At 38.7% G+C, this 72,089-nt stretch overlaps 1 protein-coding gene across 3 annotated transcripts; it reads right to left on the reverse strand.

Moving 5' to 3' along the window:
* Positions 1 to 32,087: 32,087 nt before the first annotated feature.
* On the reverse strand, positions 32,088 to 37,019 carry LOC18424846 (uncharacterized). 3 transcript variants are annotated; one of them, XM_088849603.1, is made up of 3 exons: positions 36,194 to 36,245; positions 32,885 to 33,197; positions 32,088 to 32,795 (listed from the first exon to the last, which is right to left on the reverse strand). In XM_088849603.1, exons 2-3 carry the CDS (start codon positions 32,939 to 32,941, stop codon positions 32,241 to 32,243), a joined length of 612 nt encoding a protein of 203 aa, XP_088705729.1. In that variant the 5' UTR covers positions 32,942 to 33,197; positions 36,194 to 36,245; the 3' UTR covers positions 32,088 to 32,240. The 3 variants fall into 3 exon arrangements, with proteins under 3 accessions (XP_088705729.1, XP_011629163.1, XP_011629162.1); XM_011630861.3 differs by having other exon boundaries at positions 32,885 to 33,200; XM_011630860.3 differs by lacking the exon at positions 32,885 to 33,197 and having other exon boundaries at positions 36,194 to 37,019.
* Positions 37,020 to 72,089: the final 35,070 nt, after the last annotated feature.

Consider the following 72,089-nt stretch of genomic DNA (forward strand, 5'->3'; position numbering starts at 1 on the left):
GTTACATAGTTCCCCAAGGGGCAATACATATCACCGAGAGAGGTGACAAACAGAAGAGAACACCAGCAAACTATGATTTTTACAAGAAAGGAAGCTGTCTGCTTAATAAAGTTTAAAGGTACAACATGGCTATGCAAAAAATGGTGAAGTACTACTCTGCTAGGGCATCGACCACTTTTTTGAGGAATATGTTGACTTTTTATATATAGTAAGAAATTACAAAGAGCTTAATCTACAAACAGCAACCCCTAGGTTGGGTGCTCAAGATACAAACAATAAGAGAAAGAAAGGAAGGCATAGTGTTAAACAGAGAGAAAGTTACAAACATGTAGACCTGGGAAAACATAAAAAGAAAATATAAAGCAAAAGTCGGGGCAAACAGGCATAGCTGGTAGCTCCTGTTGGTCAGTGGCCAGAGCTAACATTGAGCATAGCATAGTGCATGTTTGTTTTTTGTATGCTGACGGCCACAGTGTACTTTGTGTTATCTTCCGATTTTCTAAATTTGCTCGCGAACCACTCGATGGTCAGCAAGACTGCCAGAAAATGTGACTGCTAGGGAGGGTGGGAGGGAGTAGATAGTAGGCCTGCCCTGCTCGCAGCACTCTTTTGCTTCTGCTAACCTCTACTGTGAGGAACACCTAGCCTTTGCGGCCTCAAGACTTTTGGGCCCAAAAGCTCTATGTGAGGGGAGAGGAAAAGAAATGGGGGGGAGCAAGTGCAGAGGGAATGGATTCCTTCAACTGACATCAGTCAGCTTCACCAACAATTCTCATAATCCATGACACTTGAGGGAGGTGGATGGGGATGAGAGTAAGATCAGAAGAGACTGTAAGAAAGGATGGAGTAGAAGGGAGAAAGGTAGGGGAGGGTAAGAGCTAGGTTGAGAAGGAAAATTAGGGAGAAGTGTGTGGGATGTAAAAGACGAGAGAAGGGGTGGTATAGAAGTAGAGAGGTGAAGAAAGAAGACCCAGGAGGAGGGAGATGAGATTAAGAGAGGGAGAAAATCCTAAAATTGAGAGAAAAGGGGCAGACTTAGAAAGGGCAGAAATAGGGAAGCAATAAGAGAGAAAAAAAGGAGGGAAATCCAAAATTCTAATATTTCTAATTTTCTTTCTTTCATTTTTTTTCCCTATTTTTTCTTCTTTTTTTCTATTTTTTTCCCTTTTTTAGTTTTGTTTTGTTTCATATGCCTACAAAGATCGTAAATGTCATCAAAGATTTGCCAAAGTCTCCAAGCGGGGGCAGATAGGTGAGAAGCCCAAGCAATGACCTTGCCAAACTGGGGAGATATTCACTTAAACATTTCAAGCTTTCATGTAATAATATCATAAAAGAAAAAAAAAGTAAAAAAATATCAAATGATTCAAATTAAATATTCTATTGCACTAACCTTTTCATAATGAATGCGACCACTTAAGGTCCAAAAACTATCTAGAAGTATTTCTTTTGTTTTTCAAAAGAAATAAAAAAAGTTTAAATTTTTGCAATCTTGTGAAAAATCCCAAATTCCAATGTTTTTGGAGAGTTTTTCTCTCTATAGGATGCACAAGAGGGGTTTCAGGCGACTAGAATGTCCACCCAAACCCTTCCCTCCACTCCCAACAAAAAAAAAATTGTGGGCTGGGGGGGGGTTGGGGGGTCACAAAATGCCCCTGGCCGAGAGCATTTTTCCGCCCTCGGCCTCTTTGTCTCAGGGCGCTGACTAGGTGCCCGCTTAAGGGCGAGCGCTTAGAGACACGACACCTAGGTGGCCCATCTAGTGGTTTTGGCTTCCTGGTGGCCAAATTTTTTAACATTGTGCGCAGAGGTTGAGGCCGGGATTTGAAATGATCATTTGATATATGGTGATGTTGAAAAAGGGTATATATGGTAATGTTGGAAAGGGTGGTCCTAATGAGAGTTAGGTGCCCTGCCATCTAGAGAAATCCGCCTTTCCACCCTATACAAACTTAAGGTCAAATTTCTCCACAATGGGATCCCTTGAATGTTTTCTTGGCTTGCAAGGAGGGAATCCCAAGTACTTGGATGGTAAGTTGTCATCCAGGGTTTTAAGTTGATGTTTTTGGTAGCCACTCCCATTATTTTGGATTTATACATAATAATATCTAGGCCAGTGATGAAGTTCAAACACCTAGGGTACAGCCGCAAAATTTCTATTTGTTGCTGGGTGGCATATTGTAGCTCGGATATCATGGGGCCTTGGGTGTTGACGAAGCCTATCTAGAAGGGCCTTGTTGGTAAGGCATTTCAATAGAATTTGTAAGGACCTCAGCCACAACGGCAAAGAGGAACGGGAAAGGCTCCTTGAGGAGGGGAAGGAATCTTTAGGGAAACCATTAACTAGAGTAGAAAAATAAGGGGCTGAAATGCATCCCCTCATCCATTTGTACCATTTATCAAACCCTGTCCTATGAAGGATTTCCTGGAGAAGGTCCCAGTGCACATGGTCATAGGCCTTCTCCCAGTTGAGCTTGATGACCACTACAATGATTTCAAGGAGGAGTCTCGAGTGTATGTATGCACTTGTGAGCTATCAAGGTTTCATCAAGGCACCTGGTCTAGGGAGATGACACAACCAAGAACTTCTCTTAAGAGGCCATGACTTGGAGAGAAATTTGTAGGAGCTATTAAGAAGGCTTATAGTTCTGAAGTCTTTGATTGTCAGCTCCTTCCATTTTTTGAACCGGTGCCTTGAAGGTGGCATTCATAGTCTTCGGAATGGTTCCCTTGTGATGGGAATTATGGAACAAGACCCAGGTATCAGGGCCCGAAGAATTTCAAAATTTGTTGAAGAGGGCCACTGGGAAACCATCTACGCCTTTTCCCAACTAATTGGGATTGGCTGCACGAATGCTAGGTTGCCATTATGCTCTATAAGGGCCATACCCTCAAATGAGGCTATAAGTCCCTATATCTTTACTCACTACTTCCAATCATGTTCTCTAGGCCTACTCGTTACCCTTTTTGAGCCTTCTAGTTGAACTAACTCATACCTCCTAACAGGTGTTGTATTGGGTCTGCGCCACACATGGCCAGCCCACCTAAGCCTACTTTCTCTTATCTTATCGCTTATTAGTGCCACACCTAAATTCTCCCAAATCTATTCATTTTGAATTCTATTCTTTCTTGTCTTGTTATTCATCTATCTCAATATCCTCATTGCAGCTACACTCATTCTATGGGTATGTTGTTTCATGGCCACCTAACTTTCCGCCCCATAAAGTAACGTTGGTCTCACATGTGTCTTATAAATTTGCCTTTTAGTTTGATTGGTATGCGGCGATCATATAAATTTCTGGTTGCACATCTCCACTTCGCCCACCCAGCTCTAATTCTACATGCAACATCTTCCTTAATCTCCCCGTTTTCTTGGATTATCGATCCAAGGTATCGAAAGTGCACATTTTTTTGTATTTCTTGGCTGTCGATCTTAAATACTTTCTCGTCTCTGCTCCTATTATTACTAAACTTGCATTCCATATACTTTGTTTTAGTCTTGCTAATTTTAAATTCTTTATATTCTAAAGCATCCCTCCAAAGTTCTAACTTTGTGTTGACGTCGTTTTGGGTCTCATTAATCAAAACTATGTCATTGACAAACCACATGCACCATGGTGGTGCACCATGGTGGTGCCTTGTCCTAATCAAGGCTCTTGATGGCGCTTATGAGCTCTTCTTCCGAAAAATGTTATTCAAGCCAATCGGCCATAGATGCATGCAGGGAACGAAGGATAAGCCTACGATTTATGGTCTTGGGTCTTTATTAGCTGAAAAGAGGTTCTGGAAGAAATAAGCAATGGTTCTTTCAATGTTTAGGTGTTGATCTAAAAGGTTAGGGCCTTCTCAGATTTGAAATATATCTTTTTTATTTTTAATTTTTTAATTTTTATTTTTTTTAACATTAACAATTAGTAGTGAGTTAGCAATTTTAGAAACCGTTTGTAGTTTTCGAAAGGGGTTAGCATTGATAGAAATGGAAACTGCGATCGGTGTCTGAGTCACAGGCGGTGTTACCACCTTGATCTCAACCCCATTCCTAGATTTGAAATATGGTGTAGTAGCGTCTTCTACAATTTGCTATCTTATGGAAGAAGTATTTTTGGAGCCCAAATTTGAACCATTGCACTTGAGAGCCTTGGAACCAACAGATTTCGTCTTTTCTAAGGATGGATTGGTATTTCATTTTGGCTTTGGTACGTTTTTCTCTTTCCTCTTGGGAGAGGGTTCCAGTTTCTTCGATAGAGTCTAGGTTATTCGTAGTTGCTAGCAAGCTCGCTTTTGCTTGACCAAAATTTCCTCAGAGTCCTACTGCATTCTTTGGGGGAGAGCTTGAGCATATGCAGTTTTCTTTGCAGGAGGTTACAAGCCCACTCTTGAACAAAGTAAGATTTAGTGTTTCAAAAATGCTAGGTGGGCGCCTAGAACCTGGGTGGCCCAGTAGAAAGAAAAATGACAATGTAATCTAACAATATAAGTATAAATGTATAACACATAAGAGTTAGGGATTTAGGGCACATCAAATGTATAGTACACAAGTCCACATAGCACCCACTCCTCCATATCACCCATTGGGACGTTGGGCTCGTATGTTCTATCAGACTATGGACTAAATTAATGGCCCATAGTTTGATACTTGGAATTTTAGGCGTGTATTCTTCAAAAATAGGAGAATCTAATAAAAATATCACAAAAATAATTTGCAAGAAATAAATTGACCAAAATACCTCCAACAAGTTTCGGGGGTATTTTGGTCAATTTATTTTTTGTGAATTATTTTTAGTCCATAGTCTGAGACTTGGTATTTTAGGCGCCTATTCTTAAAAAATAGGAGAATCTAATAAAAATATCACACAAACAATTTGTAAGAAATAAATTGAGCAAAATACCCTCGAAAAGTTTTGGGGGTAATTTGGTCAATTTATTTTTTGTGAATTATTTTTAAAATATTTTTATTAGGTGCGCCTTGATGAGAAGCATGGACGCCTAAAATTTCAAGTTATTTGGATTTGTAGAAAAAAATATTAAAATTAAAATATGAAATGAGGTCGTGACCATTAGATCGATCCAAATTCAATTTGGGCCGTTGGGCTCATATGTTCATATGAGGAGATAGTGGGCTAATCTCAGCATTTTCCATATATATATATGTATTTATATATGGGTGTGATTTCTATAAGGTTGCAACCTTAAACAATCCAATTAAGGCGCACCTTCAAATTTTATCATAACATGTAATTTTTGTGTAAAAAATTCTTAGGATTATCTGAAAATCTATTTTCACATCTAATTATAAAATTTTAAACTCCAAAAATATGAAAAACTTGAAAATGGGCGGTCTAGATAATATGTTGCAAGATGCACTATTTCTAGGACTCAAAATGTTTTTTTTTTTTTTCATATTCATATATCTCAATGTCAAAATGATCAATTAGAGGGTTTTTCAACATTAAAACAATATTTTCCAGTGGATTTTTGAGGTGCATCTTTAATTCTACATTTTAATGTTGCAACCTTATAAAAACGTTTTCCTATATATATATATATATATATATATACATTTTTTTTTTTTTTTTTTCCCCCCCCCCCCAAAAAGCCACAAAGACTTGGATATTTTCAGGACCCTGCTGTTCTACGTCTAAACTTTCTATTTTGCTAGGAATCCTATCCTGAGTTGGACTCCTATATTTCACTTCTTTCATCTCCGTGCAAGCCCACCAAAGGGAATATAATGTTTTCATGAGGCTGATCCTTGCCGTCATCTGAGTGTGACTACCTTTGTTTAAGATAATATTTTTGGCATATAAAGTCTCAAACTCAGGATCTTTTGCTGCTTGGATTTCTTGGGAAACAAAGTCATAGATGCATAGGTTCAAATCCAGACTGTCTAATCCAAGAGCAGACATCCATAAGTCGATTACTGGTACAACTAACACTAGATATGTAACCAGTGTATGTTGGATATCGACTATGAGACATTAGTTCTACATCAGCTTACCTACCCTAAAAAACTATTTGTTTATATTTTGTATGTGTATTTACATTTTTGCAGGCATACACATATGTACACATTCATGTACATATGGATGAATGATATATTTGTATACATGCTCCTTATGTACGTTTTTGTCTTTTTTGTGCATTGTAGTTTATAATTGTAGACATGTATATGTACATGCTTTTGTACACATTATGCATACATGCATAGTTACATAGATATGGACATACACAAATTATATATGGTCATGATTACATGAAACTTTTGTTGATCATATGATCCGAATTCCCAAGAAAAAATACTTCTGTAATTCAATACAAAATATTTGGTGGGTTTAATTTCTTGTGATACCATAATCCCTTTGCAGTCAATATTGCCCTTAGAAAGGTGACAAACTGGAAGAACGCCAGATTGTGACGAGGGGTTTGTAGTGAACTGATCATATGTGGTAAGTTATTCTTCTTTGATATCCATCTGGGGGGCTGCTCTTGGCTCAGACAATGCTGTCCTCCCTGGTGAGGGATCACCTATCCTATGCATACCTGATGTGTGGTCTCTAACCCCAGAAAAGCCTTTTCTTTTCTGTTTGTACATTGTGATAGTTTATACCCTCCTTGGAACTCAGGCACCCTCGTGGTGCCTCAAGTCTCCTATTTCTGACTAGCTGGGAGTGTAACTACCTCCCTTAAAAAAAATCTTAAGCATACACACTATGCAATGTTGGAAATCTCCAGCTAGGGGCTTGTTCACCCATTCTGTCACTAGTTGTCCAATGGCCTTAATTTGGGGCATTTGACCACAAGTGGATCTTCAAGGTTTTTGATCACATCAGGGGCACTGTTACCAGGTGGGATCTTGCTTGAGCAGGTTTCATGGCATTTGTGCATTGTACCTTATCCATGGATTGAATGTTGTGCTGGGTGGCTATGCTCCACAGGTTTCATCCAAAGACATTTGGACTCCCCCTCCTGCTGGCTTCCTTAGATGGGAGCTCATTTGGTTACCAAGCTATTCGGAGTAGGGTGGCTGTTTGGGGACCCATCTAGGTCAAGGATGGTTAATTTTCTCAGGACTTTTAGTTGTCAACATGCCATAATTGTGGAAACCAAGTCTCTTATCTTAGACTCCTTGCTTCTTGCAGCTTGAGTAACCCCTATTTTGTGGAAAGGAATTCCTTATTGTTATTCGATGAGCCATCAGGAAATCATGTCAAATTGTTTCACCCCGGGGCTTGCAAATGTGCTGGAGGAAACTTTTGAGATCTATAGTTCCTTGTATCCCGTTCTTGATATTTAGCAGAGGAGCTGGCTATGATTTGGAAGCAGTAGCTAGAAGGTGCCAGCCTCATTTTGCTTACTATAGGATTTCTCATGTTTTCGTTAATTTGGTTTCAATTTCTTTTCCTTTCTTCCTTCTCTGTACAGGACATTCGAAACTTTGGATGCAGCTTGATTGATACTTAGCTCTTATTTAACATAAAAAAAAAATGTTGGGAATCAACAATTGAATATTCTAGGTCCACATCGGATACTTATCTTCCATATATTTAGAATTTCCAGTCTTCAAGATGAAAGAGAGTAGACTTACGTGAATTGGTCATGTGTGGCACAGACCCAGTACAACACCTGTTAGGAGGTGCGAGTTAGTTTAAGTGGAAGGCTAAAGAAAGACGAGGGGTATCCCCAAAAGGATATGACTGGAAGTAGTGAGAAAGATATGGGGACTTATGGCCTCACTGAGGGTATGACCCTTAATAGAGCAGAATGACAGACCAGGATACGTGTAGCCGACCCCAATTAGTTTGGAAAAAGCTTTTGATGATGATGAGTCTTCAACTTGAAACAAACTAGAAAACGTTTCACATGTATACTGTGAAATCCTTTTTGTAGGATATGGGAAACCATAATGCTCATCAGTGGTGCAGTTGACTTCTCTCCGGGTCTTCCAAAAATTTTCCCAAAAAAATGAGTGCAAACCCTTATGCCAAAAACCAACTCCCCCTAAAATCTCTCACACTAGAAGATGGGGTGCAAAAACCTAATGCAAACTTTTCTCTACATTACTCTCATTTGTTGCCCATCTTCTTTGTTTTTGTGCAACTTAGTAAAAACATAGCTGTTTCCTGGACTTCTTTTTAAATCCGAATCTTAGGATTCTCTCTCTCCCTGTATCTATCTGTCTATCTATCTATCTATCTATCTAGAAATTGGTATGTGTTTCTCTCATAGAGCTCCCTCTTTATTGGATGATGTTAAGGAATATCCAGAATAGGTTCCCCCCCCCCCTTAAGGTTTTATAATAGGAAGTTCTCATGTACTTCTACCTTCCAAAATTGGGCTTACAATAATATTTGTCATCTGAGAGTTTATTTTTTGGTATAAGGTTTCTTACTTCTGAGATGCATTTTGGACTTCTTAGAAGCCTAAAACAATGCCTAGTGGGCTCAAAATTTTAAGACCTACTTTGGGTGGGAACCTAGAGAACCATCTAAAGAATTAAAGAGATTTTGAAAATAACCTTTGATTTAATCATGTTATGTTTACTATAAATAATTCTCAGTTTCCAACTTACGTAAAATGTCCCTGAAATTTTTATAATGCTCATTTCAGTGTCTTATAGACTGTGTACTACATTGTCCTGTGACCCCACTGAGTGGGAGAGGGTGGTGTCAACTTGGCCCCCTGGTTTAGTACAAAACTGAAACCCCTTGTAACTGAATAATACGTGGTTGTGCTTTAATTTCTAAATCAAGTATTTGGGTTTATGATATTTACTTATATCATATAGTCGTATGAACAATGCGCGTATAACACATATTTAATTGATATATATATATATATATATATATATGTATATGTGTATATATTTGTATATATAATATTAATAAATAGATTTTTTTTTTCTACTTTTCACTGCATGGATACACGGGCTTTACTTGGATTCCCAAATTGTTGAAGGTGTATATGCATGTATTCATAGACTATAAATCTTGTCTGCTACTTGAATGCGAACATGGGTATATAAATATGGCACAAGCACGGTTCTCAGGGTAGAATTAGACATGGTAAACTCAAAAATGTAGGACAATCGGATGTACCTTCTTTTCCTAAAGATATGTAATTGGAAATTGCGAATGGAGATTAAAATTCACTAAGAGAATATAATAGAAGTCAAAATTAGCAATAATAGAAGTCAACATTAAAATACCGAAAGTAATTCAAGTTGGATGTGAATCATCATGCTTCTGATATTTTAGATTTCATATTGAAAAATATTAATATAATAAACACTGTGATCTGAGTGATATACTTAATTGTAATTAAGAGTTCAACACATCGTAAAAATGTTCTACTTATTCCATTTTAATTTTTTTATTATAATAATATTTTGGTTGCCTTTTCTCTATGTGAAAGGAAACATGGAAAATGAAATGGTCAATATTTGGATACTCGAAGGACTGTGTGAAAAACATGGAAGGCATACCTAGTGACATGAGGTGAAATAAATGTCCTAGTATTATGTTGCATCATGCATTCTTATTGAATGAGTGGTGAAAGAGTTTTGATGTCCAGTAAGTGGAGTTTTGATGTCCAACAAGTGTAAGTCATGTACTTTGCCTGTTCTGGAATTTTAAGAAAACTGTATTCCTGTGTGTGCGCACACGCGCATGCGCGTGTGCATGTGTGTGTGGGTGGGTGGGTGCCTGCATGGTGTGCATGTGCGTACGCGTGTGTGCCTGAATGTGCATGCATGTGTGTGCTGTCTGTGTCTATCTGTCTGTCTGTATGTGTATGTGTAGAAGCATGTGCGTGCATGCACGTGCGTGGGACTATTTACTTGTGCAGGTCAAAAGGAGCCTTTGGAACTCTGTCAATAGGTTACAAAAATGTGCCGAGTGGGGTTCGATTTGTAGCTAGAATGGAACATTTTTTACCAAATGTGACTTTGGGTGGTTGGATATTGAAGCCTTTTGCATCAGTCACTTCCATTTACCAAAGCATATCTGCTCAAATAATTGAAGATTTAAAAGTATCAGTCTTGGACCCCTCATCTATCAGTTTGCTTTTCCGAGGCTTTAAGAATTAGGCACTCATGAACTTATGGCTTCATTTCATGACTTTGTTTTGGATATTACATTTCATGAACTTGTTGCTTCATTTTAATCTCAAGTGCTGGTATGTAAATTGATTGGAATGGGCATATCGTTCAATGCTTGGAGATTGTGTAAAAGGCATTGGAAATGCATCCATGTCTTACTATGAATTAAATTGTGCAAATGATGTGAAACTCTGATGCTCCTCAATTTTTTGAGTCCTCCCCATCAGTCCTTTGACAGACGACATTGGGACAGCGTCAATTTGTGATATCATGTCCTGCACCTCATTCCTCTTCTTTCCACACCCTCATGTTATTGGGGATTCACACTTTTTCTTTTCTAATGTGCAGTGCTCATTAACTCAACAATAGATTTGCGTCTCTTTTTTCTGTGTATTGATGAGATTATACCTCATCGGTTTGCGCATCATTCATCCAGCATTAGTAAATCACCCTAAAAGTATGTGTTTCTCTATACAACCACCTAAATATGTAGGTACAGGGACTCTGGTGTGCATTTGTATGGGATATAAACATATACAGCATGTGCATTCATATGGATATCGGCACATGTATGTTTTAGTGGTGGCATCTGCGTGTGTGCGTGCACAGTGACAACGCACACATATATAACATGCATAGACATTCGTATTTATATCTATGGATGTTTGTGTGTTTTTTTTTTATTAAGCTGGTGTTTTATCAATATAATAGCATGTTTTGGTGGGTGTTTTTATTATTATAATGGCATGTACTGCAACGTATCATGGGGTATACTGCCCATGGTTGGGAAAATCTAGAGAGAGAGAGAGAGAGAGAGAGAGAGAGGGGGTTTCCATGCATTATTGCAGTGTGAGAGATCCATGTTAACCTCAATAGTCTAAATAATGGAATTTCATTCTCAGTAGTGTTAAATTCATGGATACTTGTAATCTCACTCTTAGCAGTGCTAAATACCTGGATAGAAATAGATTATCATCAATCCTAGGTTCAAAATCTGTTCTCATACGACAGTGATCGGTTAGCCCATTCACGCACACAAAATCTATACTTTTTCTTTGAAGAGCTGGGCTCACATTGATTAATTTGTGTTGGATGAAAATGTGTAGCATGCGAAGAGGTGGGAGGAAACAAATCTTGGAGAAGGGATAATGGCGTTTTTTGAGTAAACGGGGCCTAAGAAAGGGCAAACGGGACGCAGTTTAGGGGCCTGCCGGAGCTTTCTTAGGAGCTGGAAGTTCTGGAATCTGGAAGCCAAGACTTTTGATACCGGGTACTAGAGGTCTTGTCATTGGATTTTAAGAAATGAGGTGTTTGTTGTATAATTTCAGGAAATGGAGATTACATCAAGTGAGACGTGTCATCGCCACCTTATGGAACGGCCAAACGACAAGAAAAGAGGTCTGATGAACCCATAGAAACATAAATAATTAGAAATAAACGAGAGAATAACTTAATTCCTTAATTATACCACTTCTAGACTTGCATCAAGTAATAATGCTACTACACCTAAATATTATCTTTTCTCGAATCCAATTCTTAGTTTTTGAAATGGGCCAGCTTTATATACTTTCCGTTATGTACTTTACCCTATCCATCCTTCCGATCTATTACAATGTCATTGGGAATAATTTTCATAAAATTTTAGGTGCCCTTCATGGAGATGACAATAAAAAAATAAAAAACTCATAGGCATCAGATCCAGATCAAACACTCGGTGGTTCAATCTAAATTTGATGGCTGCATGGAGAGAAGTACATAACTTCAGGGAGAGTAGTCCTTAGCTAGACATCTTTCTTTCTTTGACATCTAGAGCAGTGGCAGCATCACTTTGATTTCCTTCATACATGTCTTTCTAATATTGATGAAATGCTTTGTAACAGCCATAAAAGCAAATGTTGGGGATGTGAAGCCCTTTAAAGAACATGTTGAAAAGAGTTGGGAGGAAAGCATGTGAAACCCCTTTGGTAATATAGATTAAAATCAATCCTTTTGAGCAATCAGCACTCGATCACTTACGAACAGAAGTTATTGAAATTTTAGGGAGGAGCCTAAAGTTAATAAAAAACTTGCTGGAGATGATCTTCCAAACCAAAAGAGAACGAAAATTTAACCTTGAAAATAGATCTTTTGCACCATCTTAAGAAAGTGCATTGCTAAAGAGAAATTATTTAAAATAATGCTCACAGGCTACGGTTTGGTTGGTTGGCATTAAGGGGACCACACCCAAGCTCACTCTTCTGTGAGGGCATGTTTCGTGCGAGTGTAAATATTTTTATTTTTCTCCACGAAAACTATTTACATATGTAAACGCTTCGCAGAAATTTTTTTTGGCAAGCTTTCTTTTCACCATGATGTTAATACGTTCAAAAAGTACCGTGTGATGAATTACAGATAACTTGTTGGGTAATATATTAAATCTATACATGTAATGTTTAAATATTATAACTAACAAAATATATTTATATTTATATTTATTTAAATATTATATATTAAATACATTAGTTTTATATATATATATATATATATATATATATATATATATATATATATATATATATATATATATATATAATATAATACAAATATAAATATATATATAGCATATAATATAAATTAAATATAAATATGTTATTTAATATAGAAATAAAATATTAACAAATATATATGGAAAAGTTTATATAGAGCTGAGGCTCTAAACCATCAAATTGGAGCCTACCTCAAAAATTTCACTAGAAGACGTTGCTTTGATGCCCAAGTATCCTTAAATTGATAATCTCGATATCAAGATATATGGACATGAGAAAAAAATGGATTTATAGTTTTAGAAATAGTGGTGATCTTACTATGTAAATGGTGGTGGAGAAGCTTAAACTTCAAAGACCAGTTGTGGTATCAAGTTATTTATGCTAAATTTGGAGAAGATATATTTAAAATGTGGGTTGGGCTAAGAAATGATACAAGAGGGATGTCTTACTGTTGGAGATCCATTAACTCATGTAAACCATTGATCCATAGGGATATTAGGTGGAATATTGGAGATGGCTGTAATATCTCCCTTTGGCACCATAAATGGTTAGGTGATTCCCTTTTGAAATATGTCTTCCCTTTGATTTTTCAGCGCATGGATAATTTCAATGCCGTTATCGCTGATATTTTTGAAATCAGAGGCAATTTGGTTGTTTGGAATTTAGTCTTCCCCTATAATAGAATTTCGGACCAGATTTTTCAGGAATGTGTTCGCTTGTTAGCACTTCTGCAAAAGGTGTGTATTCTGCAAAATGCAGCTGATGAAGTTGTTTGGAAGCTTGATTCAGATGGAATATTTTCGGTGAAGTCAATGTGTAATATTCTTTTCCATGATCGCTAGAGGTGGTCTATGCCAGAAATTGCAGCTATATGGAAGTGGCCCTTGCCGATTAAGATTCAAGCTTTCTTGTGGCTGGCAGTGCAAGATAAAGTTCTCACTGTTGATAACCTTATCAAAAGAGGGAAGATCTTGCCAAATATTTGCTTATTGTGCAAAAATGATGCTGAATCTGATGCTCATCTATTTTTACATTGTTTTTTTACGCTTAAAATTTGGCATTGGTTCTTTGACCATCTTGAGTGTACTATGGTCATGCCCGCGGCAGTTAAAGGGATTATTTCGAATTTAGGAGTTTCATGGCTTCCACAAACTGCTGTGGTAATTTGGCAAATTGCGAGAGGACTGATTTTATGGAAAGTTTGGAAGGGGAGAAATAGAAGAGTGTTTGAAATGATTTGTTTGCCTATGGAAAGTATTTTGGAGAAAATTTTATATACCATTTGGCCTCATGTTCAATCACAAATGAGGGGAAAGATATTCTTGAAGTGGATGGTAGGAGAAATTTAACAAATCTTTTCCATTTAAGATCTTTTAAATGTAAGACTCAGGGGAGATGGATACCTCTTACGGTTGGGGTTTTTAAACTTAATTTTGATGAGCGCTCTTTAAGAAATTCGGGTTCTGCTAGCTTTGGAAGAGTGGTGAGGGATTGAAATGGATCTGCTGTTTTTTCTTATGTAGGTCCACTGGGAGACAGAACTGCAAATAGTGCAGAATTATTGGCTCTCTTCTATGGTTTAAAATTCTTTGTAGCAAGGAATTTAGGGCCTTATTGTGTGGTGGAAGGTGATTTTTTGAATGTCATAAAGTGGTGTAACAAGGAGCAAAAACCACATTGGGAACTTCGGTCCATCTTGTTACAAATTTGGGATACGTCGAGACCTTTCTTTTTCTTTTTCGTGCAAGACCGTGAGGCCAATGTTTTGGCAGACTTCTTTGCCAAAGGCGGAATTTCTTTAATTGAGACTGTCGTCTCTTATTCTTTAATTTTTTTTAATCATTGATTAATAAAGTTTTGAATTTTTATAAAAAAAAAAAAAAAGTTTTGGAAATAGTGTATTTTGTAGCGCATGTTTGGATAGTCAATTTTCAAGATTTTCAAGTTTTCATAGATCTATAGATCTACGCTATTTTTGAAGTATTAAAATTTATAAATAAATATGAAAATATATTTTAAGGCTATCACAATCATTTTCAGTATTGAAACTACATTTCTCGACACTATTTGAAAGTAGGCTCTAATTTGATTGTTTAAAGCCTAAACGCTCTCTCTCTCTCTCTCTATATATATATATATATATATATATATATATATATATATATATGGAAAATTCTTCCCAATGGCTATAGGCGAAAATGAACAGTAATTTCGCCTACCCTCAACATTGTCCAAAGTTCATCGCACGGTCACGATTGTTTGGTAGTATTTTAGTTTTTCTTTTATTTTTCTACAAATCGAAATGATCTAAAATTTGGAGCGTGTGAACATATTAGTGAGGTGCACCTAATAAAATATAAAAACTTTTTGGGGGTATTTTGGTTCGTTTTTCATGTAAAATATTTTTTTGATACTTTTTAGTAGATTATCCTATTTTTTATGTACACACGCTCCAAATTTCAGATCATTTCGATTTGTAGAAAAAAAATAAAAAATGAAATACTACCGGACAATTGTGATCGTACGATGAACTTTGGATGGTGATGAGGATAGGCAAAATCACTGTTCATTTTCGCCTATAAGCGTTTTGTAAATAGGAAGATACTACAAACGCCTATAGACATTTTGTAAATATAAACCGCTTATAAGCGAAAATGAATAGTGATTTCACCTACCCTCATCACCGTCCAAAGTTCATCGCACGACCACGATTGTTCGCTAATATTTTATTTTTCATTTTTTTCTTCAAGTATATATATAGGAAGATACTACAAAAGTTTATCGCATGATCACGATTGTCCGGTAGTATTTCATTTTTTATTTTTTTTTTCTTCTAAAAATAGGAATAATCTGAGATTTGGAATGTGTGTATATATTAGTGAAGCGCACCTAATAAAAATATGAAAAAAATAATTCGTAAAATATACATTGACCAAAATATCCCCGTTTCGGGGATATTTTGGTAAATGTATATTTTGCGAATAAGATGTTTTCCTATATATATATATATATATACTACAAAACGTTTATATGCGAAAATAAACAGTGATTTCGTCTACCCTCATTACCGTCCAAAGTTCATCGCACAGTCACAATTGTCTGATAGTGTTTTATTTTTATTTTTTATTTTTACAAATCGAAATGACTTGAAATTTGGAGCATATTTTTATAAAAAATAGGAAAATCTATTAAAAATATCAAAAAAATATTTTACATGAAAAAATTGATCAAAATACCCTCGAAACAGTTTGGGGGTATTTATGTCAATTATTTTTTTTATATTTTTATTATGTGTGACTCACTAAGATGTATACACTCGCCAAATTTCAGATCATTTTAATTTGTAAAAAAAAAATGAAAAATGAAATACTATTGGACAATCGTGACCGTGCATGAACTTTGGAAGGTGATGAGGGTAGGTGAAATCACTGTTCATTTTCACTTATAGGCGTTGGGAAGACTTTTCCACACATATATATATATATATATATATATATATATATATATATATATATATATATATATATGGAAAAAGATGGGATTAGCCCACTAGCTCATATGAACACGTGAGCCCAACGACTTATATTGAATCTGGGCCGATTTGACGATCACAAATGTCCGGTAGTGCTAGAATTTTTTTTTTGTACAGATCCAAATTAGTAATTAGGTACATAAATTTAGATGACTAAATTTCTTTAAGGGGGAAGAATATAATAATCTTAAACTTTCAAAAAAAAAAAAAAAGAAGAAACTTTTAATACATGACAATTCGTTTGAACATGATGGTCCTTAGGGACCATCGTTACTTTCAAAAGCTTTTGGTTTAAAAGCTTTGTTACGTAGGCTTTAAGCGTTTAAAGCGTAAGCTAACGCTCACACTTGTAACGTAATAAAAGAATAAAATAATATATTAGTAGAATTTAAATTCAGAGAGGTGAGGACTCCTACCTTAGAAAACTTATGAGATTTTTCTCTCTGGTCGAAACACAGTGAACTCTTCTCTCTAGCCGAATTTTTATTGGAAGCTCCCTCTCAAATATTTGTGTGTAAGTGACATCGTCTTCCTAAAAAATAGTCTGTTTTTAATAAATAGTGATATTTTCGTCTAGGATCTTTATTTTATAAGTTTTGTGTGTAAGTGATTTCATTACCTTGAAAAATAATCCGTTCTTTTTAAAAATGAAAATAAAATAATTATTTTTGCTTATTATCATGAATTTTAGACACGATAAATTTTATGCGTAAGTGACCTCATTATTTTAAAAAATAATCTGTTTAATAAAATTGTGATATTTTAACTATGTTAGAAATTTTAAATGCTGTAAAATTATTAGAAATAAATATGATATTTCTGCTATTAGTAAAATTGTAAGATTTCTTTCTACTGTTTTTGAATATTTAGACATTGTAAATTTAATGTGTAAATGACTGCCTTATTACTTAAAAATTGATATTTTTGCAATTGATTATAGCATTGTTGTGAAATGTTCATTTGTAAATTGATATCCCATAAATTGTGATAATTCCGTATTCTTGAATTTCTATAAGAGTTTTTCTATACATATTAAATTGGCAATTATGCTAGAATGTCTTTACAAACTGCTACCTTTCTAAATTTAAGCCCAAAATATTTGATTGGTTATTTTTGAAATGTTATTGAAAGTGACTGTTATTAATGGTTTCAGTGAAATTCATATTAATGATTTCAGTGATATGTTGAGTACATGATATTTGCTGCTTTCGAATGTTTAAAGAGATTTAGAAATAATTTAAGTATGCAAGTAGACTCATCCGGTTTGCCGGTGAGGTATAAGTGGGCCTATCCGGGACGCCGGTAGGGATTAAGTGGACTCATCCGGTACACCAGTGAGGTATAAGTGGACCTGCAGGGATTAAGTGGACCTATCTGGGACGTCGATAGGGATTAAGTGGACCCATTAAGACGCTGATGGGATATATAGGTGACCTACTTGAGACGCCAGTAGGGTATTTTGTGAAATCCTTTGAATTACGCCCTGCTGTTAGAGTGTTATATGCATTTCAATTATTCAGATTATACTTAATTATGCATTTATTGAAAGTGAAACTGTTGATACATTTCTGTTATTAAATCTCCTTTTTGAAAATATTGATACCTTTCAACCATGATTATTTTTAAGATTATGATGATCACTTACTGAGTAGCAAAACTCATCAAACTATGGTAAAATTTTTTCAGGATAACTGCTGTTTCATTTTGAGTGCACGTCGAGATCAACTTTGGAAGATATTATTGTTGTGCTAGCTTAACTTTCTTTTGTTACCTTGTAAGAATTCACCACTGTAAATTCGTCCTATCAAGAGATGTATATATGTTTTGACTGTCACATCTCAAGAATATCTGTATTGTAAATTTTAGGTGTATGTTTTTCTCACTAAGACGCGCCTAATAAAAATATAAAAAAAATTATTCGTGAAAATAAAATGACCAAACTACCCCTAAAACATGTTGGGCGTATTTTGGTAAATTTATTTCATGTAAAATATATTTTTGATATTTTTCAAAGATTCACCTATTTTTGATGAACACACGACTAAAATTTCAAGTTATTTGGATTTATAGAAAAAAATCTAAAATTCAAAAACTACTAGATATCTGTGATCATCAGATCGGCCCAGAATCAATCTAGAACGTTGGGCTCTTATATTCATATGAGCTAGTGGGCTAATCCCATCTTTTCTTTATATATATATATATATATATATATATATATATATATAAGTAATGATCCTATGAAACCCTCCCATATCCATGTATGTAGGACCTCAAAGGATCACCATTAAATTTGACACAGATCTCTAGAAAAGTCAAGTCCCATACCCATGTGATGACTTTTCTAGAGATCAGTGCCAAATTTAATGACGATCCTTTGGGGTCCTACACACATAGGTGTGGGAGGGTCTTAAAGGATCATTACTCATATATATATATATATATATATATATATATATATATATATATGTATATATATATATATATATATGTGTATATATATATATATATACACATATATATATATATATATATATATATATATATATATATATATATATATATATATATATATGAAGATCCTAGGGTGAACCCACTAACTGATGGAATAGTATAAGCTTAATGGCCCAGATTGAATTTGAGCCTATCTGGTGGTTATGATTGTATATCGGTAATATAATTTTAATATATTTTATATAAATCCAAATAGTACGAAATTTGGAGTATAAACTTTTCTCATCAAGGCACACTTAATAAAAATGTTAAAAAAATAATTCACATAAAATAAATTGATCAAAATACCCCTAGAACTTTTTAGGGGCATTTTGGTCAAGTTAATTCATGCGAATTATGGTTTTGATATTTTTATTAGATTCGACTATTCTTGAAGACCAGACGCTCTAAATTTCAAATAATTTGGATTTGTAGAAAAAAATTAAAATTCAATTACGAAATACAATTGTGATTGTCCAGATTCAATATGGAGAATCTGGACCGTTGGGCTTACACTGTTCCATGAGCCCATGGCAGAAGGTTTTTTCTTTTATATATATATATATATATATATATATATATATGAAAACTCTTCCCAACACCTATAGGCGAAAATGAACAATGATTTCGCCTACCCTCATCACCATCCAAACTTCATCGCATGGTCACAATTGTTCAGTAGCGTTTCAATTTTCATTTGTTTTTTACAAATCCAAATTACTTAAAATTTGAAGTGTGTGTACATTTTAGTGACGCGTACATAATAAAATTATGAAAAAAATAATTCGTAAAGTATAAATTGATCAAAATACCCTCGTAAATTTAAAAATTTACGGGGCTATTTTGGTCAATTTAGATTTTACAAATTATTGTTTTCATATTTTTATTATGTGTGCATCACTAAGATGTACACATGTTTCAAATTTCAGATCATTTCGATTAGTGAAAAAAAATAAAAATTGAAACACTACCAGACAACTATGACCGTGCGATAAAGTTTGGATAGTGAAGAGGGTAGGCGAAATCATTATTCATTTTCGCCTATAGGTGTTTTGTAGTATCTTATATATATATATATATATATATATATATATATATATATATATATATATATATATATATATATATATATATATATATATATATATAGAAAAAACTGGTGTTAGCCCCCTAGCTCATATAAAGATATGAGCCCAACGGCCCAGATTGACTCTAGGTCGATCTGACGATCACGGATATCTAGTAGTGCTTGACTTTTATTTTATTTTTTATAAATCCAAATCACTTGAAGTTTTAGGTGTGTTTTTCTCATCAAAGTGCACCTAATAAAATTATATAAAAAATTATCCGTGAAAAATAAAATGATCAAAATACCCCCAAAACATTTCAGGGGTATTTTAATCAATTTATTTCATGTAATTTTTTTTTTTGATATTTTTCAAAGATTCACCTATTTTTGATAAACACACACCTAAAATTTTTGAAGTGAATTGGATTTGTAGAAAAAAAATAAAATTCAAACACTATCGGACATCCCTGATCGTCAGATCGGCCCAAATTTAATCTCGACCATTGGGCTTATATGTTCATATGAGCTAGTGAGTCCAGATTTTTCCTATATATATATATATATATATATATATATATATATATATATATATATATATATAATACTGAGATTAGCCCATTAACTCATATCAATATATGAGTCCAACGGCCCAGATTGAATATAGGCCGATCTGATGGTCACGACCTTATTTCATATTTAAATTAGTTTTCTATGAATATATAGTAAAAAATAAATAGTAGATTCGCGTGGGAAAATAAAAACATGGGGAATGTTTCACCACTTCAGGAGGTGAGGTTTTGTTTTACCATGAATTAGACCATTTTATTGCAAAACATTTTTCCATGACATTTATTTGCATATGCATTATGGATCAAACAAGCGAATGAAACACAATTTTCTCGTGAAATTTGTTTTTGCGAAAAATATTTACGCCCGAATGAAACGCGCCAAAATCTCTCAATTTTGGCTCAAAGTGGTGTAGGCAGGAGGCTGCTCGTACCAAAAGGAATCCTATGAAAAATAATTTATAGAAACTTAGGAAATGAGTTCAATAGGACATCACACCTTTGCCTATCCAGCATTTGCATGAGCGGTATGGAACCCTCAAAGGATGCCAAGCACAGAGCCAGCCTTGAGTTGTCCTGGTTTATGTCAATCTTGTGTGTGATGTCTTCTTTTGCTGGTCTTGGTTGTCTGAGGCTAAGGAGTCGTTTGGATACTTGAAAATATATTTGTAGAAATATTTTTCAATCGTTTTAGCATTTGGATGGAAATTTTGGGATTGAAAAGTATTTTTTCCCATAATTGTTTTCTTCATTTCAAGTAAAAAAAAAAAAAAAAAACGTCATCGTTAGGGATATGTACACTTTATAAAATATAATTAACTCCACAAAAACACCCCCATGAATTGGACAGAAATTATTTCAAATTTTACGTTTTAGTGAAAGAAAGTATCTTAAAATTTTAGAGAGAGAAATTATTTATAATTTTAGAGAGAGAATCTATCACAAATTTTTAGAGAGAGAAATTATCTCAAAGTTTTATTGAGAGAAACTATTTTAAATTTTAAGCTTTAGAGGGAGAAAATATCTTAAAATTTTAGAGATGGAAACTATATCAAATTTTAGAGAGAGAAGTATATAAAAAAAATTTATAGAGATAGAAACTATATCAAATTTTAGAGAGAGAAGTATATAAAAAAAAATTATAGAGAAATTATCTCAAAATTTTTAGAGAGAAACTATCTCAATTTTTAACTTTTTGAGAGAGAAAGAACTTGAAAATTTTCTGAGAGAAACTATCTCAAATTTTGAGTTTTATAAAGAGAGTATTTGAAAATTTTTAGACAGAGAAACTATCTCAAATTTTAAGTTTTATATAGAGAAAGTACCTAAAATTTTTGAAAGAGAAACTATCACAAAATTTTTAGGGAGAAAAACTATTTCCACATTTAGGTTTTAGAGAGAGAAAATATCTTAAAATTTTATTCTCTATATCCAATTTTAGAGAGAGAACCTATCTCAAAAAATTTAGAGAGAAAATACTACATTTTTTTTCGAGAGATAAACTATTTGAAATTTTAAGTTTTATAAAGAGAAAGTACTTGAAAATTATAAAGAGACCTGAAAATTATTGAAAGTGTTATGTGCTTGCTTTTCCTCAATAAACTCTATCACGTATGCAGGGTGGAAAGGGGTAACGTGGCTCAGAGTGGATAAGTCCAAATCAATAAGAGGATTTTGAGAGTCCTAATATTTAGATGGTGTGAGTAATAAGTCAATAGAAGGTTGTTAAGAGTTCTAGTTTTTAGGGAGTATGAGTTGAATGAGTGCTAAAACAAGGAAAGGAAGTTGAAAATTGGAAAGGGGCTATATAAAAGTGTTGTAGCCGATGGAGTGGGCAGATTTTTATTCCATTAATGCATTGTGTTGGCGGTTAGTTTCCTTCAAAGAAACTATTTATCTCTTTTCTCCTTACCTTCTTCCATATTATAAATCTACCAAAAAACGTAAGAGTAAGAACGAGGGAAAGAATCATGAGCTTTCCTACTTAGCTCGTGATCAAGTCTTGGGCGACTTTGACTCTTCCATTTTGGTTACGCGATCTGGTTACCGAGTACATAATAACTTGGTATCAGAGCCAGGTATGGTAGACCAACACCTAGATCGCTTGAAGACCGATATAAGGAATCTTGCAGCTGCGCAAGACAGGAAGTTTAAAGAGATGATGGAGGTGATGAATCAAATGTTTGCTATTGTCAACACCAAACTTGATAATGTGATTGGCAGCCATGAGCAATATGAAAGCTCTTATAATCATCCCCATCGAGATGGAGATAGGGGCTCTGCCGGAATGGCTGGTGTATTCTTACCCAAGGTTGTGAGGCTGGACTTCCCTAAGTTCAATGGTGAAGAAGACCCCACCAGCTGGGTCTGTCGTGCTGATCAATTCTTTGACTACCATCAAACACCTGCAAATGAGCGAGTTCTTTTGGTATGATGGAACCTTGAAGGTGATGCTCAACTGTGGTACCAGCTCCTGAAGAAAGAATGACAAAATGAGCCTATCACTTGCCATGTTTTCAAGGAGGAGCCCTTTGAAAGTTATGGTCCGACCCTCCATCAAGATTTCTTTGGGGACCTAACGAAGCTTCAACAAGCTGCAACTGTGAGGGAATACCAAACCCAGTTTTTCAGATTGTTGTTACGAGTAGGGAAACTCTCACAGGAGCAACAAGTCGGGTGTTTTATCAGTGGCTTGAAGGAGAGTTTGAATGTTGACATCCAAGCTTGGAAGCCCGTTCCACTGTTGGCAGAACGTGATGAACTCTGCCTTGAAAGATTACGTCTGCAAGTTTATGAACTCTGCCTTGAAAGATTATGAACTCCGTCCACTTTTCAGTCCTTGATGAACTCTGCCTTGAAAGATTACGTCTGCAAGTTTATCTTTGTATTTTTTGATGACATTTTGATTTATAGCAAAAATTGGAAGGATCACTTGAAGCATGTTGAAATTACATTTTCTATTTTAAGATCTCACCAGTTGTTTGTAAAAAAGAGAAATATAATTTTGGACAAAGAGAAGTGAAGTATTTGGGACATGTCATCAAACCAAGAGGGAGTGGTCGTAGACTCGGAAAAATTTCGTCTATGATGGATTGGCCAAAACCTACCACTTTCAAGGCTCTACAAGGTTTTTTGGGGTTAACTAGATATTACTGTAAGTTCATACAGAACTATGGTAAAATTGCAGACCCATTAACAAATATGCTCAAGTGGGATGGCTTTCAATGGTCACCACGTGCTGAAGAAGCGTTTGAACAACTCAAGGGGGTGATGACCAAGGCTACAGTGCTCACCCTACTAAACTTCTCTAAGCCATTCATTATTGAGTGTGATACTTACAGGGCTAGAGTAGGAGGGGTGTTTATGCAAGCCAAGAGGCCTATCGCATTTTTTAGTCAAGCACTACAAGGAAGAAATCTGTTCGTGTCAACTTATGAAAAGGAGATGTTGGCCTTGATTCTTGCGGTGCAAAAATGGAGGCACTATATATTGGGGAGGCAGTTCATTGTAAGGACATACCAAAGGAGTCTTAAATACCTATGGGAGCAGAAAATCACCATGCCTGCTCAACAAAGGTGGTTGATGAAGCTCATGGGATATGATTTTCTCATTGAGTATAAAATATGAAGGGAGAACTTAGTAGCTGATGCTCTCTCAAAGAAAGAAGACAAGGGAGAAAATTTTGTCATTTCTAGTCCGGTACCCAGGTAGCTCGATCCCATTCGAGAAGAGGTTGCCAACAACCCGAGTCAAAGTCAAAAGGAAAATCTACAATATTTGTAGTGGTAGATCGGTTGTCAAAATTTGTACATTTTATTCCCATATCTCATCCATACACCTCTATGTCATTGGCCCAGAATTTCTTTAAAAATATCTTCAAATTATATGGTATGCCAAAATCCATAGTTTGTGACAAAGATCCGGTGTTCACAAGTACCTTTTGGAAAGAGTTGTTCTGTTTGCAAGGCACAAATTTCAACTTCTCTTCGGCTTATCACCCCCAAACCAACGGTCAAACGGAGGTGGTGAATCTGACTGTTGAAATGTACTTAAGATGCTTCACTGGTGATAAACCTAGAGATTGGGTTCGTTGGATGGCATGGGCTGAGTACTGTTATAATACGAGGTCCATACTTATACAAAGAACATGCCCTATGAAATCATTTATGGACGGCCTCCACCCACCTTATTATCCTATGTTCCAGGTACAACTCAAGTTGAGTCGGTTGATAAAGAGCTTATTCATTGGCATCAAATTCTTATGGATCTCAAGATTCAATTACAAGCAGCTCAAACTCGTATGAAGAAGTTTTATGATATGCATTGTATTGACAAGAATTTTGAAGTGGGTGACTTGGTTTATCTACGCTTGCAACCATATAGGCAGGTGTCAGTTTCACTTAGAATGAATTTAAAGTTATCGCCAAGGTATTATGAGTTGTATGAGATAATTAAAAGTGTACGACCCGTAGCATATAAGCTCCAGTAGCCAAGTGAATCAAGGATACATCCGGTTTTTCATGTATCATGTTTGAAGGAGAAGGTGGGAACAAGTATACAAGTGCAACATGAACTACCCAATCTTCAAGAGGAAGAAGATGTTATAGCTCAACCACAAGTCGTGGTGGATAGTCGGACTCGAAAGCAACATGATAAGGTTCTTATACATTGGAAGGGACTCTCTCCATCTGACGCAACTTGGGAGGACGTACAACAAATGAAATATTAGACTTCTTGAGTTCACCCTTGAGGTGAATAGTGATGTTTAAGAGGGGAGGGATATTACGTGCTTGCTTTTCCTCAATAAAGTCCACCATGTATGCAAGGTGGAAATGGGCAACGTGGCTTAGAGTGGATGAGTCCAATCAGTAAGAGGATTTGGAGAGTCCTAGTCTTTAGGTGGTGTGAGTAATAATTCAATAGAAAGTTGTTAAGAGTTCTAAGTGGTTAAGAGTCCTAGTCTTTAGGGAGTATGAGTTGAATGAGTGCTAAAATAAGAGAAGGAAGTTGAAAATTAGAAAGGGGCTATATAAAAGTGTTGTAGCCGATGGTGTGAGTAGATTTTTATTCCATTAATGCATTGTGTTGGAGGTTAGTTTCCCTCGAAGAAATTGTTTCTCTCTCTTCCCCTTACCTTCTTCCATATTACAAATCTATCAAAATAGATAAGAGTAAGAATAAGGGAAAGAATCATGAGCTTTCCTACTTAGCTCGTGATCAAGTCCTGGGTGACTTGGACTCTTCCACTCGGGTTACTCGATCTGGTTACCGAGTACATAATAGAGAGAAACTTTTTTAAAAATCTAAGCTTTATAATGAGAAAGTACCTGAAAATTTTCAGAGGGAAACTATCTAAATTTTTTTAGAGAAGGAAGCTATCTCAAATTTTAAGTCTTAGAAAGAAACTATTTCAAATTTTAAGTTTTAGAGAGAGAAAGTACCTAATTTTTTTAAAGAGAGATACTATCTTAAAAGTTCTAGAGATATAAATTATCTCAATTTTTAAGTTTTATAGAGAGAAACTATCTCAAAAATCTTAAAGAGAGAAACTATCTCAAAATGTTTAAATAGAGAAACTATCTCAAGTCTTAAGTTTTATAGAGATAAAGGAACTAAAATTTTTTAGGGAGAGAAACTATCTCAAAAGTTTTAGAGAGAGAAACTATCTCCAATTTTAAATTTTTTAAAAAAGAAGTAATTGAAACTATTTAGAAAGAGAAACTATCGCAAAATTCTTAAAGAGTGAAACTAACTCAAATTTTAACTCTGAGAGAAACTACCTCAAATTATTTTTAGAGAGAAACTATCTCAAATTTTGAGTGTTAAGAGAGAGTATTTGAAAAGTTTTAGAGAGAGAAACTATCTCTAAATTTTAGATAGAGAAACTATATCAAATTCTAAGTTTTATAGAGAGAAATGATCTTAAAATTTTAGAGAGAGAGAGCGAAAGAGAAACTATGTCAAATTTTAGAGAGATAACCACCTAAAATTTTTTATAGAGAAAAACTATCTCAAATTTTTTAGAGAGACAAACTATCTCATGTTTTAAGTTTTAGAGAGAAAAGTATCTTAAAACGTTTGAGAGGCAAACTACATTAAATTTTTAGAGAGGGAAAGTACTTAAAATTTTTAGAAAGAGAAACTATATGAAATTTTAATATTTAGGGAGAAAAATACGTTAAAATTTTAGAGAGAAAAACTATCTCAAATTTTAAGTTTTAAGGAGAAAAAGAACTTAAAATTTTAGAGAGATAGAATCTATATCTAATTTTAGAGAGGGAAACTATTTGAAAAATTTTAGAGAGAAATTATCTCAAATATTTTTAAATAGAGAAACTATCTCAAACTTAATAAAAAAATGACATTATACTTAATAACACAATAAAAAATATTTAAAAAAAAAAAAAAAAAAAAAAAAAAAAAAATGCATCCATATGCCATCCAAATAGCCAAACTCTATTTTATAGGAAATACTTTTCTTGAAATAAATTTCAAAGGAAATAAACATTTCTAGGAGTCTTTTTCCATGGATCCAAACGGCCCCCAAGCTCAAATGAAGCGACTTAGGGAAATAACCTGAAAAGGAAGAAGATGAGTGAATAGGAAAAAAAGAGGTGAAGGACATGCAGTCTTGACGTCAACAAATAAGAAAATAATAGATGCCATGAGAAATTAGAAAAGGAAAGTCATATGAGAGAAGAGGAAGCTTAGTACATAGAGCCCTAGTATATCTCTAATGATGCGACTATAAGTGACCGGTTATGTGAAGTTCTTCAACTTGGGCTTATAGGATTCTCTAAAAGACTGCTGTTTAAAAATGGTAAAGGCTAAAATAATGCTTAGGCCTTTTGAAATAAAGTAAAGTTGCATCCTGAGGATAAATTTACCTGGATGTAACTTACATGCACATTTTTTCTGTCAATAAGAGACAAATATTGTCTTAAAAAAGAGATATATCACGTCTAGAGTTAGAGAGATTGAAACATCATTTGTTTTCTATATCTTTCATTTTGTGTTGTTTTACCCTCCTACTTCCAACATCAAGCACCCAAGAATCACTGGTTGCAGTTTATACTTCTACTAAAACTCACTCTGGAAAAACATTTTCATAATTGATTTGAAACAACCATCGGATCTATCAAATGCTATAAATCTGTCAATACAAAAACATAAAGATTTATTAAAATAAGTAGATTGTGGGTCAAAGCTATTTGAAAGACAAGACAACCACTAAAAACTTAACAAATTGATTTCTGCATAATATAAGTTGAAAAAACAATAATGCTAACAAATACAAATGTGCTCATTTATCATGGAATTCACTCTAAAGTATGTCGTACTACCGACTCTTAATCAGTACACTTGCCACGTATACCCATATATCTTACACTTTGCCCAAACTCGTCCCTCTTGGGTTTTAACAAACTTCAAAACAAAATTATTTTGTACTGTAAAATCAACCAAATGATGGAGTCATTCATTTATAATAAAAATATTGGATGGTTTGCAGAACAATCTTGTTGCCATCTCCTCTTGTAGACGCCCCATTTTGAATATGGAAAATTTTATTATTTTCGTAACTTTAGACAACCCTTAGGACCATACTATTCTAAAAAGTCCTTGAACCATAGAGCACCATAATCCATGGTCCCCATCCTGTGATCCACTATCTTAATAGGATCCCCCATTTTGGAAATAAAAAAAAGAAATAAAACATCACATTTTATCCCGAAAATTGGAAAGTTATCATTAAAAAACATGTAAATAACTGTGAAAATTATAATTTCAAATTTTTGTGATATTTGGGCAGTGAGACACAAGGTATGCTACTCAGATTTGTTGAAGGCATAAGGTGTGTCGCCCGGCCCTATGACATCCACAACATGGTTCAAAGTTAGAAGATCAGCTAATTTATGGTAATTATGGATTTCACGAGTTTTTGGATATATAAAAACACATTTTCACGACCTATTAGAGGTTGGTGAGAAAAACCCTAGAGACCGTGTCCCGTCGTTGGTCCGTTCGTCGACCCGCTACCCTAAGCCTAGAATATTAGGATCTTCCACCTCATATTTTATGAAACTCATCATCAATCTCCAACCCTTATGCCTTGTTTGGGACCTTATATACAAAAATACTGGGTTTATCTCAATACCTGGTTTTATTGATTCTAGTTTGGGACCTTAAATATAAAAGCTGAAAAGTTGGTTTTGAGCACAATGTTGTTTGGCTGGCTGGTGGAAAAACCCTATATATATATATATATATATATATATTACAAAACGCTTATCGACGAAAATGAACAGTGATTTCACCTACCCTCATCACCGTCCAAAGTTCATCGTACGCTCACAATTGTCTAGTACTATTTTATTTTTAGTTTGTTTTCTACAAATTGGAACGACCTAAAATTTGGAACGTATGTTCATCTAAATAAACGAATCTAGAAAAAAAATCAAAAAACTATTTTACATGAAATAAATTGATCAAAATACTTCTAAAAAGTTTCAGAGGTATTTTGGTCAATATTTTTATCACTAATTATTTTTTTATATTTTATTAGATGCGCCTCACTAAGTACATACACTCTAAATTTTAAGTCATTTTAATTTGTAGAAAAAAATAAAAAATGAAACACTGCCAGACAATCGTGACCATGAGATGAACTTTGGAAGGTGATAATGGTAGGCGAAATCATTGTTCATTTTCACCTATAGACGTTGGGAAGACTTTTCGTCCATATATATATATATATATATATATATGTGTGTGTGTGTGTGTGTGTGTGTGTTTGAATTTTTTTTTTTTTTCTACGAATCCAAATCACTTGAAATTTTAGGTAAATATTCTTATCATCAAGCCGCATCTAACAAAAATATATAAAAAAATAATCTGTAAAATTAAAAATGATCAAAATACCCCAAAAAATTTATAGGGGTATTTTGATAATTTGTTTCATGTAAAATATTTTTTTAATATTTTTCAAGTATTCACCTATTTTTTATTAACACATGTCTAAAATTTCAAGTGATTTGGATTGTAAAAAATAAAATAAAATTCAAATACTATCGGGCATCCGTGATCGTTAGATCAACCCAGATTCAATCTGAGCCATTGGACTCATTTTTTCTTGTGAGCCCATTGGGTCATAGAAGCCTGTTCCATATATATCTATATATATATCAACATGGAAACCAAGTTTTTGAAGGATCTCTTTAACATTCTTATACTTATACTTCAAACATTTGACTTAGCTTTTTAGCATGCCTATGCGAAATACAGGTCCATACTCCTCACACATCCATACTCCTCACACATGATGAGGCATATTTCTTTCCAATACTTCTTCTACAAGTTTATAGCACCCATTGCTACCATGCCCTCAAAAAAAGTCTTTTCACTTTCGGGACTCTATTTGACATAATTTTTATTTGACAAAGTTTATTTCTTCTCCATTTGGAAGAGAAACATGATTGTTGGCCATCTGGTTCTTAATGACACTGTTTATTAGCATTCGACATAATGAAAGCATTAATATAGGCAACACAAATGGGATATCATTGAGAAATAGGAATCCGTGCTCTCAAAGGATTTCCCATGATTATTCCTAGTATGGAATGAGTCAATCATCCACGTTGGCATCTTATTGAACCAAAATTGTGCTATTGTTCCTTTATTGATCAATAATTTCGATATTTGGGAAGTATCATGATCATCTAATAAGAAAGGTTTCAATTTGTTCAAATGAACGATTTGAACACCTATTGATTCTAACAACTGATTGCAGAGTTGATCATTCGGACATTTCAATTCATAGATGTCGATCTCGGACCTATGAATGGGGATATTCCCGATACTCACAAAGAAAAAAGGAAGTAACTTAGACACTTGGATAAAAAGAAACGAAGTGGACTTAGAAAAATCTTGTTTGTCGATAACCTCAAACCAATCAATAGAATGTTGATTAATACGTAATCGATCGAACACTACTTGAAAATGGTTCTTCCGCTCAGAAACGAAATGTTCCAAATGTTCTTGAAAATTCTTTCTCCCATTGGACCATTTGTATCTATATGCATTAAGACCCTGATTCATGGATCTCTCGGTTCAAGAAATAAGAGGATCGAACAATTTCTTCTGACTCTTTTTCAAATTCGATAAATGTTGGTTAATATGACAACACAGTTTACATTATCCCCACATTATCTTAGCTAGAAAGAAGAAGATTGACATAACAATGATCGCCTTCATGGCCCTCTTCCGAATAGAACCTCAACCATTCATGTCCATGTTAGTATTTTGCACCTTGAGATTAATAGTAATGTAGGTATATGTTGAGTGATTATCCTTGTGATAATTATGGAAGCGTTCTTGTGCTTCTTGAAATATTGGACACGAAGAATGGACAACCTCAGAGAAACCATCCACTTGGCGGTTGCACTCCTCCCAAGTTCTATAAATCTCTAGAACGCAGCCTACAAACACTACATAATAACGGTGCCACCTTGCGTTGTTTGACAATTTCAACCAAAAACTTCAATGAATATTAGAAGTATAAAATAGCATAGATAAACATGCAAAGATATGCAAGGGGTCTCAGATTTAAAACACCAAAGGATTGCCCCTGCTTAGAGCTAGACCCATGGCCTTTCACATGCTACAAAGTAAAACCATACAAAGATCCATAAAAAATAATAATTTGCCAAGTAAGTTGCTGAAATAGAAAAGAAAGAGTAAAGGAAACTTGCAAATACACGACAAGGTGGAAATGAGTCTCTTGATTCATCATGGGCTGACGATATCAAAGGAAAGAATAACTATTGCTGGAATGTAGTGCAAATTTATGATTACCATCATCTGTGCAAGCCAAAAAATAGTATATTCGAGACAATTTTAGTAAGAGAGACATTGTTGAACAACTCCTTCCAAAACATTAGGGTATCTCTCCATAAGTTGCAAATCAATTAGTCACTAAATTCCAATTATGCAACAAAATATGCAACTACATTCGAGTATTTCACAGTATAACAAACCAACAATGGGCAGCCAATGCAAGGCAAGAAAAACCTTTTTGGCTGACACCTATATTATATGATCTACCGGCAAAAGCCTGTCTATTTTGTTAATGAGGTGAAACAGTTCCAATATGGAGCCCTATGTTTTTCGGTTTGTATCAAAGCTTACTAATCCAACTTTTGCCTCTTTTTTTTCCCTTTCAATCTAAAATTTGAAGCAAAACCAGGCTAGAAACCTGAGTTCTATAAGTTCGTTTTCCTGTTTAGGACTTACCATCCTTATTCATTAAATAAAGGAACACCAGGGCAATAAAGTAGAAATTACACACATACAAATATATTTATAGGAGTTTGTATGCTTTGGTATATGCAGTATACCCACACACCCACAAATTAATTCTTAGTTTCCTATTTCACTGGTAAGCATACAAATACTTATTGTTTATAAAGCATTCTATCGAAGGCAACATTTCCATTAAAAGTTTCCTAGTGCATTTACAGGGCATAGCAGTTCCATCAACTATCTTAACTCTTTGCCATTTTGTGCGCAGTAAAATATTTAGCTAATCAATAGAAAAACTAGTATTTCCACAGTATAACAACCCAACAATGGCCCTCCACAATCCACATCATAGGTAAGTTGAGTGATAGTTGGAGCAAATCTCTATAATTACTAATGAGTCAATGCCAAAATTGGAAACTATCTGGTTAACTGAACTGTTATTGCTCAATTAACAACTTAAAGAAGACAAATCATGAAATCCATCAAACGAAGTGAACTACACTCCATAAGCATCAAACATAATCCTACTAATCATCCAAAATCCAAACATTAAGTCATTGGCTCTAACAAACAAAGAGGAAATAATTCACAAAATAACATGAAAATAGTAAAGTTCGGTTGAAATTAGTGTTGTCAACAATAAATTGAAATTAGTGTTGTATTATCCAAACTTCAGTTTGACCCAATCATCCTTCACTTGGTCATTCATGGCCAAGAAAGCTTTACACTTTCTTATATCAGAAGATAGAGAATCGTAATCTATTATTCGCTTTTGAGAGTCCATGGATTTCATCTTCATCACATCATCGAAAACATCACTCAACACATCTTCATCCTTAGTCGCCGACATGCCCTTGATAGTTTCGGTAATCTCGCTAAGCTTCTCTGCATAAAGGTCATATTTAGTCTTCTTTCTCTTCTTTCTTTTTTTACTGGTTGTTGAACCACTCGAATCCCTTGACCCTCTTGCATTTGATCTACTTTTCTTGGCATCCTGGGTGGTCTCCTCTTCATCTCCCTCTGTGCCAACAACTCCAATCCTCTCCTCATGCATCGATGTCTCTTGAACTTCCTCCTCTCTATTAAGATGGTTGTTCTCTACATCGGCATGGCTTTGTGCACCTCCACCATCAGCCATATCGCCTCCAATAATGATACATAAATCTTCCCAGTAAGGCACGACCTTATCCTGGAATAACCTTGCTTCCTTATGTCCCTACAATGCATAATACCAAAAAGCTCAAACGCAAACAATATAGCCTTGAGAACATAGTATATAATATAAATCAAACAATTAATACCTACAAGTATGCATCCCACACAATGGGATATGTTGTGACCATGTGTCGTGCTAGGTCCCATCCAAACACACTTTCATTTGATAGGTTATTAACGAACTTATATTTTGCCTTCCAATGCTTGTGCCTGTTTTTCAGTTGGTCTGTGGTGACGTTCAGAAGTTCAGTATTGAACTTCTTTTGCATCGCAAACCATGCTTCTTTTTTGAAACTGCCCCTCCGATTTCTTCCCTAATTTCGCTTGTTCTCTCAGTAAGCCAAGGTGCACGAGGTCCACCATTTGGCTCCAAGTAATTTTTTTGTTAGATGTGGGCTGGCTACTACTGATTAATAATTACAAACCACAACTGTGTGAATTTTTACTGCACTACTAATCCATATACACATCATAAAGTAGTTGACAACATGCATTGTCTTGGAGGAAATCAGTGCATAATCAATATTTACATCATAATCAAGGAATTCGGGGCATAATTCAATTATTGAAAAGTAAATATACAATATGAAAGCATGTCTATTGTCATAGTTTTAACGATATTCAATGACCTAACTCAAGAAAACACTATAATATTCCCACATTTTATGGGCAATTTCATATAAAAAAATATCCCAATCATCCATTTTCCTCTGACCCCTTCCAAAAATAGGTGTCGTGGTACATGCAGGGGGTCCTCATCGCTTGAACTGCTGGAACTACTGTCATCACTATCACTGTTGTCATCGCCATCATTGTTGTCATCGCCATCATTCTCGTGATCAACAACCACGCCCTCTGTACTCATAATGAAGTTATGTAGTATACAACATACTAGGATAATCTTCACTTGAGTTTGAATTGGGTAGATTACCGCAGTTCTCAAAATAGAGAATCGTCATTTTAAGATCCCAAATATATGTTCGACGTCATTATGCAATGATGAATGACAGAGGTTAAACAATTCCTCTGCAGTGTTGATTGGGTTATTCTGGGAAAACTCCTTCAGATGGTAATGAACGTGGCCATATTGTACAAAAAATCCGAGGATATAGGAAAAAAATTGTAACGGTATTATTAATTTTCATTTGATCTTATTAAAAACAATGCAATACACGTATGGATTATTACTAGATGGAATATGGAAAGCATCTTTCCTTGATAATATACTCGATAAAACCCTTCAATCTGTTGTAGAACCCTCCCAACCCGCTAAGACATATTGGAATTTTCAGTCAAAGGACATCGTTGCCATGACATTTTGGGATAAGAAACTCTTCCTATTATGGTACTTAGCACGCACATCATTGGTAACTTGACAGAATATGTGTGCCGTCGATGGCTCCAAGGCAATCCTATGATTGAATATTAATTTGCATAAAAAAAAGGTACATCTAAATTTGTGAAGTACTTGACATATGGGTTTTCATATGCATTACCTTAAAATATCGTTCAAATCTAGGATCGTTTGCAATCTGGGGGGTGTTTGCAATGTGGTTGGCCTAATGAAGTCGCGATGAAGGGCTAATATCGTATTTAGTGATCGGTTGAGATGCTGACTTATAATTTCGCTCGAGCGACCAATGTCATGTCCAAGTTTCTTATTTTAATATGCAAGAATATGACCAACTATTTTTGCAAAGTTACCCATGCAGTGTCCTGTAATAGACCTCGCACACTTATCATGTGCTCCAACTTATATGTTCCCTAGGACATTTGTATCTGCTTACGATAATTGATGTTTATAGTATTGACAATGTCCTCATCTTTTCTTGTGGCCAAGACCGTAATAGGAATCGATCTATTAATTATCTTCATTACCATCACACAACCTGCATAGGCACCTACTATGGCTGCCTTGCGTTTGTTGCTCTCCCTAAGATCATCTTCCATGGTATCCATGTTATTTTCTGCAGACATCCTTAGGAATAGATCCTAGATAGAAGAAGGATCTAGTACAAGGACACATACATACTCATTCTCAATGCACATACTTATTACTTTATTCACAATAAGTTTCATACTTAATAAATGAAAATAGCAAAAAAAAGCTTCTACCTACTAGCAACAACCAAAATAGCTAATTATTTAGTAAAATATGCATAAAGTGGGAAGATAGACATGTCCTGCAATATCAGCAATTCCAGGGGCATATTTAACACTCTAAAACAAGCATCATGGCAGTCTCGTTTGTGCTTTCATATTGCCCCTTGAAATGCCTAGTGAAGGGAGTCCTATTTTGCTCAAAATAGATGGTTCAAATCTTGTGAAATAAGTATGATTTTTTAGTTACTACTAATACCAAATAAAAAGAACCCCATACAACGTAGGCTACCAAAATAAAATCAAGGAAAACAATAATATAATGTAATATTAGTAGATTGTTCTAATGAATCATGTAAACAAAAAACAAGTATTTAGAGGCCCCTCAAGAGAGGATTCAGGTAAGCAAAGCAAATCAGTTTAAACATCAAATCAGCTTGATCTAAATCAGTTGAAAAAGATCAGAAGACATGGATCCAAAACTGGATGAAAGTTCAAGATCAATATCGAATTATTATAATATTGCTGCATCATCTATTTTTTCTAGTCTTCATACTGTTGTGAAATCAGCAGAAAATCGAGCATATCACGAGTTGTATATTAAGAGAGAGAGAGAGAGAGAGAGAGAGAGAGAGAGAAAAGAGAGAGAGAGAAATTTATAATATGGTTTCTGATAATATTTCTATATATAGCTGCATGCATTGTTTGAATGTATCTGGATGCATACATTCTCTGATCTATGAGACGTTACACATTATAATAATGCATTACACTTGATTACCTCTAAAACTCCAAGGATAATATACTCAAAATGCTATCATCATCAAATGACTAATCTAATTGTAACTAAAAACCCAGATATTCATAGGAAGTGGACCTCAACCAGATGAAAATATAAAACCTATGAATCCTAGCCCAAATCTTATAATACCAGTGCTTGAAACAAAAAGGGCAAAAGAAAGAGAACTTATAATACGTATAAAGCAATCAACGTAGATTGAGAAATCCCCAATAGCAGGAAAACCCCAACAACCAGAAATCACCTAAAAAAATCGGCAATATTAGGAAATCCCCAACAGCCAGAAATCACTTAAAGTTTCCAAAAAATATTCACAATCACAAACATTGCGAAAAAATTGATTGAAGCCGTAAAAATGGCTCCATATCTCCTGAAATCTCAGGGATTGAGAAATCCACAAAACTTGGGCCATAATAAGTAGATCTACAAATGAAGCAAACTCATAGAGTATTTTTGCAAATTTTAGGGAAAACGATTTTTATAGTGCTCAGAATGCATACCTCAAGCACTGGTTTTAATGGATGAATGGAGGTTGCCGGCTCTAAAAAAGAAGTAGCAACATTGCAGCTTAATGTTTTGATCAAAGCACGACCAATGGATTTATATACTTCGTATCTCCAGATCTTGTGTTGGATGGGGAGGACGAGCTTGTAGGTCGTGGTTGCAATCAGGAAGAGAGCTCTACACATCGAGAGAAAGAGATAGTAAAGAGATGTGAGGAAATAAGCAACGGGCAGCTTAAAAATTGAGTACAACTAAAATTGCACGATGCTTGATTTTCTTTAATCCATGTATTTTTTGGGGAAAAATTTATCCCCATTTTGGGCCTTTAGGCTCTAAACCTAGCTTTTGCAGCACATGGTACCAAACACTATTTCTACTCCAAAATGTGGATACATATATCTTGAATTTGTTTATCCATGGTCCGAATCGACTAGGTCAGATTCATAACCTGTTTCAACTAAGCCAAGGCTTGGTCAATTCTGAAGAGAAAAAGGAGGGTATATGGTATAAACTCAATCACGAACTTGATACGTGTAAAGCTTCAAAGCCTTGGGTATCTCGGGGCCAACTGGCCTAATCAGGTAAGTCTCTCTTCACTATTTCTTTACATTTTTAGTTACTTTATTTATTTTATTAGATCTATGATAATTTCATTGCTCTTCTTTCAATATTTTGTACTAGGATCAATGTCGACTCTGTTGACGATCTAAAGAGAGATCTATTCACTTTTAAATAAATCAACCCTTAAATCGTAATTCTATTGATCTCACTTCTCTATCACTTTTTAATAATGAGTTTGTAGTGTCAGATCTATAGATCTTCATTCAAGATCTCTACAATTTTGTGTTATAAACACCTCTATATGGCTATCCATTGGTTCGATGTCCTCCCTGTCACGTTTTGGGGCGAGTTCCGTGTTGGTGTCTAATTTCATCGGGCATAACTTCTTTACCCTCGATGTGGTTAGGTATCGATGAATTAGACTGCCTGCCAACAGAAGATAAAGTATTTTATACAATTGAACTAAGCACATAACAAACATTTGTAAACACGAACTATTCAAGCAAATTAATGATGATAGTTTGTTAAAAGTATGCAGGCATCTGTTCATTGTAAATGGACCTTAACCATGAGGTTGTGTCGGTGGAATTGCTTTAATATCGCTCTGGCTCCTGTTGAGATGCAATGTACACAATTTATTAGAAGATTCTCCTTCCAATATATAATATATATCTAGATTATCACTTTTCTATCAATTCACGACCACTAGCTAGACTCATATTGTAATATATAATAGTCAACTTTGTCGAATCACATCATATCAAGTTCCCATAATGAGTTTTTACCAAGGAATTACTTAGGGCCGGCAACAGGTGTGGCCTAGCCCGGGCCATATTCCCCTGAGGGTCGGGCCACATAGGGTAAATTTAAAGGAAAATAATGCAAAAAAGATGGAAAAAACAAGGATTGTTCTAGGTTGAATCGGATCGGAACTATCTTGGCATGGCCCAGCCCCTAGGTTTTTAGAGCTGGGCCGGTTGGCCCACCCTGTCCATCGCCACTCTTGGAATTACTTCCATTGTATTTGATCACCTTAAATTTTCCACCTTGTACGGAACATGTCTGTCATATGAGTTATTCTCAAAATACCTTTCAAAACATAATACCAATTGCACTCCGTTAGTCATTATCGATACTTCTATATTAGATGAATAACATTTTCTAGTTATAAAGTAGTAATAAAACAAGTCGTCAAATAAGGGATCTATTTATAACCTAACTAAACATCCAATCAAGTCTCGGAAACTCAAGTTATGTACAAAAGGAATTATACAACATTCACATACTTTCACATTTACAAGGATTTCTACGAATTCTTTAATTTATCTTGACTTCTACAAACAACATGGAACAACTCAGTCTAGCCCATAGGGCAAGACCCAGTAAAACTATGCACTACTAAATCAATCAAATTAAGTAATTGACCAGTTCAAACTCTAGGTGCACTTACTGACAGAAACACGAAACATTTCATACATTGATTCAAACAAATTCAATCAATAGATATTTAAATAAAAAAAGAGTGAGTAAGGTACGGATCTCAAACATGACATCTTTTAGCCCACATCAATCTGAAATGAAGCCCTAGATTGTCGTTATGGTCATGAGCGGGTGATAGAGAGGTTGTCATTGTTCGTAGAACCGGCCGGTTTAAACTGGAACCGGCTGGTTAGCTCAAAATCGCTACGGTTCCGAGTCTGCTTAGGCTTGGTTTAGTAGTACCAGTAGTCTAACCACCAGCTCAAAAAACCTTCGGGTTCAAAACCGGTCGGTTAGACCTCAAACCGGTGATTTATTTTAAAAACCATCCGGTTTCTGCTAACCGAATCGATTTAATGCTAAACCGGGAGTTTTTTCAAAAATAACAGACATTTTTAAAAAAACAGGCGTTATTTGAAAAAGGACCGTTATATAATACATGAACCCGTGAATCCACCTTTTATAGCTTTTTAGATTCATTTTTTTGTCATTTCTTGTAGTTTTCGGTGCTTTATTGTTATATAACACCATAAAATATCTATAAAACATTGAATCTAGAATGAAAAATCGAAAAAGAATGAGATTTTGCTACTTGAAGTGGTGGATTTTCAAAGCTTTGAAATTTCCACAATTTTCTATATAGCAGCTTCAATACAGCATGGATCTTCATGAAAATTGAGGCCTTAAATCATTATTGAAGCATTTAAGAACATTCTCAATACCAAATGGATCTTCAATGAAATTTGAGGCATTTGAATCGTAATTGAAGTATTTGTCATATCCTTATTTCAATTTGTTCGAAAAAGAGAAGATTGCGAGTTGATTTTGACTCGAAAATTTTGGTGTTCATGATGATTTTGGCTTGATTTTAGGGTTTCTTAATAAAATTTTGTTTTTCAATAAAATTACATTTTTTATAAAAATATGTTTTTTTTGTGATGAATATGAGAAAAAAATATATTCTTTCTTTACAATGTTATATATATTTTTCTAACAAAACAATAAAATACGTGTATGACATAGTGCATGATAATGTTACTTGATCTTTAGCACGATTTTTCTTGTTCGATCTTTTTAGTATTTTTATTAAGTGCATGATGCAGTTGTATTTGTAAAAATGGAGGAAAATATTGCATCTTTTATCACACAATTTGAATTTATTTTTATTTTGGGTTAATTCTAGTGTTGTTGATGATTTTGGCTCGATTTTAGGTTTTCTTAATAAAATTTTGTTTTTCAAAAAAATTATTTCTTTTATAAGAATATGTTTTTTTGTAACTAATATGACAATATATATATATATTTTAATATTATATATTTTTCTAGCAATAAAATAAGATACGCATATAATATAGTGCATGATACTATTGCTCAATCTTTTGCGTGATTGTTTTTTGCTCGATCTTTTTAGTTATTTTTATTAAGTGCATGATATAGCTACTTTTATGAAGTGCAGCCTCTAGCCTAACACATCCCCATCTTCTTATTATATGGTACAAGAAGGAAGAGTATATCGTGTATCCTAAAAATTATAAGATTTTTATTTATGATAGAAAATATTGGGTACACTATTGGTAAATGACAAGGTTTATAAAACTATATTTACGTCGAGAACAAAGTAACAAACTATCGATGATGTATTGGCATGGCCTAAATTATGCACCACATGTGCACTCACATCTGTATACAATGGTTCTTTCTTCTATTTGAAAAATATACAAGTATATATTGTTGCATCATCCATAGTTTACTTTCTTTTTTTTTTCTTATGGCCCATAAGGAACTAGATATAAATATTTGTTGTAAAATTGTAATCTTAAAAATGAAATTTGTTTGCACTTCATTTATTTGTTTATTTATTTTGTTTGTTTACCTTGAGTTGCATTATGCAAAGAGGGATAAATCAATTTGCAATGCTTTATTTAGTTTTTAGATCATCAAAAATTTAAAGAGCACATTGCTTGGGTAAAATATTGAGGCAAGTATGTCCCAAATAAATATGTTATTTTACAAGAAAATTAAAAGTTAATGGTAAAATAAATTTTTTTAATGAACTTTTATGTTAAAAAAAAATTACAAGAAAATAATAAGATGAGGAGGGGAGATGTGGCGTGGTAGTTTGGTATAAAAGTGAATGATAAGGGAATAGTTCAATGTACTTTTTGTAACAAGGAAATGGGTGGTGGCGTTTATCGCCTAAAAGAGCACCTTGCTTGGGTAAAGGGTAATGTCACCGGTTGTACAGATGTGCTACCGACAGTAAAATAACAAATGTTAAAATTAATTACTGATAGAAAAAAAAAAAATGTGCAGAGAGAAAGGGATGTGGAGGAGGTAGGGAGGGGGTACAAAAGTCCCTTAGATAAGGTTGAGGACCAAGAAGCAGAGTTCGAGGCACAAATAGAACGAGCTAGGATTACCAGCCTCCAAGAGCTAAATTATAGACAACTGAAAATTCAAGAGATGTATGGGACTATCCATCAGCCTCAACAACCTGTAGTATCTAGTAGGGGAGGACGTGGGCCTTCATTGCTTAGGTCTACATCTAGTAGATTGAGGTGTTGTTTGTCTAGTCGCCCATCCTCTTATAGTCGGCCATCTACTACCCACTGACATGAACCCATAGATGTGCCACCAATGACCCGCGAACCCTTTGGACTTGACCCCCACAAGCCACAAGATCATAAAAAAAAAAAAAAGTTCCATCAGCAGGTATATTAATAGAAAAGGCGAGAAAGATGATTAACATGTTTTGGTATGCTAATGTGCTGGCATTTGCTTCTACGAGCTCAACTTCTACCCGCAGATGGTATTTTCTATAGCCAAGGCAGGGCTGGGTGTTAGAGGCCCTACTGGGAAGGAGCTTGCAGGGCCATGTTTAAAAGTAGTTGTTCATGATGTAGATATGCATATTGCGTAGTACAAGGTCTGCTGGTCAGGTACATGCGTGACCATCATGAAAGACGGTTGGAAGGACAAGTCCCACATGCATCTTGTCAATTTTTTAATAGGTTGCCTTAGGGGGCATTGCTTACCACTCCAGCATTGACATATCAAGAAAGAAACAAACTGAAAGACTGATATTCACTCACATGGACAAGATTATAGATGAGGTTGGGCCTGAAAATGTGGTCAAAGTGGTGACTGACAATGCTATGAATTATAGAAAAGCATGCTCGTTGCTAATAAACAGAAGACCCAATCTTTATTGGACTCCCGGTGCTGCCCATTATATTAATTTGATGCTTAAGGAAATAGAGAAGCTGAAGAGGGTTAAACCTTGTATTTTGAAGTGCAAACTAATTGCAAAATTCATATACAATTACAGGTACCTCCATGCTTTGATGAGGGAGCATTGCATGTGAGAGATTATTAGGGAGTCCACTACTAGGTTTGCCACAGTGTTCCTTACTATAAAATCAATATTGGGCAAGGTAATATTGAGGTCAATGATACACTCTAACAAGTAGCAGACTGATAGGGCAGCAATGAAAGGAAGGTTGAAACCATCTTTGTCCATCAGAGGTTATGGACTCTATGCAACTATTGTGTTTCTGTAACTGAACCTCTAGTGCATGTGCTAAGATTAGTTGATTCTGATGATAAATCAGCAATGGGGTTTCTGTTCGACGCAATGAGACGAGCAAGGGAAGCTATATTTCATAAAAACATATGGATTGATGAGATATTGGAGATCGTTGATCATAGGTTGAGAGACCAACTGCATTAGGATATCCATAGGGTAGTTAATTTATGATTCATCGTCCCAATTCATTATTCTTTCTTAACCCCTAGTAAATTTACTATAACTAATAATATAACAAACCATGTGCAGGGTTCTTTGTTAATCCACATAACTTGTACTCCAATGCCACTTTAGATGATGCAAACACATCATGGAGGGGGTGAGAAACTACATTTACAGGCTTGAGCCTGATCTTGAAACTCAGATAAATGTAGCAAGTAAACCTTAATCAAAATGTGTTCATAATGAATTTTCAATTTAGAATAATGAATTGCATTTCTATATTGTATTAATTTCTTGTATACGCATCTTGTTATTTGTAGGTTATCATGTATATGGGAAAAAAATGGGGAATTTGCATACAACAATGCCAAAAAAACAATTGGAAAATTGTACCCAGCTTAGTTTTAAGTTAAAACTTATAATAGTTTAGTACAATACTTTTTGTGAGTTTTTTAAATCAATTTATTTTCTATTATTAGGTATTGTTATGTTTGTCTATGTCAGCACAATGGTGGACGATATACGGAATTCGAACAAAGTAATTGCAATAAATTACGGCTAGAGTTTTGAGTCAAACATGTGCTTCGTCGGGATGTGAGAGAAATTGGAGTACATTTCAGTCGATACACGCTCTGAGGCGAAATAGGTTAAAGACTTAGACGCTGCACAACTTGGTGTACGTTCATTACAACTTGAAATTGAGAGAGAGAGACATATAAGGAAGACCCCCACTGACTACACATCGATCAACCTTGATTACATCTTCCGGAGGGACCTCACTGATGATCGGGTATCACAAAGGACCCCCTACTAGACCAATATTTCCTTAGTGGGGCAGTTGCTGATATGGATGATAATGCGGATGTTGTAGCACCCAATGAAGGAGACATCGCAATAGACATGGATTTTGACTATGACAATTATGCAGAGGATAAAGATGAGGCACATGATGATGAGGAGACATATGTGACAATGAAAAATGACTGGCAAGGTTCAGCCGTTCAGAAATGTGAAGGGGTGTAACATGATGTGGTGCCCAATGATCAGGAAGATCCAATGAGATTGGCTCGGGAGGAAGTCCAGGCATCGAGGGATAGCAACTACTCGACAAGGGAGAGGCGAAGTCGTAGCCGACACCATAACCTGGTTATTCATGACGATGATAATATTGAAGCTGTTGAGGGCCATAACATAGAACAGGGTGGGAGTAACACAGAACAGGGTGAGGGAGACCACAAAGGCTAGACGAGTCTAGGAGACTTTGGCCAAGGGGGTACCACGGAAAATATTCCTGACTGGTGAGGGGGCACAACTACGACATTACAGACTCCACTAGGCCTTACCCAGATTTTTCACCCCGTAAACCCTAATAGCAAAACACAACAGTACCAAGATCCCCCTTGCCACTCTCATTACTATTAGCCATTGTTAATTGGACTTTATAACTTCATCAATTGAATTACTGTCAAATTATAAATTGTCCTGCATATCTCGATAATATTCAAATATTAATTTATATAAAAAGTTGTTTCAAATTTTTTTTGTAACATAAATGTATGAAATATGATAGTATACACTTAATCTAAGTTTTTCTATTTTTTTATTTTTTGGGGGGTTTTGTCCCATTTAAAAAAAAATCTACTTAACTAGTTAGTCCGGTTAACCACCCCGGTTAGTCCGGTTCCGATTCTAACCGCTCTCAATCCCATGTCTGATTTGTTAGGATATGAATATCTCGGGTTCATATTGATATACATCATTATGGATGTATGAGTATATATCTCTCTATATTTGGGTGATGTATGGGTATATATCTCTTGATAATATTAGGTATCTAGAAGGTAAAAAGAGACCAAGTCAAAGTTACTTGGTTTTTAGTTTAGTGTTAAGGCCTTATACTATTTATCTCTATATCCAAGAATCATACCATATTTATCTCCTGTAATTGTGTGTTTGTCCTCTATATATATAGGTACTTATTGATGTAAACATTCATCCAAAATAGTGAAGATGTAGCCCGTTGGGCTTTGAATCCATGGATGTATGGCTTCAGCCTAAACCACATAAATGTTGTGTTCTTTCTTTTTCCCTCTCTATTCTTTATTCTTTATTCTTCATTCAATATCGATGCATGTATGCTCCTACGAATTCTAACATGGTATCATGTTGTATTATCTCTTCTTCTCTCTCCATTCTCCATTCAATGTTTGTGTATGTATGCTTCCACGAATTCTAACATGGTATCAGAGTCATAGACTCCTCGGCTCAGATCTGAGCTCGCCAACCTCAGATCTAAGGTCGGGAAATTTCAACACTGGTGTACATTCAATACGAGTTCCCAACTTTTAAGATCATTGCAGGAGTCGACAATTTTGGCTGCTCCCTCAAAGATTCAGTCCTCGCCTACCTCTCCAGCCGTGGAATCCCTTATGAAGACCTTGGAACCAAAATATACTACTCCATAGCTCAAGAAATTGGGAGTCGGGTCAGTGACTCATGTGGACGTGATGAAGCCTTCGAGACCAGAGGCCTTCTCACCATGTAATTCCCTGGTGTTTATGCTGCAAACTACAAATCGGTAGACGTTTTGAAAGAGTAGAGTTTCCCTTTGCTTTTGCTTCCTCAGCCATTGACCAACACCTCTCTCTTTTCTCCTCTTCTGTTTGACGAATACCTCTCTCTTCTGGTTCTCTGGTTTTACTCGACATTGATCTGGTTGTTTTGGCTGAAAATCAAACCCTAGATAAGCAGGCTTCCTCTCTCGAGATAGGGATAGAGGCGATCTTGAGATCTAAAAACTCACCTCCAGTTTCTCTCTCTATATGGAACCCACCTTCAATTTGTCCCTTCTCACAAAGCTCGCCTTCAGTTTCTCCCTCTACAAATTCATCTCTCTCTCTACAAATCCATCTCTCCCTCTTCAGAATTACCACCTTCCCTTAAAGAATCCTATAGAAATTCTCTCTCTGAACCATCAAAAGCTTCCAATGGCAAAGTCATGTTGAATTCTTCAAAGCAAACCACTGCAACAATCTTCCTTGATTTATCGCACTCTGGTCCCTGGGTCTCATAGAATTCTTCAATTCATATCAATCTTCAATTCTTCTTGATTTAATTTGTTTGGGTGTGTTGTTTTTCTGAGTGTCTTTATTTCTAGGGTTATACTGGGATTTTCAATTATTGTTTGCGTCTTCTGTTCTTGATTTCATGATTTTGGGTGTTTTGCTCTTTTGGGTTTCTTGATTTTTGGGCTCTATTGGGGTCCTCTATTGCCAGCCAGGCATCCAATCTTGATTTATTGTGTTTTCCTGAATTGGGAGTTGCTTGATTTATGGGGTTTCGTTGTTTTTTAGTTTTCTCAAAACAATGGTTCCTCCCTCTCTGGAAAGCACAATGCAACCGCTCCTTAAGAAATAGTTTCTCTTCTTGTCTGATGAGGGACTACGCTTGGGGAGGGGGGGGGTGGTTTATCACCATAGGTTTCTGGCAAAAGATCCTCTCTAAAGATATTGACTTTCGCTCTCTTTTGATCTTTGCTTTGGGTCTTGATTCATAGGACACACTCTTTCTCTCTCTAAACAAAAGAGTCTGAATTCTTTTGTTGTTATTGTGTGCACGGGTTTGGTGCCAAAGTCTCTTCATTTTGGGGTTGTGCTAAAAAAAAAAAAAAAAAAAAAAATAGAAAGAAAGGAAAAAGGCAGTGTTTAAGCCTTGAGCACCTTCTCTGAAGCCATCTCTTTCTTTAGCTCTTTCAAATTTTGAGAGAGAAACCAGTAACTGTGACCCTCTCCTCACGTTTGAATCTTCTTTCTTTTGTTAACCATTGCTGCCTATTGGAAGATATTTTACATCATCATGGGGCCTCGGCTCAATAAAAGCCTAGCTAAACAGTGGAAATTCCGACAGTCTCAAAATATCCCCAGAACATGCTACGATCTTCACGAGGACTCTCAAAAGTCTCTTACCAATTTTCGTCTCATTTTGACATATCTAAGGCAGTGCAGGCTGAGAAATAGTTCCAGCAGAATTGGTCTCTAGTACCCTGAAACGGTCCCTATAACTAGAGCTATATTTTTGGTATATCAAATTGTTGTGGGACCACAACCATTAGATCCGACACGGTTGAAAATCCCCAGACATCAAATTTTAGCTCGAAAGGACACTCTAGGAAAACGTTATAGGCAAAAGAAGGAAACAGGAGGAGCTGCACGTGAATAGCGTACGACCACCCTGCAACTCCACACCATTGAAGGGACAGCAGTAGTGACTTTCGATGCTCATATCTCACCCATCTCAAGTCAGATCGTGCTCAAATTTGGTGAGCATGTTCGTCGTATCAAGACGAGCAATTCGATATATGGCACACCCCGTGACGATACCCTAGCATGAAGAAAAGATAGAGAGAAGTTACTGATCCATGAAGAACGTGCAGGAAATTCAACAACGTCATGCCTTGCTCGAGCAGCCAAATCACGCTGCTCATAAGCCCGATCAATGCGAGACTAATTCCATCGCATGCGTAAAGTCTCGAGCCATCTCTGACCTGAACCCCGTACATGATGAACAGTCGGATTCTGCATACAAAACTGACAAAGTGACTGCAAATTCCTTCACTAGAATTCTAGATTCCGGTAAAAATTCCAAAGTTGCAAAATCTTCGTTCGGGCACGAAATCGAGCTGCGTTTGTTGTCCTGCAATCGTAACAACGTGCTCATTGTGATTTAGCCAACAAATCATCGAAAAAAGTCAAGGAACGAGCACACTATCGATCCGAAATTTCAATATCCATTCAAATTTCAAGTCACATGATCGTGGAATAAAAACACGATCATGGCTCGAAGTTGGTATCAAACTGATTGCCATGTCGATCCCTTCAAGAAAACAATCATCTTTCGATCAATCGAGCATCAGAACGACCCCGGATCATCCATAAAAAATCATGCACATTCTAAGCCAACATATGGACTGTTCTGAAATTCCATAAATTGTTAGGAAGGGGCAAATCTGTCATTTTGCATCCAAATTTCTAATTTCTTTTAAATCATTTTAATCTTAATTTTTGGTAATTAGGGTTACTTTTGATCATCCACCCATGTTTGGGGTAAATTATATATATACGTACCATCATTGTACTCACGAAAAAGAAGAAGACAAACTCAATCCCTCACAAAAGAGAGAGTTTTTACTTAATACAATTCCTCTTTCTTACCATTGTTGGGTCATGTTTGGAGAGAGAGAGCAAGGTGAGATAAACTTTTGATCGGTACCCCTAGGCTTGAGGTAGATATTCTCTCTCTTCATTTTCTTTTCTTCTCTCTCTTCTTCTTCTTCTTTCTCTTCCTCTCTTTCTTCTTCCTCTTCTCCGTCTGAGTTCCACGCGGAGGCCATGTGTGGCAGTGGCAATGTCGTGCATACCTCTCCCGTAGTCTCACAGTTCGCTAATGGTGATGGCAGTGTCATGCGCGAGTCTTTTTCCCCTTTTGTTTCTCTCTCTCTCTCTCTCTCTCTCTCTCTCTCTCTCTCTCTCTCTCCCAGTGAGGCCTGCAGACGGCGCTACTCATCACCATCCGCACACATAGCATTGACATCTCAATGAAGAGCCTAGACGACAAAACTCATTGCCGCCCGCAAGGGTCTTCCCTTGTTGCACGCCTATCATAGACGACGATACTTATCTCCCCCGTAGGGACGTGTTACCTTCTTATGTTGCCAACGATGATGTCTAACACAGTCTGTAGTCCTCTACCCGCCCTTCAACCGTGAGCAGTAATGTCTAGCACTATTTCAGGGCCGTGACATTGCTACTCCACGGTCATGGGTAGCAACGCCTAGTGTCGTCGGGACCCTATCCCCTCCACCATCTCACTCTCTTTCTTTTCGCTCTCTTTCTTTCTCTTCACTCTTTTCTCTCCTCACTTAATTGAGGTGGACTTAACCTAACATCGCCATATCGGCCTCAGTTTCGAGTAGTATTGCTGTCGCACTGGTCTTGAGTACCATGCCCATCTTGCAACCACCCCGAGTCGGTCGTTGTCTGGATATCAAGCTAGTCTCGTCCCTTCATCAAGTTTTCTTTTTTTTTTGACCTTTGCTCCAAACTTCCACTTCACCACTCTAACCCCTCACATTCTTAACCACGAGGATGTGCAATGCCCTAAGACAAGGGTGGGTCTCTTCAACCCACTTGTTTTACAAATTAACCATAGTAGTATTGTGCCGAAAAACAAGGAGATTACAGGTCAAGAGAGGCGATTTCGAACCAGCTAAAGCAGCTGGGGGGCTTTTCGACGTGATCTAAGAGGGCGCCCACGCGATCCAGTCCGAGTAAGTCCCGACCTTAAATTCGTCTCTCATCGCTTGGTATACCTGCCCTTGCTCTTGAGCAAGGTTCCAAGACAACGATCTCAAATCCTGGGTTCACTAGAAACTCGAGATACATGCCGTCAGATCACCTAGATCCAGAGGGCGTGATTGAGGCACTTAACCAGCTTGGCGACTCCACTGGGGACTTACTACCCCTTAGTCGGTTCTCTCTTGTTTGACCAGTATCCTCTTTTACTTTTTACATTACTTTCTATGGCACCTGGGATGTTCAACCCGTTCATCCGAGTTGAGGATTTTCTCATCCCCGCACTCGTGACTGTCCTAAGGAAGCGAACTGCTCAAGCTTCGTTCCATACTCTCCTTCTGAGTCAGGACTCAGAGTCCGGCTTCCTGGTTCTTACATGGGTTAGCGCGAGAGGGGACTTAAAAGTCCCTGACTCCCTGTTTCCTCACCCTGGTGGACCCTCCACTAAGGCCCCTTGCATCGGTGGCACGTCTACCATCGCACATAACACACACCCTTTTACCGGAAAGTCCCTTGGCGGTCATCTTGCTGAGGTACGCCGGGAAGGCTGTCCCCCATCACTCTTGTGAGAGGCAAGCAAATTATCATCACTCCTGAGGTTCGCCGCAAGGCAACCCCCTATACTCTTCACCTCTCCGAACCTCTAGACTTAGAGTCTCGGCACACCAAGTCGGAGACCCTGCAGCCTCCACCTCTTGCACATATCCAAGGGCTCGTGGTCCATCCACTAGAGCCACACCTCGGGGCAACCCCCAAGTTGCCTTGAGCTCGCATCAAGGGCTAGGCCTTCTTGGGTCGAACTCTGCGTGTGTCATGCATTCGCTTTCCACAGCTCAGGGCAGCACTAGCTCTATGCAACCTCGAGCACATGAGAGTCAACCGCTTCGTCATCCCTCCCAGCACACATGGCTTCACTCTATGAGAGATGAGCTTCTGCCTCGTCCCTCACAAATACAAGCTCGTGGGTCTCGACCTCCCAAGGTGGAACCAATTGACCGAGCCCAGGTTGACCCCCAAGTCACCCGAACGGCTAACCTTAAAGGTGCACACGCACCACCCTTGCAGGTCCCTTCCCGACCCCAACTCAGATGGAGTCATGAACCAGCTCCTACCCCTGCTGTTCTTCCGACACCAGGCAAGCACCTCAAGCCCTGGTACTCAAAGGTCTTCTCTAAGAGTACCATCTTGAGCCAGCCTCAGGTTAGCCATGCACATTGGCCCCACAAAGGAACTCGGGGCAATGGCCAGATGTCAGACAGAGGCCTCCAACCTCTAAGGCAGAAACCCAAGCTGCCTTCTATCCTTGGAGCCCACTTCCTGCTCCAACTCATAGACACGGCCCTTGCATGTTCAAAGAAGGCGGGGTTGTCCAGGTCTCAAGATCGGTTATGGAATAAAGTCCACAACCATTTCAAGGTTAAGCAAAAGAGAGGTCTTCAGATCCTGACCAAGGAAGCCTCCAAGGCAGTCGAGGTCGCCACCCTTGATGACCTCCTACCTCGTAACCCCCTTTTCTCTCTTCAAACTCCAAAACTTGAGCGAGTCCAACAGTATTGTTTGGTCGTCACTGCCCAGAAGCCACGATCGCAAGACCGTCATGAACTGGTCCTCACAAGATTGGAATACAAGGCTCGAGTCCAGTCGGGGCAAGCTAAGCCCCTGCAGACCGACACCCATGACTCCCCTACCTCGGCAGTCCGCTCCTCCTCATGGCTCTGACCTCTCAGAGGAGACGGTTAGTGTCATGGGAATCAAAGACACACACGAAGCCCAGGAGGACAGAATGACCAGGTTCGAGGTAATGATGCAATCCATCCTTGAAAATATGGAACACCTAGAAGCCTCCAGGCCCACTTCCTCTCACCATGAGACTGATTCCCCGATTGGTGAGGACACAGTTCCTAGACAAATTCCCCCACTGATCTCTCAAGACAATTCTACCTCCGCGGGGTCTCCTAAACCGACATAGATGCTATGGTGGCCGATAGCCTCAAAAACAAGGTCCCAGACATACAAGAGGCGCCACTCTACCAGAAGACATACCCTTCGTACATTGACCAAGTACCCTTCCCTCCGAACTATCAAAAGGGGAAGCTTCCTCTATTCAACGATACTACGTCTCCACACCAGCATACTGCTCACTTCCAAGCAGCCTGTTGAGAGACGACAACTGACGGACGACTCCTCCTCGGCCAGTTTGTTGAGACTCTTGAAGGGCCAGCCTTCCAGTGGTATGCTCGGCTGCCTCCTAACTCGGTACACAGGTGGCAAGAGATGGAGTACTTATTTTACCAACACTTCTATGAAGTCCAAAGGAACATGGAGACCATCAAACTCCTCACCCTGATGTAAGCCCTGGTAAGCCGGTTGACAAGTTCATCACCCAATGGAGAGAGTTAGCAACCTTTCACGCCACTCCCATGATTGAGAAGGAAGCGATCCAGACCTGCATATGGAACATGCTTCCTGAGATCGTCCTGCATGTCGAGGCATCCAATCCACCCTCCATGTCAAAGCTCTTCTCTAAGGCAGTTTGTATTGAGGGGTTGTTCAAGAATCATGACAGCCATCGTCAGCAACCCTCCGGCCCAAACTCTCGCTCCAACAGTCGGGGCAATCAAAAAGCAATGATCAGCGAGGCCATCACCCTAACTGACAGTCATCACCCTGACTGACACAAAGAGCGCAGCCCCTCCGACTCTATATCTCTCCAAGGCACAAACGCCTCAAATCGAAGGCAAGCAGTAGTCCTACAACAGTGTCCCGCCCCCTAAAAATACTAAGCAAAATGATTTCTGAGCCCAACACCAAAGTAAGGTTTACCCTTTCGACAAGGAGTGGACTCCACTGCTTCGACTGCTTATAGAACAGAACATGATCCAGCTGTCGGAGGCCAATATTGCAAAGTAAGCTGACCAGGAGACGAATGAGAAGTACTACACCTATCATAGAAGAGTAGTCCAACGTACTCACGACTGCTATAAGTTCAACGACACTATTGAAGCCCTTATCAACAAGAGTCAGATAAAGCTCGAAGAGTTGAAGAAAGCATTCAGGGCAACTGAGGCTTCTCACATAGTCACGATCCAAGAGGGTGACGAGGCACCCGCTATCCTCCGTGCATTTTTCTCCATAATCCTCGAAGAAGGACTCGTCACTCCCAAGCTAACAAGACAGCTTAAGTTCTTGCCTCTAAGGATCGAATATCATCAAATATGAGGACATGACATCAGCGAATGCACTGGTTTCCATGAGATCTTGGCAAAGAAGATGTAAAAATGCCGAGAAGCTTATGGTAACCCAGAAGGACACCCTCAAGTCCCAGCATCGCCAGTGAAAGACGACCTCTCAGCGCAAGACCGGAGAAACGCCGAGCAAGACCCTCTGTAGGCCCTCTTCGAGGCAATGCTCTGATAGGGCCTTGTCACTTCCAAGCCCGCCAGGCAGCCGAGGCGTCTTGCCCAGGGCACAGAAAAGCTCTGGTGCCCATATCACCAAGTATGGGGCCACGAACTCAACGAGTGCCTTGGGTTCGAAGCTATAGTAGCAGAGAAAGTCTAGCAAGGCCACATCAATTGTGCGGTTCTCTCAGAACGCATCCAGCAGTTGGGCCCGTTCAAGAGGAAGTCACACTACAAGCCCCTTGTGAGCATACATTAGACTCTTCATAGCCCTCGACGTCTCAACCCTGGGAAGTCTACTATGGGAGAAGTAGGCTCAAGTCCCTGAAGCGTGAGGTAGTCCATCAAGCTAGGACTACTCACCAGCCAGAGAGGGCGGTCCAAACACCCCCTCATGAATCCAGAAGGAGACGATGAGCACCTAGGTCAACCCGCCGAAGGAATCCCATCGCTTAGCCACCAGTCAAGGAAGAATTCCTCTGGCCCCTTCCTCCATTGTTGACCTTGCAAGACTTCATCCCAAGCGTAGCTCGCCTTATCCTTTCGTCCAATCATGCAGACATCTCTGAGCCACCAGCAGCTCAGGATTCCTCTAAAATAGGTGACGATGCTAAAAGCAACCCACAACAGTTAAAGCCGGGGCAAGACCTAAAATACCCCTTGCAAACGTCTAATTTCGACGACAATATAAAAAGCTACCCGAAACATTCTAACTCTTCTTCTCCTCCATCCTCTATTTTCTCCATAGGTACAGCTCAACGGTGCCCAGACTTCGACACTCTAAACATAGAGTTCGGAGGCACCAGCCTCACTTGGCCACAGTAAGAGCGCCTCACAGAGATGTTGGCCCAGGTGGCTGGATTCTCAGCAGTCGCCGATGCCCTCTCAACCTGAGCCAAAATTGAGTCATCTTCAGGCTCCTGTTCCAAAGAGGCCTGCCACATGGTGCAGATCTTGGAAGTACCAGCTTGCACAGGGCAAATGGGTCTAAGATTGGGAAAGAAGCTACAACCCACACCTCAAAAGCTCAAGGCCTTCAAGTTTCCTTATCCTTCGCTTTCTCTTAAACCTCAACCTCAAACCTCTACATCCCTAATACAAGCCCCTATTACTTCCCCATCAACCCAAACCGCACCGGATGTGCAACAAAGTTAGCCAGTGCCACAAACCAAAACCCAACCAAAGCTTATTCCTAAACCTACCTTAACACCTACACCAGTGACTGGATCAGGAACACAGAAGACTAATGAGGATAAAGTGAAACATGACGTAATTGGGCACTTGAGAAAGCTTCCAGCCCTTCTAAGTATCTATGATGCCCTCCTGTTGTTTAGAGATTATCCTATGGCCCTGGTGCATGCTCGAGGTATATGAGACCGAATTAGAGCCCATTGAGGTTGACCCAGCCATCCTAAGTGGATGCATGGCGATCTCTTTTTCTGAAGATGACCTTTAGTTGGGGGGTAAATTCCACAATCACTCCCTCTTTGTGCATGGTGAACTCCATGCCTGCCCTATCAACCGGAGCATGCTAGATGGAGGGTCAGCAGTCAACCTGATCCTAAGAAGGATTCTCACCCAATCGAGATTAGGGTCTGACGACCTCACTCCAACCCACGTCACCGTGCTAGGTTTCAACAAATCAAGAGAGAAGCCAGCTGGCACAGTGCGTCATTGTCTCAAGATCGATGACCTCAACGATTATGCTCAGTTCCACGTAATCGACACCGATACCTCTTACAACGTCTTGTTGGTTGTCTTTGGCTTCACGAAGAGGGGGCGGTTCCTTCCACGCTCCACCAATACTTCAAATACAGACGAGATGGGGACAACACACGGTCTATGCTGACAAAAGATCGTTCCCTGTAGCTGAGACTCACTATGCCGACGCCAAGTACTATTTCACAGACCTTCCAGCGTTAGAAAAGTCAAAGGATGATGATTGGAGGCCTGTGAGAGAGACGAGATCCTCGTCCCATGATGACGTTGAAGATCTGAGGTGAATGATCACATACATGTTCAAAGAGGAGGAAAGACAGGGCAAGGTCCCCCCTTTGACTTCGATCTACCCGAGTATTCCTTGCCACCTCTCTGAGGTCATGGTATCCCCTCCCAAAGACAGACCTTCCCCCTCTACTTCTAATTCTCCAGAGCAAAATGGTGAGGTAGAAGTAGCTCCTAAGCTTGAGGAAGCCTTAGAGGTAGAACTTCCCGCACCGAGGGTCACCTATACATCGAACCAGCAAAAGGTCCTGCATGTCTCCATCGCTCTTCTAGAAGCAGAACTGGCATATTAACCACCAAGGAAGGTACTTCAAGTTCCATCCTCCCTGAACAAGGGGATCATTAGCAGCCAAAAGAAAGTCTTGCACTTCTCAGGGGTTGTCGAAGAAGTACAGGCAGACGAGAGTCATCCCTCTGGCTCTCAGGAACAAGACCCCATGGTAGAGCTGAGAAGCGAGGTCATAACCTCTAGAGTCAATTGGAGGTTATGTGCATCGCTTCAAAGTACTTAAAGGGGTTTGTCCCTAAGACTAAGACTTATGACGAGCTCAAAACCAATGTACCTCGAATCGAAGCCAAGGCTCCCCCAGACTGGAACATTTATAGTGAGCAGGCTCATCAAATCATGAGAACTATGAATTATGAGCGCCTGTCCAATCCAACACTAAGGGACGAGGAAGCAACTGCTCTCCCGTTCGAGTTCATTGAAGCTATAGTAGGCTGCCACAAGACGAAGCAAGGAGTGGGCTATTCTTTTTCATCTCAAACTATGAAAGGGCGAAAGCAATGAAATAGAAAAAGAAGGAAAATAAGAGACATGCATTGCATTGAAAGAGAAAAGAGTTACTTCATTCATCAATCAAATATTATTAAAAATGTCAGTAAAAGGCAAAAGGGGGCATTTTACTACTATTACTGACAACTTGTATACAAGGAATTATAAATGAAGGTGTTCGCTCAATTTTCAAGACTAAGCCTATAGTGGTCCTGTTGTGTCCACTTGATTCCATCCTTCATAGCCCCCGCTTGAAAAAGGGCAAACTTTCTAACCAAAGGAGGGTATTCTCCACGTACCAACTGAGGAGAAAATGGGTATTTTCCTACCTCACAAGCCGTAGCAAGCAAGTCTTCCAAATCATTGATGTTCCGCTCAAGAATCGCCATATCATCTTCATTTTCAAAACATGCGATTTTGTTAGATATTGAAGGAAGCTCTGAAGGAAAGCTCTCAAAATCCGAGTGAATGAACTGTCGCATGAGCAAGTTAGTTTTAAGGTTACCTAGGTGCGCTGTCATAGCATGAGAAATAGTCAAAGGCCTAGGGAAGAGTCTAAGTAAAGGTCTGACATAAGGATGCTTCTAAATGGAAGCTGATTCTTTTAAATCCAAAACTGCCCTAGCTTGTTGAGCCACTTCAGTCACCTTCTCTTTGAATAAGTCTGCACAAGGGATGTCGAAGTCTATGAGGTGGTCCATCAGCCTCTTCATAAAAAACGGGAATGCGATCAACTCGAAGAAAGAAGCTTGACTGAAAAGTTGATAAGCGGCTCTGAGAAGGTCATGCCCATTGTCCTCGGAGACATCATGGTGATTAAGCCTAATAACCTGTACAGGGAAAGGCATCTTGGCCTGTGATATGATAAAGCCATCGCGAGTGCGCCAAATGAGAGGATGAACAACTTGCCCCGAGAAAGAAGTGACTACAAAAGCTCCACCTATGATAGGTTCCCTCTCAAAGTTGCAAGAGAAATCGCCCTGTTGCCCGTTACTATCAGGTCGCAAAAAGGAGCTGGCCCATCTTCGCCCCTAAAAATAACAGGTTGAGATGAAGGATATGGTTTGTTCTCAGCAATGGGAGGCTCTTCGTCCTCGATAACGATAACATCCTGTTTTGAAGAGACCTTCATTCTGGGAACTTTCGAAGCCTTGGCCGACTGCCGGGAAGATATCTAACTGAGAGACTTCTACTCGCCCAATGGCTATGCACAAACAAAAATTAGAAAGCCGGATTGTCGTCGTCTGCCCACTGAGATGGTATCGTTGTCTCGCGACCTAGATGTGTTAATGCCAGTGCTCTAGCTGTTAAGCACGCGCCACATGTGTGTTCCTTGAAATACGGACATGACGCCTGACACTTGCGACGTGGTTTGTCACCCACACGGAGGGCGACCGTTCGCCATCCCACGGCCCTTCGTCTCTCGACCGTTACGACCTTGCAACCCTTCGGGTTTCGACCGGTGTTTCCCCTCTTCACTGGAAATTCACTTCTGATCACCGAAAAAACCCTTCCCCACCATCTACTTGTTACCAGAGTCAACGAAAAGCCACCGAAAATTCTCGAAAGCTCCCTGTGACCCTACGGATCTCCCTTCTCCCTGTTTTCCCACTTCAAAAAGTTCACCCCAAACTCACCAGAACTCAGCTGAGTTCCCGATGAGTCAGCTGCTCCTTCTTCTCCTCCTCCAATAACCAGAGGACTGACATAGCCCTCTGAACTCTTTGCAACCTCCCCTTCAACCATAGAACTACCAGAGGAGTATCCGAACGTCGGCAGGGCACCTCTGCGAATGTGGCCAAGGCCCGTCGAAATCATGTTCCTTGCTCGGAGAGCCTAGACACTCTCCAAAGATGTTCTCAAGTACCTCGCGAAGGTCTACAACCCATTGAAGCTCGCCAGAAAGAGCTCCCTCTCTGCTACAGATTTTGATCGGAAAGTTCTAGTAGGGAAATCTCACGACGGAACTTGCTCTGTCTCTCTCTCTCTTTAAAAACTCTTCCACTATTTTACCCTTTGGTAAAACAGTAAAGAGGGGTTTTGCCCCTTTTTATATCCAACAGTGCCGCAAACTACCCTTGAAAAAAATGAAATGACGCTCCAGTCCCCAGTTCCTGACGGCAATAAGACCAGGCAAGGGCGGGTCAAGCCCGAGACCCGAAAGGGTTATTGCTGCTTGCTTCACCCAAAGACTATCGCTGCACACTTCGTCAGGGGCCTATTATCGCGCGCCTCGTCAGGACTATTGCTGCACGCCTCGTCAAAATGTCATCATCGTACACCTCGTCAAGGACTATTGTTGTGTGCTTCACCAAGGGACCTAACGTCGTGCGCACATCATCTAGGCTTAATACTGCATGCACCATCCAACACTTAGTGCCACGTGCATGCCATAACACTCCCATCTGGACCTTCATCCTTCATCCTCAGGAAGTTCATTCCCTACACCACATTCTCACTCCTCAGGGAGTCCAGCCTTCAGTGGCGGCTCTATTCCCCATGGAGACGCATTCCCTCACCACACTATGGTCCAGATGCACGACCCTAAACTGCGTGGTCCAAACTGTATGACCTTAAACTGTAGTGGAGGTCTAGTTGCACAACCTTAAACTGCTAAGTCATCGTCACACGACTCAAAATTGTACTATCAGGGCCAATACTACATGACTTTAAACTGTAGCGATGGTCAAGATGCACGACCCTAAACTGCATGGTCCAAACTATATGACCTTAAACTGTAGTGGAGGTCTAGTTGCATGACCTTAAACTGCTAAGTCCTCGTCATACGACTCAAAATTGTATGATCAGGGTCCAAACTACATGACCTTAAACTGTAGCGAGGGTCCTAGCGGCGTGACTTTACAACTGCATAGCGATGGTCCGAGCTACAAGACCCTAAAACTGTAACCCATAATGTGACAAATGGCCAACACGCATAACATTCAACCGAGAGATGGACCACCTCTTCGCTAGGGTGTATTTCATCAACATATCTAGTGGAGTTAGATGTCTGCAAAAGGTCATACCTTCCCCTTTGATCCCCAATGAGTCCGTTTCGCACTGACATCCTAGTGAGAGTCACACCCTATTGCGACCCACTAACCTCAGGGAGTTAGGACCATGCTTAACTTTGTTTATGATGAAAATCAGACGGATCTTTCGATTAAGATCTCTCGATTTTAAAACCTTAAACTAAATGAAAATACAAGAAATAAAATGGTAAAGAAAGTGGGACAAATTGAGTTCAGATCTGAGGCCAAATCTTCTCGAAAATGAGCAGATCTATTCTCAGATTTGTAGTAGGGCCAGCATGATCCAGACCTTCCAAAATGCATTTTGAAATAAAATTAACGAAACAAATAAAAATAAAATTAAAATAATAGAATAAAAAGAAAAAGAAAGAAATGAAACCGAACCAAGGCAGATGGCCCGGGACTCCTGAGCCTTCTGGGGCTCGCTCGTATCAAAATCGGTCCTCTTTTGTCTCTCTGAGTCAGATGTTTATCAGCAAATCTCTTTTGTATGAAGACTTTGATTTAGGGTTCTATCCTAAGGGTAGATCTAGGGTTTCTCTCAAGAGGTTAAGGCTTTCTGACGCAATTTCCAGGGTTTTCTCTCTTGTAACTCCCTCATGTTTTCATCTCTATCTCTTCGATCACTTTTTCTCTCTGTCCCTTCAGGTTTCTATCTCTAGCATTTTCTTTTCTGAACTCCCCCCTATTTCTCTCTCTGTCCCCCTCTAAATGGTTCTGAAAAGATGCTAAAAAGGGGGCCAAAATTGTTGGGGAGAATATCTTCCCGCAACAAACAAATCCCTCTGTCAAAGATCTACCTTTTGAGGGCCACGGATTTGGGCTACACGCCTAGTGTCACCGAAGAAAAGGTAAAAAATCATCCAAAAAGCCAAAAATTCTAGTTCGAGAAAAAATGGTTTGGGTGACACAGTCTGTGTCGCTCGAGCGACACTATAGTTTCGCCCAAATCTGGGCGACACTCCCAGTGTCTCCCAGTCAAGGCTGGGCGACACGACCGGTGTCGCCCAACTCAAAAAAGCTTCAAATTGAAATTTTTCTTTTGTAGCATGTTCCTTGTCCTTTTGTGAAGCTACCATAAAACATTTGGGTCAAAACATATTTGTTTACAGTTTTTTAATGATTGTTTTAGTAGAAAAAGGCATTTACAGAAATCTGGGTCAAAACAGGGTTTCGGGTAGGCAGACTGGTTTCGGGTCACAAGGTAGGCTTTGTGAACTATGGATTTTGGGTTTACTAGGATAATGTGGTCCTAAGGGTTCAAAAACCGTAGAATTTACCAATTTTAAAATGGGGTGTCTACAGTTACCCCTCTTCGGCACTCCCTGTCCTTCGAGGGACAAGCGAGTGGCAAAGAAGTAGACACTTTGGCGTTCCCTGTCCTTTGAGGGGTAGGTGAACGTCAACGATAAAGAAGACATTTTAAATTTCATCATGACGTCACGTGGTCAGAGGGGACACCAACTATCCCTCCTAGTCATTGTGCTCCCCAAACTCACCTACCTAGGGCATTTTCCTCCTAGGGTTTCTGGCATTGTCAGTGAGTTACACAAGCTTGAAACTCGAGTTGGATTTTCCGACCATGCCACTTGACTTCAGGGGTTTTGCAGTTTGAAATTTTTATCCTTGGCATTTTCTTTGATCTCCTTAGGGTTTCCTAAGGCTATCTATATGAAAAGGCCTTCTATAGGAAGAGACTTGTCAGGCTGAATTCGAAGAGAGAGACGAGATAGCAACTTGGTATTCATCATGTACGGGCGTCCAAGCTCCTTCGTTTTTTAATTTTTTTTAGCAATTTTGAAAATAGGGGGAGATTTGAAGTAGAACTCGGAGCAGGGACAGGATATGATTTTAACAAAGAAATTAAAGTTTTCGAAATCATAGACATATAGTGAAAATTTTGAAAAGAGAAAGATATTTGAAAAACAAAGTTGGTTAGCAGTTTTAACTCCTGCAACCATAGAGTACTCTAAGCAGTTTAGCGTCATACAGTGATGGACCAGACACCCGACCCTTTTACGTCATACAGGGATAGGCGTTTGAACAAGGTGGTTGTGCCTTAAACACATTGAATAGGGTGGTTGTGCCCTGAACAACATTGAACAGGGTGGTTGTGCCTTGAACCCATCTGACATTTTGCATCATATGGGGCTAGACGTTACCTGTCTCGGCTTTTTTTACATCACACGAGTTTGACATTGAACTGGATATACCCGAACTTCAGCGTCATACAGGACTAGACGTTTGAATAGGGTGGTTGTGCCCTGAACACATTGAACATGGTGGTTGTACCCAGAACACATTGAACAACGTGGTTGTGCCCTGAACACATCCGACATTTTACGTCATACGGGGCTAGACGTTACCTGTCTTGGCTCTTTAACATGGCACGAGTTTGACGTTTTTCCTATCTCGGCTCTTTAATGTCCCACGAGTTTGATGTTTTTCATGTCTCGGCTTGTTAACATCGCACAAGTTTGACGTTTTTCCTGTCTCAGCTCTTTAACATCGCACAAGTTTGACATTTTTCCATTAAAACAGGGTGGTTGTGCCCTAGATCGGACTTTGGTTTGCAGTTTAGACTCATGCCATCGAGGAGTGTTCTCTTTTTTTTTATTTTATTTTTTATTTTTTTTGAAATTTTGGAAACTTGGTTGGTAGTATAGGCTCATGCCATCGCAGAGCGTTTTTATTTTTTTGAACTTTTTTTTTTTTTGAAATTTTCGGTTGGCAGTTTAGATCATTCCACCGAGGAGTGTTTTATTTTAAAAGTTAATAAAAATGTTTGAAAATGATCATAAAAAAAAAACCATGTTTGATCCTTGGAGGTCCCTAAAAATTGAGTGGGGAAAGTTTCGGGGAAAACGTTTTGGGCTACACTGGCCGTGTCACCCGGGCAATACTAGTGGTGTTGCCCAGGTTTGAGCGACACGGCTGGTGTCACCCACCTAAAATAAAACTCTTTTTTATTTATTATTTATTATTATTAAGTGTATTTTGTTGGAAAACATAAAAATAAAACTATTGACAAAAATGTATGGGCGACACGAGGCGTCTCGCCATGACAGGCTGGGCGACACGACCAGTGTCGCCCATAAAAATAAAAAAAATTCCTTTTTTATTGGAAAATTTGAGGGATTAAAAAGGTTTTTTTTTTCAAATAAACCTCCGACCCTCAAATTTTATTTTTTATTTTTTACTTTTCTTGGTTTTAGGTTTATCTAAACCCAATGTTCACCGAAGTAGATAACTATAAGACGCGTTTTGGGTTGGGGTTCTTTTTTATATATATATATAAAACATCCCCCTCCCATTCTTCTCTCATCTTCTAAACTCATCTTTCTTCTTTCATTTTCATCCTCTCCCTTCTTCATCATCTTCCTTCAGTTTTTACAGGTTCTTCTTGCTCACATTTGCATATTTTCATGGCTCCTAGGAAGAACAATGCAATCTTCTCGGGCAAGGCGAAGGCTCTCGAGCAAGTTGATGACGGAAGAGAGGAGGAGGACTCCCCTTTTTTTCCTAGGGGTAGGCACTTCCCTGAAAGTCTGCCCTCTCATATTTCTCAGGGCCTTCGGTCAGGTGAAGTTCCACGACGCGTCAATGGCTTTCCTAATATCGGTTCCAAGATTGGTTTCTTTCTGCTCGGTAGTGGCTTGAGCTCATGGCCCTTCTGGCTTCAATTTCAATGATGGGTATCTTGAACATGGCTTATTTCCATGTGAACTTTCCTCTCCTCAAAGCTCTCGCTGAAAGGTTCAATCATCAGACGAATACCTTCTTTCTTCCTACGGGCGAGACAACGCCAACCTTGGAGGAAGTTGCCAAGATTTCTGGCTTAGCCGGGATTGCGTATCAACCTCCCACTACCACCGATGACCATTCTATCATGAGTGCACGACTGTTGGGGGCTGCTTATTCTTCATGTGGCTAGTGGGTTGATATGGAGTTGTTGATCCAGAATCGAGAACAACCTCGAGCCGTTGAACAAGCCTGTATTTTTCTTTTCGTGCTATTGGGTTCCATCCTTTTTCCAAGTGGTCACAAGACAGTTCGTAGCTCCCTTAATCCTTGAGTCCATGCCTTCTAGGAATGAGCGGGTTGCACCATTGTTCCGCCTGCATTAGTAGACATATACCAGTGTCTTCATGATCAGGTCATGCGTGGCGACCGATTTATTGAGGGCAGTGTCCTATTTTGCAGGTATAGTTTGAACACAATTTTATTTTATTTTGCCCCTGGAACACAATTTTTTGTCTTGTTTTGGGCTTTGGACTTCATGTTTTTAACATAAGAATTTATTGGAAAAAGCCCAACTCGATCCGAGAGATTCTATGTTGGGCGACACGGCCAGTGGTACACATACAAGCTGGGCAACACTACCAGTGTTGCCCACCCAGGCTGGGCGACACTACCAGTGTCTCCTATGTCAAACTGCCCTGGATGATTTCGGGGTTCAGGGCTTCTGTTTTGTGAGTTTTTTGGGTAATTTTGAGCTCTATTTTCTACAGGTTTGGGCCTATGAACACATCGCCATTATCCGTCCTTCTCACTCAACAATGGTTGTATTTGCTGCTTTGGGACTGGCATATGTCAATGACTCAACTCGACCACAAAACGTCAATTATTATCGACGAGTTTTGGACGAGTTGTTGTCTTTCGATTGGGTGATTAGTGGCCTTGAGAATGTGTCCCTATTTTTTCCTGCTATGGGGCATTCATGTGTTATACTGGTGGGGAAATTCTTCACAGAGGGGTATTTCCCTCAAAGGGTTCTTCGCCAGTTTCGCCACATTCAAAATTACACTTCTTTCGGAGAGGCGATCAATCGTTGCCCTATCTTTCCACTTCGTCGGCACTCTTCAGCTCTTCTGATCAAGGCAAGTTTGTCATGGTAGGGGAAGAAGTCCTTTTCTAGTGAGGGGTTAGCTAAGCAAGACAAGCCCACGACCACTTCGAACTATGATTCTTGGTGGGAACATGCCGGCCCTCTTCCACTATGCTCCAGATCATCGAGACTTCGTGGCGATTCTTCTGCTCTTGGTCAAGATCTCGTGCCTCATCGAGAAGATGGCGCCTCTTATTCAAATAAACAAATCAAATCAAATGAGGACACATCTGACATCAGCTTGGAAGAGGCTAAAGTCGAATTAGCTCGATGGGTGGCCTTCCTAGTGGAACTGAAGGAGAAGGATTTTGATCTAAAGTTGAAGACTGAATAGCTAAACTAATTCTTTTCTTTACTTTTTTTCTTGGCATGAATGAGTTGATCTTGTGATCATTCTCATTTTCAGTACTTTTTTGTTTCATTGAAGTCCATTGGGAGAGTAGAAGTTTCAGTCATAGGACCAAGTTTGATGGCGTGAATGCCTGTACTAAGCCACTTTTTTAACAGATGAATAAAGTCATAATTTTGAGATAGCCAAAATTTTGTTTTCTATTATGTTTGATTTCTCTTTTTTTTTTTATTGTCCCTGTTGGGGGGTCTTTTAACTTATAAGTGTGCAGTTGACTCGTTCAAGTTGAATAGAACATTTTCTTTGCACACACTTTCCAAACTAAATTGTTACAAACTCAGCCCCCTAGTTGTAGGGTCTTTGTCTTGAATTTCCAACTATTGGGGCATCGTACAGACACACGGGGATGAGCTTGACTCATTTTTCCTTAGGGGATCCAGCCGAGAAAAAAACTCAACCAAACTAGCCAATATCGTCATTGGCGAGGTTCACCCATCTCCGATATGCAGTAGTTGGTAGTTATACTCATACAACCATGGAGTGCCTGGCTAGTTTCAAGCCTTCATAACAGGCATAGGAAGTTGTCTTCGAGAGTAAGGCCATATTGACTAATAGTTTAGCCTCTTGTAGTGATGGAGGAAGTCCCTTCTAAAAGGAGAAAGCTTTTGAAAATGGATGATTTTAACAATTAAATTGAAACAACATTTTTAAAAAGGATGGGCCCTACAGTTTAACCACCTGTAGCCCCTTTGGTGGTAATTTTCTTTATCAAGTTTTATTCTACCCAAAGATGATGAAAGGATTCCTTTGTGGGATCGTGAGAACTCAGAAATCACGAAGTTGTCTTTTTACCTTTGGAGCTTTCATCCTCTGCTTCGCGGATCCATGAAGAGTCCTCTGGATTCTTGCTGGGCTTTCCTCTTGGAGGGTCTCGAGGTTTTCCAGCGTTCATGGAAATCATTTCGGTTTTCCGTGCATGTCACCCTCCGACATCTTTTTGAGTTGGCTTTATTGGGAACCTGCAGGGTTTAGGAGGAGTCTTCATCCTTAGGATCTGCTTGTGCAGTATTATTGGAACTTGGAAGTACTTGTTTGTACTTGAGTATTTTGCATCGAAAGTTCTTTCTTGGAAATAGTTTTAATCATGTTACCTGTGATGCCTTTTCAGGTTTTCACCACATCCATTTCTTTATTATTTTTTATTTTTTTATTTTTCCTTGTGATGCCTTTTCAGGTTTTCACCACATTTTTTAGCCCGTTACGGGTAGTATTTTCTTAGATACATTGCATTAATGGGGTCGTTGAGTTTGTACCCCTCCTGATTTTATAAGAATTGCCTGCATGCACACGAGTAACCACGAATGGCCCCTTTCAATTAGGTTTGAACTTGCTTAAAGGGTGTGGATTTGTAGGAGTGTAGAAGATTTTCTTGAGTACCATGTCTCCTTCTCTGAATTATCGTGGCACAAATTTTCTTTGGTATGCCCTCTAGGTTCTACGCTGGTAAGCAACAATATTATGTGTTGCTCGTAGTCTTTTTTCATCCAAATTAATAAGGGCATCGATTTGTGCTTCGATCTTTTGTTCCTCATCTGAATTTTTATGAATAAGGACTCGGAGAGATAGTATCTCAACCTCGATAGGTAGCATTGCTTCCATACCATACACCAATGAGTATGGGGTCATGCCAGTAAGAGTCTTCTCAGTTGTCCGGTAGGCCCATAGGGCGTCATTTAGCTTTTCGTGCTAATCTTTCCCGCCTTCTATTATTTTGTCTATCATTGTGAGAAGTCTTTTACTTGTGGCTTTTGCTTGTCCCTTTCCTTGAGGGTAGTAAGGTGTGGAGAATTTTTGTATTATCCCAAACCTTTTGCACACCTTAGTGACCTTTTCATTTTTGAGAATCCATTGTAAGTGATGATTGACTCAGGAACACCGAATCTAAATACGATATTGTTCTTTATGAAACAGGCAACATGTTGGCCTTCAACATGTAGTCGTTAATATAAAACGGTTGTCGTTTGAGGCTTTTGTTGATATCATTTCGATGATATCAAGACCCCACATGGCGAAGGGCCATACGAGCGGTGTTGAGTTGAGTGATACGGACGGTGCATGGATGAGGTCTCCATAGAGTTGACATTTGGGACACCTCTTTACGAACTTCCAGTAGTCTTCAGCCGTGGTGGTCCAGAAATAGCCTTCGCTCCTGACTTTCTGAGCTAAGGAGACTGCCTTAGAATAACCTCCTTCATTGTGCAACTTTGTTAGTACTTGATCAAATTTTGACTGATCGAGGCACCGTAGAATGATACCATCGAAGGACTTTTGAATAGGAGATTACCTCTTACTAGTAATCCATTAGAAAACCTTCGAAGGGCTTCTTTATCCTTTTTGATGGCTTCTTCGAGGTATAAACCATCTTTTAGTAGGGACAAAACATCGTGGAACCACAGTTTTGCTTTGACTAATGCATCTGAAACCACGAAAGATACTTCCCCATCATTCTCAATCTCTTGCTCTATTTCTTTTTCGATCCTCGGTGGGCAAGGGTCATATTTGTTCCTGATATAGAATGGCAATGTGGTGATTTCTAGAGGAATGTCAACCATCAAAGCGAGGGTTGCAAGGGTATCAGCGAACTGATTATTTTCTCTAGTTACATGCTGAAAGGTGCTTTTCTTAAAACATGAAATCATCTTTTCCACCTTTTCTTGATAGGGTTTGAGCTTTTCTTCTTTCACGCTCCAAATACCTTGAACTTGGTTTATGATGAGTACGGAGTCACCAATCACTGATATTTGTTGGATTTTCATTCTCATGGCATTCTCAAGCCCCAATATCAAGGCTTTGTATTTAACAATGTTATTGGTACATGGGAAATTCAATCTGATGGCTATTGGCATTAAAATCTTCTCGGTTGAGCATAATATGACTCCTATACCTGACCTGTATTCGTTCTTTGCACCATTGATGTATAGCTCCCAAATTGAGTCCTTAATTATGAAGAGGTTCTCATCAGGGAGATCCGTGTTAACGGGAATATTGTCTAGCAATGCGTGCTCAGCTAAGTGGCTTGCTCTTTGATCGATTTTTGAGTGACATACTCAATCTTGAACTCTCTCAATAACATTCTCCACTTCGCCAAACATCCGTTGAGGACTGGCCTCTCCAATCGGTACTTGAGTGGGTCAATTTTTTATATGAGCTTGACTGAATGAGATAAGACATAATGTCTTAGTTCCTGCATTGCCCACACAAGTGTTAAGCAGTGTTTCTCCACATCTGTGTATCTTGTCTCATAATTGACCATGGTTTTCCTGATATAGTATATCGTTTGTTCTTTTTCATGGTCATTATATTATCCTAACATTGCCCCCATGGTCTCGTCTTTCACTGACGTGTATAAGAACATGACTAAGGATGAGAGGTTTAGTGAGGTACTCCTTGATTTGATCAAACGCTTCTTGGTATTCATTGTCCCATATGAATGGGGTGTCCTTCTTTGGAGTCTATTGAATGGTGCACACTTATCCGCCAGTTGTGAAATGAAACGCTTTGTGGTTTGTATGCAACCTGGAAGCCTACAGATATCTCTGATGTTCCGAGGAGGAGGCATTTCAGTTATGGCTCGTATTTTGGACAGGTCCACGTCAATGCCTCTTTGTGTTACTATAAAGCCTAGTAATTTGCTGGATTCAACTCCAAAGGCACATTTTTGTGGATTGAGATTGAGTTGATGTTTCCGGAGTCTTTCTAAAATGGTTCTCAGGTTGGTGAGATGATCAGTCCTAGTCTTTGACTTGACCAGAATGTCGTCGACATAGTTATCCATAATGGTATGCATTAGATTGTGGAAGATGTTAGTCATTGCCCATTGATAAGTTGCTCCTGCGTTTTTGAGACCGAAGGCAATGACTTTGTAACAGTAGGTTCCCCATTGCGTTATGAATGATGTCTTAGTTTAGTCTTCTTCTGCCATGAGGATTTGGTTGTAACCCGAGAAGCCATCCATGAATGACAGCATCTCATGACCCGCAGTGTTGTCGACCAAGGCATCTATGTTTGATAATGGAAAATTATCTTTGGGACATGCCTCATTGAGGTCTCGATAGTCGATACACATTCGGATCTTTTCGTCTTTCTTGGATACGACCACTATGTTGGCCAACCAATCTGAGTAATTGATGGGGGTAATGAACTTTTCCTTGAGCAAGTTGTCGATTTCTTCTTTAATTTTGAGCTCAAGGTGGGTCTTTTTACGTCAGAGTTTATGCCTTACAGGCTTTGCCCCTTCGTTGAATATTAGGTGACGTTGCGCCAATGTGGGATCTAGCCCTAGCATATCCTCGTATGACCTGGAGAAGACATCACGATATTCCTTGATAAAGGAAATCACATTTTCCCTCTCCTCATAAGATAAGGAGATTCCAATAGTGGTTAACCTTGGGTCCTTCTCAGTTCCTAGGTTTACATCAATCGTCTCTTCGATGATAGCTGTTGGGTCACCATCGAACCTCTTCTTGAATTACTTAACATGAGAAGTAAGTTCCTAAGGTTGAGAGATTTCTTCAGACTCTTGACTCTCTTGATCTTCTTCTTGGTCGTCCAATTCATCGTCTTGGGTATTATGCACCGTTATTGGGCTATCTTGAGTGAGCGCCGTATTTTAAAATTCTTTTTCGTTATTATCAGTTTTATCATGTTTTGAATTTTCCTTGGTTTTTGAAGTGTCGCAGGAGGTGTCCCTTATGGGACTCGCTAGAGAAATGTTGGGGACCGAACGCGTAGGGTAGTTAGATAGCCACCCTACGCCTATCTATTTTTTGGCATTGGGACTTGGAGGTGCCGCTGGTATGCTTCCAGCGATTCTCGAGATAGAGGAGTGGTCGACCAATTTCGTTTTTGAGTTTGAGTAGGCGGATGAGCACGCTTGGCTGTGTTAGAGCCGATTGTGCATACTTTCAATCCAGCTCAGCAAAAATGTCTTCAATTCCCAGTTCTTGTGTGTGCTGAGATGTGGAAGATGACTTATTCCCAGTTGGGGAATCAAGGATCACCTTTGGCCGTTTTGAAGGACGGGCATCGAGAGGATCGAGGCTTTGAATGCCTCCGAATACAAAGCCTGGATAGCTTGAAGGCTTCATCCGGCTTTGAAATAAAGTGAGAGAACACCCGAGTCCTCATCGATCCCTTTTAAGTTTTGGCTTGGGGTGATTCAAAAATCGCCTCCGTTACACCTTGCCCTTGACTCTCTAAGCCTTGGCCTGGTTGGAAGCCTTGGGAGAGGAGCATGTCCCAAGCTTCGAGGGACCCGAAAGCATATCGATGTTGACATTGGATAATGTCCTCCATCGATGCATAAGTTTGTAAAATTTGAGGAACAGGGTCACAGGCCTCTAGGAGTAAGGTGGCACAATCAGCTTGCGCGAAAGAAGAGAGGTGGATTTCTCCAAGCTCGACTCCTACGGATAGCTTCCCATTATGTATGCTAGGATTGAGAAAAGCAGGGGGTTCAGCGCATACCTTTGCAACGCCATTTTTCATTAAAAATTTGAGGCATTGATGGAGCGTAGAGGTGACCACGAGGTTTTCGTGTAGCCACGGTCTTCCTAGAAGCATATTGAATGAAGGTTTTATGTCTAAGACATAAAACTTTATCACTTGGACGACTGGGCCTATCTTAAGTGTGAAAGGCAGTATGCCTTCAACTTGTCTCTTGGTCCCGTCATACGCAACGATAGTTAGTTGACACAACTCGAAGTCATTCAGCCTTTTGCTAACCTGCTTCACCATTTTCATGGGGTGTATGTTTAGCGATGCTCCATTATCAACAAGCACTCTCCGTATTTCATATCCTTGCATGAAAACAGTGATGTGCAGAGGTTGGACATGAAAGCGGTTAAAGTTGGCCGGGATGTCATCATTCATGAACACGATCGACGTTGGTGCCATTAGTTGGTTGATCATATCACACAACTCATCCAGCTATGTGTGTCTTAACGAGTTCGATCTGGGCCCTGTGTGCTAGTGAGTTGGCGAGTAGCTCTAAGATGGAGATTTGAGCTTGGATCTTCCCAAGATGAGTCGGTAGATCGTAGGTGGTTGTAGATCCTTGAATTTCCTTGTTTGGCTCGTGATCTACAACCCCAGTTGGTTGTCTGACTCTTGAGGAGTTTCCCATCTTTTCATCAAGAGTGTCTGCCATTAATTGAATGGGTTTGAACACTTGGCCTCTTCGGGTTAGGGAATCAATCTTGCCAGCCTGAAACTTGATAGGGTTGGCCCTATCAAGAGTAATGGGAGACTTTGAGGTGTTAGCCCCTTGTTTGGAAGATGACGCCTTGTCGTTGGTTCTAACCATATCGATCTCTAATGTGTCATCTTCATCGTATTGATCCTATTTGGGAAGGTTGTCGAGGTTCGGAGATGAAGGGTTTCCTCTCAAAAGGCTCAAAAGATCTACTTTGAGCTTTTGAAAGTTATGATCACAAGCAAATATGAATTGGCTGGGATCATCTTCGTCATCTCCATTCTCAATCATATGAATGACAATGTTCTCTTTTGCATTATCTTGAGCTCCCGACTTTTCAATCATTGTGACCATATTCTTAGGAAGTGGGTTTGTAAAGATACCCATCTTTTGATTAGGCTCTTCAAGGGTTGGCTCCTAGGTGTGACAGTGATGTCCCCCCTATTGATTAACCCCTAAATTACCCGTTTCAAATATATGCAGTTTTGGGTATCATGTGCATGGTTTTGATGCCATTTACACCACCTACTCTTGTTTGTGACTTGAAATGGTGGTTCAGATGGTGGCAGTAGATGAACCATGTTTCTTGCCAAGAGTAATTCCAGCACTTTTTCCAGCGAGTCTTTGAGAGGAGTGAAATTATCCTCTTGCCTTTGGTTATTATTTTGAGCGTTGGCTCTAGGCGAACCCCTTCAATTTTGGCTGTGATTGTTGTGCCGAGTGGCTGAACCTTGAGCCGGTCCGTTAACGACAATCTCGTTAACTTGACCGGAAGCCTTCCCCTTGTTATTGTTTTTGCTCTTATTTTGGGGAGTCATTATTAGTTTATTGTCGAGCCTGGTGTTGAGGAGTGTCCCTCTCGCCCTTTCATGTTGTTCCACCTGCTCAATCATGGAGTTGAAAGAATGGGGGATAAGGCCTTGACAAAAAAAGGTTATGTATTCAGGAGTAGCGTTCTCTATGGCCATGGAGATTTTGGCTAGATCTGTCAGTGGGCATTTTACGACCCAAATTGCCGTCTCACGGAATTGACGGATGAAATCCTTGAAATATTCTCTTGGATTTTTCTTCGTTGCACTGAGCTCGCCCACGGAGAGTGATCTTGGTGTCGACCCATGGTAGTGAGAGATGAATAGGTTGAACATTTCGTCTGGAATGATGTGTGGTTGAGTGGAAATTGTTCTTCGATGCCAATTCAAGGCCTCTCCAATCAATGTTTGTGAAAATATGGCCTTAAGTTGGTTAGGCATGTCTCGCAAAGCTCTCACGGAGAGGAGATACGCGTTGACGTGAGCATCTGAATCGCTCTTCGCGTTAAACTTGTTCTAAATTCTGGGATAGAAAATCCCAGGGGAAGGTCCTCCATGCCTCCAAGGGTCTCTTGAACATAGGCCTTTGGGGGTAGAATATCATGCATTCTCATTCCTACGACAATATCCTACATCGCTTTTAAAGTGCCTTCTTGTTGGGTGTTCGGCATGACAGTAGGCCCACTGGTCGGTGGGTTCCCAAGCATGGTCTGATGAGTCGAGATTTGGGGTATACGTTGGCCTGCATAAGCCTGAGATTGATGAGCTGCAGTCACCGGGGCAGTTTGATACACTTGCACTTGAGGGGCATACTGACCCATGGGTGTCACCACCGGTTGCAAAAATTGCACGGTTTGTTGGACCGGATGAACTAGAGGGATCGATTGAAGAATCGGCTGACTCGATTGTGTTAAGGGTTGACTAATGCCACTGACTTGATTTGGGTTCGACCCGTAAGATGGGGCATGAACAGTGTAACCTAGGTCAACTAAACTTTTAAGGGTAGCTTGGACACCTATCTCGCCTAGGGGTCGGTTTGGGTCGACACCTCTGCCTCATACAATGTTCAAGATATCATGAGTTGTACTACGACGACTCGAGGTAAGGTTGGATCTCCTAGACCTAGGTGGGTCTTGGTCTTGAGACCGCTGCACCCCAGAGTTATCTCAGTTCGAGTTGTGGGAATTGGCATTAGATGCTGCATGAATTTCTTCCCCCACTCGACTCCTACTTTGGTTGCCTAAGACCCCTTGCAAGACAACTCTAGGTCAGACCTCTTGACTATTCAGAGTCTTTCGGGTTGAACCAGCCTTTCAGATCACACCAATTTCAGGATTAGGAGTGGATGTTTGGGACTTTATCTCTAACTGAAGAACTGGGCACTGGATAATGGATTGACTTGAGGTCTGTTGATAATTCTAAGGGATTGCAGCATATTGGTCTCTAGGTTTAGGCAGATTAGGCTTAGAGTCTGCCGTGGAGTGATCATCATAGTCGCTTTGAGTAACCGACATGGTGATTCTCTCTGGCGGGGTTCTAGAATCTAAAGTTAGGTAAGATCTAAACTCCACGATTTAAGGCAGACCTATCCTAACTCTAAGGGTAAAATCCTGACTAAGATCTAGACTACATGGTTCACGAGTCTCGGCTCGGACAAAGGGTGGGTTCCTAACTATTGAAATGAGGCTAGGCTGATATAGGTCCCCACATAGGTCCTACTCTACGCGGAGTTGCTATGAGGCAAAGGATTACGAAGGGGCGCTCATAGTTAAAGTTACACGAATCCCAACCACCTTTGCTCTCAATGCTAGGTTCCCCTCACACTGTTAACGCGGATTTTGGGGGTTTTCGAAATATTTGTTTGTTGGTTTGCCAAGAATTCCTGGTCCGGTGTTTGTTGCAATGTGTAAAGAAGTACACAATAAAAAATAAAGTCAAGCACACAATGCACACAAAACAAGAAAGAAAAATAAGCGAGCATTCGACACTAATCGTGCCTAGCGAGGCGCGCTTCGAGGCGAAATTCACTCGAAGCACAGTGTAGATGGAGGGGTAAGCAAACCCTAAGAAGGTAAAGTTAGAACAATGAGACCAGGCATAGTCTGTACTAAGTCGAGCGTGGCTCGAGTCGAGGGTGGCTCGATGAGAGCTTGGCACTGATCGTGCCTAGCGATGCGCATTTCGAGGCAAAATTGCTCGAAGTATAGTTTAATGGAGGGGTAAGAAACCCCTGAGAAGTTAAA

The sequence above is a fragment of the Amborella trichopoda genome, chromosome 10 (assembly GCF_054954075.1).
Source record: "Amborella trichopoda isolate Santa Cruz 75 chromosome 10, AtrichopodaSantaCruz75HAP2 v2.0, whole genome shotgun sequence".
Taxonomy (NCBI): Eukaryota; Viridiplantae; Streptophyta; class Magnoliopsida; order Amborellales; family Amborellaceae; genus Amborella; species Amborella trichopoda.

What these genes read in the sequence shown, in the direction of transcription:
- LOC18424846 (XM_011630860.3), bottom strand. Translation starts at nt 36,382, where the DNA reads ATGTGTAGAGCTCTCTTCCTGATTGCAACCACGACCTACAAGCTCGTC. An exon ending in CATTAAAACCAGTGCTTGAG is followed by an intron (nt 32,796 to 36,193) that starts GTATGCATTCTG and finishes TATGCATTGTAG; the next exon opens with GGACATAAGGAAGCAAGGTT.